The sequence below is a fragment of the Alligator mississippiensis genome, chromosome 5 (assembly GCF_030867095.1).
Source record: "Alligator mississippiensis isolate rAllMis1 chromosome 5, rAllMis1, whole genome shotgun sequence".
NCBI lineage: Eukaryota > Metazoa > Chordata > Crocodylia > Alligatoridae > Alligator > Alligator mississippiensis.
In genome coordinates, this window is record NC_081828.1 from 65,505,339 (window position 1) to 65,577,427 (window position 72,089).

Here is a 72,089-nt window from a genome sequence, read left to right on the forward strand (position 1 = left end):
TTCAGCACCAGTCAGATATAACCTGGAATTCTGGAGTGGTACCATTGGGAAGGAAGGAGTAAGGAAATACAACTCCAATGGAATCCTCCTCCTGAGCAAATGCATGGGGCATAGTCTTGTCTTCACAAACACCCTCTTTAGACAGAGGGACATATACAAGATCACCTGGAGACACCCTCACTCTAAGCACTGACACTTCCTTGACTATGCAATTGTTAGAGCCCATGTTTGAATGAATGTCTGTACTACACAAGCCATACAAGGAACCAATGACTGCCAGATAGGTCACCACCTTGTCAGATCCATTCTGAACATCTGGCTTGCTCCAAAACACTGAAAACAGCAGAAAGCAATGTGAAGGATTCTAAACACCAAATTGTCCATGAGATCTGTAAGGATCTCTAACAGTGTCGCCACAAAAAGCTCTCTGCCCTATCCAAAAATGAAGGCAACATTGAAGAACTCTGGAAGGGGTTCAAAACTTCTGTCCATATGGCCTGTGCTGAATCCATTGGTTATACTACCCATACTCACCTAGATTGGTTTGATGATAGCAATGCTGAGATCTAAACCCTACTTGACCAGGGGACCATCTTCTGCTTGGCAAGATGACACCTCATGTCTGCAGAAGGAGGAGATGCATCAGCTCCTTAAAGCCAAAGCTCAAAGGAGGATTCATGAATTTAAAAATCAGTAGTGGCAACATAAAGCCAAGGAGATCCATCTCTGTGCTGACAAATATGACATGCATAGCTTTTTCTGGGCAACAAAAACCATCTATTTCCCAACCTCCCTGGTCAGACTTTTCTGTGATCATAGTCGATGAATGCCCCCCAGATACAATGCTCCTCTTCAGTGTTCCTCAAAGACAATGAAACTATTCAAGCTAGATGGAAAGAGTACTTTGAGACACTCTCAGTAGCATGAGGCACTATGACTTAACTGTGGCAGATAGCAACCAAGTCCATCCCCCAACAACCTCAAAAGGGATCCCTTGCTAACCTTTCTGTCACTGAACAAGCCTAGTGTGCCTTCAAGGAAAAGAAAAACAACAAGGCTACTTCACTACATAGCATACCTGCTTAGATCTACAAGGCTGGTGGCAAGGAACTAGTACTGAGCCTCCAAAAATGTATTCTTCAAATTTGAAACAACTAAGAGATCCATGGACACTGGAGGAGAGATCCCTGGTGTCACCTGGACAGTGGAGGAGAGGCTGATGTCATTTACTTCTATTTCAAAAAAGCCTTTGATTTGGTCTTCCATAACGTCCTCATGGTAAAATTGGGGAGCTGTGGCTTTGACAACCTTACAGTCCGATGGCTGGGAAACTGGCTCCATGGTCAGACCCAGAGAGTGATAGTCAATGGAACTGAGTCAACATGGCACATGGTGACCAGTGGCATCCCCCAGGGTTCAGTTCTCGAACAAGTACTCTTTAACATATTCATAAATTATCTGGATTCAGGTGTCAGAAGTGGACTGGCTAAGTTCGCAGATGACACCAAATTATGGGAAATCACAGTCACTCTAGAGCATAGGCTGGGGATTCAGGCTGACCTGGACAGGCCTGCAAGGTGAGCAGATCAAAACCGATATGACATTCAACAGACAGAAATGCAATGTGCTCCACCTTGGAAAAAAGAACCCACATCAGACCTATAGGCTCGGCAGTGCTACACTCACTAACACCATGACCAAAAGAGACTTGGGGATCATGATTAACCACAAAATGAATCTGAGCCACAGGAATATTGCTGGAATGTGCATCAGTGTTGCTGTGGACGCTATTCCATAGTTGCAGGAAAGGCTAGTACCTGTACAGATACAAACCGCTATGACAACTCCTCAAGGCCCCCTTCCCGTGCCAGGTTGGCCCAAGGGCACCCTCAAAGTCTCGCCCGCCACATCTTTGGTGTTCAACTATATTAGGGAGGTTGCCTTCATGTCTTCTCAGACACAGTTTAGATGTGCTCTGAGCCCATGGGCTCCTGGACCCCTTTGTGAGCCCTGTTCTATAGTGGGTGTTTCAGGGCACCCTAGCCTTATGGGCTATGTGTGGCTCCAACCACCCTTTTACCATGCCCCAAGCCTCACAGATGGAATTGACGTTGTCGGTCACAGCCTTGTTATAATATGGCCCTCTTTGTCCTCTCTGGGCCCTGTCTCAATCTGTGTCCTCTAACTCTTGGGCTCTCTGCAGCCTTGTCCCTCACTCCGCCTCCCTGGGGCTTCTCACAGCGCTGCCCCCTTCTCTGGGGCTGGGGTCCCCACACTGCTGTGGGTCCCCTATGAGGCCTCCTCCAACCCCTAGTAGCCTCACCCAAACCACCGGTATTAAACAGTAAACAAAATGCAAGCCCCTCAGCTATAACATAAACTAAAGCTGCCTGGCTATAACCATGTTATTCAAACACCCCAAGGATGCTCCATCCTTTACCTGGCTCAGGCTGTACCTGCAGCCAGGCCTCTCGTCACAGTTTTGCTCAGGGAGAGCTCCTTCCTCCCTGGCTGCTGGCAGGGAACCCTCTCTGGCCTCAGCCCCTAGGGTTTATAAGGGAGCCCAGCCCTGCCCCTTTCAGGCAGCTGACCACTGGCAGGTGTGGGTCTCTTGTTATCTCCAGTTGCCCAGGCAACCAACAGCTGGGCTCCTTACTCACTGCTAGGGCTCTTTCCCAGCAGTTTTTTTCCTTCTTAGGAGCAGGGCACCTAGGTGCTCTGCAACAGACCCCCCACAGCATAATTGTTAAATGAGTTTGAACATGAGATTCAATATCCTTTTAAAAATGTTTGTGATTATTAAAACACAACAAAAACAAAAAACATTCCATTTTTTCTTGCTATGCATAGAAAATTCTACTACCTTTTATAATCTTGCCAACTTCTTGCCTTCAAAAGACATCATATATAATTAGACTTATAATTGTAAAATCGCTCTGCATTATATTTTTGTAGCAATTTTTTTAATCCAAGAAGAGTAAGAGGAAGATCTTCACTTATATCTACAAATAGAGATTTTTAGTGATAGTTGCTTTGAAAACAAAAAGTTCTTGCCATAGAAGTTATCTTACCTATACAAACTGGTGGCTTGGTCCAGTTTCCATTGTTACAGAAAGATGTATTTTGTCCTTCCAGTGTATAAAAATGTTGGCATATGTATTCCACGGAGGAGCCAGAAGAATACTCTTTCTGCCTGGCGGGGGGGCAGTCCCTGCCTCCACCCCTTATTCCGCACCCTTTCTCTGCTGGAGCAGACAGAACATCCCATCCCAGGACTAGAAATCATTCTGGAATGCTGGGGCTGTGATTTAACTTGAAACAGGAGCAGAGACAGAAGTTTCATAAACTGGTTTAACCCAAGTCAGTTAAGTCTGTGCACTAAACTTCTGTTCTGTTACAAGTTAAAACCAGTTTCTGATTACTTAAGCCAGTTTAAGTGCAACTTCTGTCCCTAGCCTATCAGACTAAACTCTGACCCCGGTGAAGATGATGATACTACTCCAATGGGTCCAGGATGAAACCCATTCATACTCATGATAAAAACTAGTTCATATTTAGGTGCTGAGTACTCTCAATATTCAGCATATCCAGTGGCATAAAGACTGCTCAGAACCTTGGATGACTGAAATTCATTTTAAGAAGATTCTTGATGTTTTAACTTTCATCTTTGAACAAAAGAGAATAAATTAGGATGTTCCTGTCCCACATTACTTCACATTTCCTCACCAGTCTGCCATTACCTACAGTTCTTTATTTTCTCTCTGCTCTGAGCCCCAGTGTAGCTCACATACAATTTTATTTTGGATGGCATTATCCCATCATTTCATGTCATTTCACTTCAGTAAGAAAAAAATCTTTGTGATTGATCATGCTTATCAGATATACACAATGGAAAATGTATGTGGCCATCAACACATGAACTAACAGATGGAACAGTGAGGTGATAGCCTTTGCTGCAAGAAAACTCCATGATTTTAGCACTTGGAATTATGACTGTACGTCTTTGATTATTGAGTACTAACAGGTTTTTGCCCTCCAGCTGCTGCTTTGTGATAGTACATGGGGCCAAGTGAAAGCAGGAAAAAATATAACATTATTGCTTACCAATCTTTCTGTTCCATTCATGTAAATGCCTATTTCATAAAGCCACGTCTATTTTTTTTTCTTCCACCACAATTTGCAAAAATATCTCTAGCAATGAGCAGATGGTAACAGGTAAACTGTCCTGTGAGTTTGCTGCCAATTAAACAGATGAGAGTGACTGAGCAGACTTAAGTGAAGCTATGCAGATTTGAACTGCAGTCAGTGAGAAAGTAAAGGCTGTAATATTCTTGTCTTCCACCATTAGTATAAGGGTAGGGGGATTGGACAATCCTGAAATTCACATGTGCTGATTCATGCCATTGAGCCATATTCACAGCTCCCACATTTATAAGTATATGTAGACAGATGGCATATTACAAGGGTTTTATTGGCCACTTGTGATAATTTTCATGATATTTATAAGCAAAAAAATGTGTGTGGTAAACATAGCTTAGAGGTGTGACCAAGAAGTTTATTTTTGGGGACTCTGTGTTATATATGTGATAGAAAGGGAAAGATAAAATTCCCTAAGTCAGGTATGTGCTTGTGTGCACACATAACATATGGACACAGGGTTACATGCAAAGCATTACTGAATGGATCATTGTGCTCTCTGAGTAGTCACAAATGGCTCAATGTCAAGTTGGTAGGAGGTATTAAGTGAGGTTTCCCAGAGGTCTGTCCTGGGTCCAGCATTGTTTAATATCTTCATTAATGACATGGATCATAGGATTGAATGCACACTTAGCAAATTTGAAGATAACACCAAGCTGAGTGGAGTTGCAGACACCATGGAAACTAGGGCTAGGATTCAGAATGACCTTCGTAGACTGGAAAAATGATGTGCAAACAAACAGATAAGATTCAACAAAGTCCTGAAGTTGAGATGGATAATTGCATGCAAAAATATAGACTGCAGAATGGCATGCTATGGTGCAATATTGCATAGAAGAACCTGCAGATTACAGTAAACCAGAAGCTGAATACAAGTCAACAGTATGTACTTGTTACAAAAAAAAAAAGCCAATAGCAGACTGGGTGGTATTAATAGGAGTGGCACTTCTGCTTTGTTCTTCTGCTTTATTCAGCACTGGTGAGACCTCATCTGGAGTACCGTGTCCAGTTTTGGGTCCCACATTTCAAGAAGAATGTGAACAGTTTGGAAAGAGTTCAGTACAGAACGACAAAAATGATTGGGGACTGGGAACCTGGTTTACAAGGCAAGACTGAAAGAGCTAGGGTCATTTAGTCTGGAGATGAGCAAACTAAGGGGTGGGGGTTCATAACAGTCTTCAAATATGTGAGGGTGATGATTAGAAATAGAATGGACTTTTCTCTGTGGCCACAGGAAGCAGGACTAGGAACAGTGGCCTTTAGTTTCAGCAAGGGAAATTTAGGTTCAAGACTGGGAGACAACTTTCCAATTATGAGGGTGGTCAAGCACTGAAATAAGCTACCTAGAGAAATTGTGGAATGTTCACCGTGGAAGTTTTCAAGAGAAGATTAAATAGACACTTGGTTGCACTGGTTTAGTCAGGGATGATCCTTCCAAACTTACTTTCCTATAATCCTATGATGTGGTCTGTGCAAACGCTTACAAGATCAAGATTTGTCTTAATTTATTCAATCTGTCATGATACCTTAAATTTATTGAGTTTACTAACATAGGCAGATGAAGAAAATATGATGGGGGATGGTGCTGAGTGGCAGGAGCCCGGCAGCAAGTGCAGAGCTCCCGAGGCACTCCTGTAAGTGTATGCAAGATGCGGGTTCAGCATTCGCAAATATTTGAAACAGCAAATTCTGAACCTGCTAATAGCAAGTGTTTCCTGTATGTGTGTGGCCCTTTCAGCCACTGTGTGACCCTTTCACACCACCCCCCTCCCCACTTCACTGGGAAGGGGTACTGCATCTCCCATGGAGCCAAGCAGCATCTCACAAAGCTAATGGGATACTGGAGGAATCTTCTGCTATGTCTGATAATAAGAGGTTGTTTAAGCTTAGTGTTTCTCCTTCGGTAAGCTTAACTTACATTTCCTAGCATAGGTTTCAACACAGTATCTACAATGTACTTTTAAAGCATTAATTTTTCAGTCTGTAAACATAGAGTTTCTTGTACTACAGTCAGATATCCAAGGACTGAGAACAGGCTTCCTTCTTGGCTGGATGATGTCTCGTGTTTGCTCAGAAAAGACAGAGGCCATGACTAATTCAGAAATAAGGTGAGAGTTCCCTTTAGTGTCAAGAGAATCACCAGGTCAGGTGATGTTTGTTGCAATTTTCAGCCTCCTAATCTGAAGAACTGGATGGCACTTTTAAAACATAGGTTGGCTACTTGTACTAAACCATGCCTTCCTAGGTTGCAAAGAAAAAATTAAATAATGTAAGTGTAACTTTAACACTGCTCAAAAATTCAAACAATGTCTTGTTTTCAAGGCAACCAGAGAGAATCTAAAAATGTAAAGGGTTTCCCTGGAAAACCACATGCACTTTTCTTTCTACCCTCTTTTCCCTTTGACTCTGGGATAGTTTCTCTCTTTCTCTATCTCTCTGACAAGTCTCTTCTGGCTTTTGCTTAACCAGCCAAATGTCAATACTTTCAACATGAAGCTCTTTTGTCCGTATGCCCTCACATCAAATGCAACAGCAGGAAGGAAAAAGGGCTCCCATTATGTAAGTGCAAGAGTTTAACAAACACTGATTGGAAGGTCACTGACCATGTGGACTCTGAGAATTTTGGTAAACCAGGTTGTGTTTTGTTTTGGTTTTTGGGGACTTCCCATCACATACTAGTACTGTCTGTGTTGTTAATATTTACATATTTTATCAGGCTTTGGTTCTTTCCTTATGTCCTTCTCAGTGGCTTCTAAGTACTATGTTAGAATGATTCATTACTTCTGTGAAGACACCCAAGAAGCCACAGGGCATGACCACCTATAAAAACTAAGGTCAGGACAGGGTAGTTTATGGGATAAGGCCTACCACTCACTGAAATAAATATCAGAAGTCTGAAAAGTAGAAATCTGAGAATCTGAGTGCCGGCATCTTTATATTGCTGTGCCAAGCAGCATTGGGCTGGAACACAGGGTGCTGACAGATGCACAATTTCCCACTGTAACACATGGTGTTTCACAGAAAGTGCCTTAAATTACAGCAATCCCACCCCCACTCCCCCTACCCAACAGATTTAATAGATTTCATAGACATTAGGTCTGGAATGGGCGATTTGGATGAGGGAGTGAAAAGTACCTTGTTCAAGTTCACAGGTGACACTAAGATGTGGGGAGAAGTGAGAACACTAGAAGAGAGGGAGGGACAAGCTACATCTAGATCTCGACAGGTTGCAGAGGTGGGCAGATGAGAATAGGATGGGTTTCAATACAGACAAGTGCAAGGTGTTGCACCTGGGGAGGAAGAACCAGCAGCATACCTACAGGCTGGGGAACTCCCTTCTCATCAACAAAGAGCCAGAAAAGGATCTTGGACTCACTATTGATTCCAAGATGAACATGGGCTGCCAATATGAGGACGCAGTCAGTATGGCTAACTGCACCTTGTCATGCATCCACAGATGCATCACGAGCAGATCCAAGGAGGTGATCCTCCCCCTCTACACAACATTGGTCAGGCCGCAGTTGGAGTACTGCATTCAGTTCTGGGTGCCGCACTTCAGGAGGGATGTGGACAGCATCAAGAAGGTCCTGAGAAGGGCCACTCACATGATTAGGGGGCATCAGGGCAGGCCCTACAAGGAGAGGCTATGGGACCTGAACCTGTTCAGCCTCCACAAAAGAAGGCTGAGAGGGGATCTGGTGGCCAACTATAAGCTTGCCAAGGGGGACCAGCAAGCAATGGGGGAGTCCCTGTTCCCCTGAACACTACCAGGGGTAACAAGGAACAACGGCCATGAGTTGACTGAGAGTAGATTCAGGCTAGATATCAGGAGGCACCTTTTTTAATTATATAGGGAGAATGAAGAAGGCACCGGGTAATGTGGGGCCCCTGCAGGATATGCTTGGCAATTTGGTGGTTGCACCAGAGGAGAAAGCAGACCTCTTTAACAAATGCTTCACCTCCATTTTCCTGTGCAGGGACCAGGTATCCCAGACCAGGATTCCAGAGGAACTCAGGAGAAACGCTGCCAGGCCTAAGGTCAGGGAGGACCAGGTTAGAGAGTTTCTGGAGGGACTGGACGTGTTCAAATCAGCAGATCCAGATGCTCTCCACCCCAGGGTGTTGAGGGAATTGGCAGGGGTTATTGTGGGGCCCCTGGCACAGCTTTATGAGCACTCATGGTGCTCTGGCCAGGTGCCAGATAACTGGAAGGAAGCCAATGTGGTCCCCATCTTCAAAAAAGGGAAGAGGGAGGACCCGGGCAACTATAGACCCATTAGTCTTACTTCAATCCTAAGGAAACTCTTTGAGAAAATCATCAAGGAGCACATCTGTGATGGGCCATCAGCAGGGATGATGCTCAAGGGCAACCAGCACGGTTTCATTAGGGGCAGTTCCTGTCAGACCAACCTGATTCCCTTCTACAATCAGGTCAGAAAAGCATTGGATGCAGGTGTCACAGTGGATGTAGTCTTTCTGGACTTCAGCGAGGCCTTTGACACTGTCTCCCAACCCATCCTCATTAAAAAACTAGGTGACTGTGTCATTGATGCCTACACAGTCAGATGGATTGCTAATTGGCTGAAGGGTCATACTCAGAGGGTAGTGGTGGATGGGTCTTTTTTGACCTGGAGGGAAGTGGGCAGTGGAGTCCCCCAGGGCTCGGTCCTTGGACCCGCACTGTTCAATTTCTTTATTAGTGACTTGGACGATGGGGTAAAAAGCAGCCTGTTTAAATTTGCTGATGATACAAAGACTTGGGGTGAGGTGAGCATGCTAGTAGGGAAGGACAGATTACAGCAGGACCTGGACAAGTTACAGGGGTGGGCTAATGAAAATAGGATGGGTTTCAATACTGACAAGTGCAGGGTGCTGCACTTGGGTAATGGGAATCAGCAGCACACTTACAAGCTGGGAAACTCCCTTCTCGAGAGCACAGTGGCAGAAAGATCTTGGAGTCATTATTGACTCCAAGATGAACATGGGCCAACAATGCAAGGTCATGGTCAGTAGGGCTAACTGTACCTTGTCGTGCATCCACAGATGCATCTCAAGCAGGGCCAAGTCACTGATCCTAACCCTCTATGTGACAGTGGTCAGGCTGCAGCTGGAGTACTGTGTTCAGTTCTAGGCGCCGCACTTCAGGAGGGATGTGGACAGCATTGAGAGGGTCCAGAGGAGGGCCACCCGCATGATCTGGGGACAGCAGGGCAGACCCTACGAAGAGAGGCTATGGGACCATAACCTATTCAGCCTTTGCAAGAGAAGGCTGAGGGGGGACATGGTGGCCATCTATAAACTCACCAGGGGAAACCAGCAGGGTTTTGGAGAGACTCTGTTCCCCCTAGCGCCCCCTGAGGTAACAAGGAATAATAACCACAAATTGTTAGAGAGTAGGTTTAGACTAGACATCCAAAGGCACTACTTCACAGTCAGGGCGGCTAGGATATGGAACCAACTTCCAAGGGAAGTAGTGATGGCTCCTACCCTGGGGGTCTTTAAGAGAATGCTTGATGTCTACCTGGCTGGGGTAATTTGAGCCCGGTTTTCTCTCCTGCCCAGGGCAGGGGGTCGGACTTGATTATCTACAAGGTCCCTTCCGACCCTACTTCTATGAATCTATGGCGCTACTTCACTGTCAGAATGGCTAGGAGATGGAACCAACTTCCAAGGGAAGTGGTGCTTGCCCGTACCCTGGGGGTCTTCAAAAGGAAGCTAGACAGCCACCTAGCTGGGGTCATTTGACCCCAGCATCCTTTCCTGCCCATGGCAAGAGGTTGGACTAGATGATCTGCTTAGGTCCTTTCCAACCCTACCAACTATGAAATTATGAAGGGACCTCAGAAGATCATTGAGTCCATCCCCCTACCCCAGGGGCAGGAAGCCAGCTGGGGTCATAGGATCCTAGCAAGAAAAACATCCAAATTTCTTTTGAAGGTGTTCAAAGTAGGTACTTGAATGACCTCCGATGGCAGGTTATTCCAAACCTTGGGGACTCGGATAGTAAAGAACTTCTTCCTCATGCCCAACCTGAAAGGTCTTGCAGGACTTTAAAACCATTCGACCTTGTCATCACTTGGGGTGCTCTGGTGAACAAACATTCCCCCAGATCCTGGTGAACACCCCTTATAAACTTATAGGTGGCCACCAGATCACTCCTGAGCCTGCGCTTTTCCAGGCTGAAGAGTCCCATATCTCTTAGCCTGTCATCATAAGGTCTGTTTTCCTGACCTCTGACCACGCATGTGGCTCTTCTCTGGACTCTCTCAAGTTTCTCCACATCCTTTTTGAATTGTGGAGCCTAAAACTGAACGCAGTCCTCCAGCTGCAGCCTTACCAAGGTCAAGTATAACAAGAGAATGATATCCTGGGATTTGCTTGAGAAGCATCTATGGATGCAAGCCAGCATTTTGCTTGCTTTACTAGCTGCAGCATCACATTGAAGGCTCATGTTCATCTTGTGGTCAATCATGACCCCCAAGTCCCTTTCATCCATAGTGCTAGCCAGCGTAGCACTGCCGAGCCTATAGGGATGTTGTAGGTTTTTCCTCCCAAGGTGGAGAACCTTGTATTTTTCAGTGTTAAACACCATCAGGTTCTCATCTGCACATTTCCTGAGCCTGTCAAGGTCAGCCTGGATCACCCTCCTGTCCTCAGGTGTGCATGCTTTACCCCAGAGTTTGGGATCATCGGTGAACTTGGCCAGTCCACTTCTGACTCCAATATCCACATCATTAACGAAGATGTTGAACAATATGGGTCCAAGGACAAAGCCTTGAGGGACCCCACTGGTCACGAGGCACCAAGCCGATTGACTTCCGTCAACCAGCACCCTCTGCATCCAAGCACAGAGCCAATACCCCAGCCAGCAGATCATGGTGGACCTGAGGCCGCAGTTGGTCAGTTTTGCCAAGAGGTGATCATGGGATACCAGATTGAAGGCTTTTTTTAAGTCAAGATATATGACATCAATCTCCTCTCCCTTGTCCAGGTGATAGGTCACCTGGTCATAAAAGGAAATTAGATTGATCAAGCAAGACCTACCCACAACAAATCTGTGCTGGCTATCCCTCAGGGTGTTGCCGTTGGCCAGTCTGTTAAGAATGGCCTCTTTGATAATCTTTTCTAAGACCTTCCCCGGGATAGAAGTCAGGCTGATGGGCCTGTAGTTTGCCGGATCCACTGTCCTCCCTTTCTTGAAGATAGGCACCACATTGACCTTCTTCCAATCTTCGGGCATTTCACCAGAGCACCAGGAGTTCTCAAAGATCCATGCCAGGGGCTGAGCTATGATGCTAGCCAGCTCCTTGAGTACCCTGGGGTGTAGACTATGAAGGCCAGCTGACTTGAAGATGTCCAGCCTCTCAAGGTGTTCCTTCACAAGGTCAGCATTGATGGCAGGCAAGGAATCTCCCTCATCTGGGCCTCCCTGTCCCGTAATGGGCAAGGGCATCCCATGGGACTGGTGAATGACCGATGCAAAGTACCCATTTAGTAGGCTGGCTTTTTCCTGGGTGACAGTTGTCAGTTGTCCCATCTGGTTTAGCAGGGGTCCAATCTTGCCCTTGCTTTTCCTCCAGCTCCCCACATATCTAAAAAAGGACTTTTTATTGTCCTTGATACTAGTAGCTAGTTGGAGTTCCATTGCAGCCTTGGCTTTTCTGGTTTGCTCCCTGCAGGTCCAGACCAGTGCGGAATATTCCTCCTTAGAGGTGGAACCTGTTTATGTCCCCCGAAGGGTGGATGGGGAGAGAAAGGAGCTCCTGTCCAGGGTTTCCCCAGCCTGCACTGGAGAGGGGGCAGGTGGATTGGAACCCCCTCCGCCCCCCACCCCCCATTTCAGGCATAGAATAGAGTGAGCCTACTTGAAACCTCAAGCCATTTTGATATCATTTCATAAAATAATAAAAAAGTTGAGCTGGAAGTCACCTCCAAAGGTTATCTAATCCAACCCCCTGCATGAGGCAGAATCATCACTATCCAAGGCACCCTATATAAATCCATTTTCTACCTTTTTGCAAAACTATACAGTCAAGCCCAAACACAACCAAAGACAAAACACCCTATCCTGCTACAGGTAAAGCGGGGGGGGGGGGGGGGGGGGGGGGAGGGCAAAGCAGCTAATGCTCTGCTGCAGCAAGTTTGTTAAAATACATTCGAGAGATCCAAGGAAGGCAGCCACAGCCAATGCTACTGAGGAAGGCAAAACCCCCTACATACTCTGAACCAATCTGATCACGGGGTAATATTCCTTCCAGACTGTATACATGCCAATCGGTTTGACCCTGAGTAGAGGGCCAAGAACCAGGAACCTCCAAGTTTAAGTCCCAGCAAGAGTACTGGCACACCCCAATCAAACTCCTCAGCATTGGCCCACACCCAATGCTCTGAGTAAGGCAGAAAATAAACTCTGACATGCAGCAACAGGAGGGAGGGGAGAAAAAAAAAAAATCCTTCCTGGCCCTGTGTGGCAGTCAGTACAGGCCAGATGAATGGGCAAACCCCATAGTACAACACAAGTATCACTGCGCCTAGATCATCCCTTCCTAATGGCTGTCCAGCCTCCTCTTGAACACCTCCAACAATGGAGAGCCCACAGCTTATCTAGGCAATCTATTACATTGCCTCCCTGTTCTAAACAGTGAAGAAGTTTTTTCCTGATACCCAAAGGCACTTTCTCACCCCCAACTCCCTCCCCCACTCCCCCTGCTGCTGGGACAGCACCAAGGAGTAAGAGGAAATCCTGCCCTGGACTGCATAGTGTGTAGTGTGCATAGTACTTGTGCTCAGCCTGGGTCCCTAATAGCAGTGACAGTTCCCCTCCCTGCCTAGTCCCCCATGGGTTTTTCCTGCCAGCCCAGGAGCAAGTGTCAGGAGGGAAATTTGTCCTGTGGGCCACTGCCATTGCTGCTGAAGTTCCCAGTAAGAGCAGCCCTAATGCAGCCCAGCTGGAGCAGGCAGGAGATCCTCTCACTCACACTATATCACCTGGCAGTGGCAGGAGGAGAGGGTGGGGAATGGAAGAGGAAAGAATGGAGAGCGGAGGGAAGGGGACATGCCTCTGAGCATGGATGGAAAGGGAGAAAAGGAATCATTACCTTCTCTGGAACTTAAATCCTCAGCTGCTGCTCCTACTGTGCTTTCTGCCCTCCCCAGTGGTGGGGAGCAGCAGGAAGGAGGCTGGGAGCAGTGGTGCAGCCACTCCTGAAGCACCATTCCCTGCAACCACACCTCCCTTTGTAAAATCCTAAATCTATTTCTGGCAGTTCCTTTACAAAGCTAGTGACTAATCAAATACATTCATGATTTTTATTAAACAACATCATTTGTATCAATGTAAGCATAACTCCATGCACCTCTAAACCATGCTCAAAAGGCAAACAGCTTCTCCCATGTCCAAAAATGATCCAAGAATTTTAGACATCTCCATGCAAAGTTCCAAAATCTCTCCTTTTGCTGTGTGATGCACCTCTGCCCCCTGCTCCTTCCTGACCATCTGCTGTTCATGCTGGCCTCTTTAAAGAGTGTCCAGGAAGCCCAGAAACCAGGCACTACCATGTTTCCTACCTGAGAAGCCCCTGGTGACAGCACAGAAGCTCTGTCCTCATCACCCCCTGCCAACAGTGGGGACAGCACAGCCCAGGGATGGATACAAAGGGAGTGCACCCCCCTGTTTTGGACTGGATCAAACCCTGGTAGCCCTGGGTGGGAGGGGTTTAGAAGTCCCTGTAGAGCATATGAATCTCAAAGGAAGGTCCTCTTCCCTTTTCTCCCACCCCAACCTCCTGCTTCTGCTTTTCCTGTTGTCCAGGGGCCAAGAAAGTTTCAAAGCAGCTCCTGCTTGCTGCAGCCAGGCTGCACAGAGATGGGCTCAGCTGGAAACAGTGACACCAGCAGAGACAATGACAAGGGGGTTCTCTCTTCCTATACCTGCTCTGGGGGGGAGGGGTTGGGGGGCAGGCAGGGTGGAGGAACACACCCACACCCATGTCCATGACTACTGCTGTCCCTGTCTCACCTGCTGGAATGGGCAAGAGGGGCTTTGAACCTTCCCCAGCCTGGGACACTGCAGGCGAAGGAAGGGGATGTTCATTTGAGCACACAGGGGAAGGGATGGAGGGAGGGAATATTTTATCTGTTTTAGGGACTTTAAAAAAGTCCCCAGAGGCTCCAATGTTGCAGTCTGCACATACCGGTGGGGGGAGAGAAGGGGGTTGGCAGCAGGGTGCAGCCACCCCAGCAGCAAGAGTGGCTGCTCCTGCACCCCCATGCCAAATCCTGGATCCACCCCTGATACAACCCATAGGACTCGCTGACAGCTCACTGTGCTTTGGGCTGCTTTCTCTCCCTCCCTCCTGCCCCCTTGTTGGACTCAGAACCATGTGCCCCCACACCTCTCGGATCCTGTTCCCACCCCCTGCTCTTGGAACCGTGTGCCCCTCCCTGCACTCCTCCTGGGTTTGCCCCAGGCACCAACTCTCCCTGTCATGTTACTGGGAGGACTAGACCAGTGGTCAACATTTTTTGTACTAGGACCCATTTTTAAACATCAATGGCCAGTCCCAACTCAGTGCCCCTCTCTCCTGACCTGCTGCCCCCCAGCTTGTGGGGCAGGGGGTGGATGTGTGGTGTAGGAGGAGGGGGGGCATTGGGGGCCCCAAGCAGCCCCTTGCAAGCTGGAACTCTGCCAGCCTGCAAGGGAAAAGCCATAGTTTCCCACATTTTCTCCTTTAAAAGAGAATCAATTTTTAAAGTTTGTTCACAACCCTTTCCTATATTCTTGCTACCCACTTTTTGGTCACAACCCATGGGTTGAGAAACACTGGACTAGAGGATGAGAACAGCACTACAGGATAGTAGAGGAAGATGTCAGCTCTCCTTCTCCCCCAACTGGTAAAAACTCAACAGCTCAAGTTCTTGTGCCACTTTTTTCTATTCAGGGACAGGAACCTTGAAGGTGTGGCAAGACACAACTCATGATGTTTCCGATCTGCAAAAGATTTCCGAAGTTTCCACCGTGTGGAAAAATTAATGTCTGCCTGTACCCATAGAATACATTTGGGCTTGTTTCGTTTTGGTGCAGTTATAAAACATAGATAAAGTGTGCTGAAAATTATGTCTGTGTGATAAAGGTGCTTGCTGAAGGCTCTATGAAGATTAGACCAAGCGTTTTTCTGAATTTGTTTAGATATTAAGCTGTATGTTGTTGCTAAGAGCCTAATTAAAGTTTAAGATATAGTAAGGCCTTGTGTAAAGTAAAGCCTAGTAAATTTAGCAAAGCTTTGAAGTAGTAAGGCCCTGTGTCGTAGTTAAAATTAACCTTATCGAAAGGAATGCAAGGCTTGTACTGCTATTGGTCAGTCTAAGGACAGTTGAAGTAAAAAGAACCTGAGTGGCTGTAAGTTATCAGTACCGTTCAGAAGCTATAAATGGGCTAAAACATCCAGAAATCATTCTGAAGGAAGATACAGCTCTGTGAAAAGGATTAGTTAGCTATTGACCTGGATCAGTGGGCCCATGGATCGCGAGGAGCCCAAGGACTGAATACCAGGGTCCTTCCTCTTGGACAGCACTGATCAGGGACGCCTGACTTTGCTGAGCTTTGTGGAAAGAGAAACTTGTCATACATCAGGCATCAGAGGGAACTGCCGATAACTTGCCAACATGAATTATTTTTGTCTGCCATTGTTTGTCTTGTTACCATGCGTAGTTGTGTTTTTGTTAAGTCAATAAACCTTTCTTACCTTTCTACCCCGACCATACTCTCAATCCTGAACCCTCCGCAGGCAGCTAGGACAACGTAGCATCCAGCAATGTTCCCTTTCTCTTTCTATAATTTTTATTCTAATTTGTGCAGATTCTAATAAATTCTTCTCTGCCCCTGCCTCGGCAAAAGTATTTAGACAAAAACATGAACAGCTGTTAATAAAATGAGACAAACTTCAAAATGCCTCTATGCTCATATTTACATATCCCAAACTTCCTGGTATGGAAAATAGTCTTCAAAAAACAAAAGCTTCTAGTAAGACATCCAGTCATTCCTGTTCTAATCCTGATGGGAAATTGTGTTTCTTCTTGTCCCATATATGGTGAGGAAGCAGAGAAGTGAGCAGTTTTACTTTAAATTAGCTTTTCCAATTTTCATGAAAAACCTTCCTTTGATTCGAGTCTAAATTTATTTACTAGCCCTTGATATATTTTGTGATTTGTTTGACATTAGCTTTAACAATATATGTTTTGGCTACAAATAAACAAGTGATTACATATATCAGTTCAGAAAGATGATCTTGCTAACATAATGTGTATAGTGTGCAAACATTACAAAAAACCTGTCAATGAATTTGAATGTTCAGATTTGAGCTAAAAATGATCTGCTAAATGCTTCTCTTCATTCATCCTGAAGTACCTGTCAGGTACAGAACAAATAACAAAAAGTTATGAATATTAATTTCTAAAATAAATGTGCCACTAAAAATCCCCCATAGATAACTCACAAAAATGGAATTTCAAGACAGCAAAAAAGCTGCATATTAATTAATTTTATATAATTCTGAAAGTGAATAGAAATACTACTATGAATACTATGAAAAATAACTTCATGCTTGCTGTCAAAACCAAACAGTTCTTCCATTTTAATATTAGAAACAAATATAGTATATTAAGTGTAATTCATAATGTGATTCCAAACCTTGGAAAGTGATGTTATAATTAGGTCAGAAGCTGTAACCCTACTTCCTATCATTTGTACCTACCATTTACCCACATAAACCTATGGATTCTTGGCTGCTTGTCTCAAGGTGAGATAATGAAGACACATTATATGTGTGCTGTGGGAGTAACCATGATAATATGGGGAAATCCTAACCATGAGCAAGATCCATAATTATACTGCATATTCAGTGTAAACTGGAGAAAACAAAAATAATGGGAAATCAAGCAGGTCTCTCCAACTCAAGGGATTTTTCATAGTATTGTTAAGATGGTGGGGTGGGATGGATTGCATAAAGGAAAACAAATGAAAACCGAGGCCCCAGATTAGAAAGCATGGAAGACCTGGTGAAAAACTGGCTGATGAAATAATCTGGGGACTAATAAATGCCCTGGCAGGGGATTCATAGGTTCTATTAAGACTGAAAAGCAGTCAGAAATCACTAGGAAAGTCAGAAAGAGCAAGAAAAGCATTTTTTGCTGGGCCCTGAGAAGAAGCCCTGTACAGTATCTTCCTTTTCCTTTGATTTCTGTTTGTTCAAGGAGATAGATCTTGGTATAGATTCTTTGCAAATAAACACTAAACACACCTGTAACCATCATCAATTTCTTCTTCCAATATAAAATGACCCCAGAAGACCTCACATAAGCTAAACATACTTTTCCTATAAGCTAAACATAAAGGGCAAAAGAGGTTAATGTCACCTATGGGACAAGAGCGAAAAACTGTGAGATGCTAATTCTTGTTGAATGAAGATGAAACAAATAAGCAATGGCAGTTCCAGCCTGGCAATTCTTCCTGGTTTGGGTGAGATAACAGGAGGGTGGTTTAGTAGCAGGCTAGGAGTCATCTTGAGAGATTTGCTGACCACAGTGAGGACTTGGTGAATGTTGAAGAAAGTTCAAAGTAAACATGATAAGCACTGCAATGCCAGTTATACAAGAGACAGACAACAAGAAATTACTTGCTTAAAGGCATTAGACAAAGTTTTAATTACTAAAAGATTATTGAGAAACAACCAAAAGTATATATAAAACACACATATGCAAGCTGCAGATTATTTTGTGTTGGTAATAGTTAATTATTTAAATCTGAGTAGTTTATCTATTGCTAGGGTGACAATATGTTCCGGCTTCACCCAGACACTCCTGGATTACATAAGCCAGTCCCTGCTAACCGGTCAAAAGTTCTGGGCCAGAGTCCAGTGGGGAGGCAGAGCAGCATGGTGTGCCAGGTATGTGGCTGGGCAGACATTGCTTCTCCTGTATAGGAACAAAGGAGGTTGACTGCCCAGCCACCTGCCTGGCACACCAGGTCTCTCCGCCTCCCCACCAGACTCTACCCGTGGACATTTGACCAATTGGTTGGACAAGCCTATGGAATGCAGGAGTGTCTAGGCCAAACTGGAATGTATCGCTGTATTGTGACTGTATGCTTACCCTGCATTCTCTTAACCTAACAGTCAGAAAACTGAATGATACATAATAGCTGCATGCAGACATTCAGGGATGCCTAGCCTGACATGCCTCAGGGTAGGCTCACGATCCAGCTGGACCTCAACAAATTAGTTAGATGGGCGGACCAGAACCAGATGTTGTTCAACACTGAGAAGTGTAAAGTGCTCCGTCTGGGGACAAAAAACCTGCAACAAACTTACAGGCTAGCACCACATCCAAAAGCAACCCGGGGGTCATAATGACCATAAAATGAATATGAGCCAGTGTGATGCTACAGTTAGCAGAACAAACAATACACTGGCATGTATCAACCAATACATTTCAAGCAAAACTAAGGAAGTTATTCTCCCACTCTACTCGGCATTGGTGAGGCCGTAGCTGGAGTGTTGCATCCAGTTCTGGGTGCCACACTTCAAAGAGGACAAGCTTGAGACAGTCCAGAGAAGAGCCACTTGTATGATTAGAGGCCTGAAGAGCAAGCCATATGAGGGAAAGCTGACAGATATGGGACCATTCAGCCTAGAAAAGAGAAGACTTCGTGGGGATTTGGTGACAGCTTACAAATATGTCAAGGGTGAGCATCAGGGACTAGACAAAAAACAATTCACCAAAGCACCCTAGGGGAAAACCAGGAGCAAGAGTCATAAACTCCTAGAAGGAGGTTTCAGATTGGATATAAGGAAAAACTTCTGGTTTGTGTAACCAGACTCTGGAATAGACTCCCAGTGGGGGAGGTGCAGGCACCTACCCCAGAGATCTTCAAAAGAAGACTGGATGCACACCTTGCTGGGGTTATTTGACCCCAGCAGTCTTTCCTCCCTAAAGCAGGGGGCTGGATCCAATGATCTCCTGAGGTCCCTTCCAGCCCTAAACTTCTGTGAATCTGTGAAGGGAAGTTAGATTACATTAAAAATTACCATTCAGTCTAACTTAGTTCACCCAGGTACAGACCTTATACTAGTTAGGTTGAACTACATGCAAACTGTACAGAAGTTCAGGACAGTTGGATCAGTCTAAAAGTGGCCAACCTGATCTAAGTTAACTGTATCACCAAGGTGATCTAACTTGGGTCCAGCAAGACCAATCTAACTGAACTTCTGTGCAGTTATCAGTGTAGACCCAGGGCTAGGAAAGTCCAGCCACTAGCCTCAGCCCTAGTGCTGCACTTGTTTTACCCCCTCCCTAGCACTGAGCTATTTTTAGCACCCCGCTTCCCCACCCCCATACAAATACCCCTCCCCCCATAGACCAGCATGCTCCCCCAGCCCACCAAACCCCACATCCTGCAAGGTGCTTCTGGTACCAGTTTTATCACCATTTTCTGATGCTGGTGCTGAAGAAGTAAGTCCCAGTGGGAAGATAAGTGGGTGGGATGAGCTGATTAGTTCTCTGAGGGGATTTTTTTGTCTGGAGGTGTGGGGGAAGCTTGGGGGGCTTAAAACAGCCGCTAGTCCCTGGAGATGGGAGAGAAAGAGGCCTCTCAACCTCCCCTCCCCCCACCCACCTCACCTTGGACCATGCAAACCCCACCAATCCTAAAAAATCCTCCTGGACCTCAGCACTCTCCATGTCCCCTGCAGACCCCACCTGCTCCCCTGATCCTCCTGCAGACACCTCAGTCCTTTCCCAGCGCCTGTTTGCCTCCCTGATCCTCCTAACCCCCTGCTAACCTCCCCATCCCAACTTACCTTAGTTCACATGGCAATTTTTAACGTGATCTAACCTCCCCTTAACCTCCCCAAATGTCTGCACACAGCTAATAACATATGACTATTAAGTGAGGGAAGAAATATTAGATGGTGATATGAAGATGCCAGTGAAAAAGTAATAAAGAATCCTCTCTCAGAGAAGGGTCATAAATATTGACTGATAGACTCAGTGTACATACCTGTGCATTATCAAAGGGAAAACTAGAGAACAGAGGAAGGCTCAGAAAGGACATGCTTCTTAGATACATACCATCTTTCCCCATATCAGGCCTCCCCAGTAAAACTGTAATTAGAAACTTGTGCTTCACTGTCACAGGCAATGAGGTGGACATTGGGATAAGCCTATACCCTGTTCATTGCCATCAACCAAAGCTTGGTTAGCAGACCTGTCTCCTGCCTCTTTTATCAATGTCTTACCCATCAATGCAGATCATTAAACAGCAATATTTCATAGATTTGACAGACGTTAGGTTTGGAAGGGACCTTGTGAGATCATCGGGTCCAGCCCCCTTCCCACAGGGAAGGAACTCAGCTGGGATGAGATGACCCCAGGAAAATAAAACTCCAGGAGTTTCTTAAAGGTATCCAGAATAGGTGCTTGCACCACTTTTGGGGGAAGTCTATTCCAGACTCTGGAGACTTGGACAGTAAAGCTTTTCTTATGTCCAATCTAAAACTTTCTTCCAGCATTTTGTGACCATTACACCTTGTCTTCCTTTGGGGTGCCCTGGTGAACAAACATTCTCCCAGTTCCTGTTGCGCACCCCTTTACAGACTTATAGGCTGCCACCAAGTCACCCCAAGCCTTTGCTTCGCCAGGCTGAAGAGTCCCATGCCTTTCAGCCTCTCTTCATAAGGTCTGCTCTCTTGACCTCTAATCATTAGCATGGCTCTCCTCTGGACTCCCTCAAGCCTCTCCAAATTCTCTCTAAAGTGTGGAGCCCAGAATTGGATGCAGTACTCCAGATGAGGCTTCACCAAGACTGAGTAAAGCGGGAGGATGACTTCTTGGGTCTTGCTTGAGATGCATCGGTAGATGCAAGCCAGAGTTTTATTTGCTTTTCCAGCTGTGGCATTGTATTGGTGGCTCATGTTCATCTTGTGATTAATCATAATCCCCAAAGTTTCTTTCGGTTGTGGTGCTAGTGAGTGTAGCACTGCCAATCCTATAAGTGTGATATGGGTTCTTTCTCTCGAAGTAGATCACCTTGCATTTCTCTCTCTATTGAGTGTCATCAGGTTTTGATCCGCTCACTTGTGAGCCTGTCCAGGTCATCCTTAATCAGACCCCTTTCAGAAAGGGATACGTCAAAAGGATCTTCCTATGGGTTTCATGAAAGGACCAAAAGATGAAACACCAGAACCTATAAAAGTCTTTCTTGGGACAGCACCTTTAAAGTGCCTGGGCAGATCAGCTAAAACAGTTTCAGTTACATCCCCTGTCTTCAATGGATAGGAAGATTGGTGACATGACCTGCAAACTAACTGTCATGGCTCAGAAAGTTTCCCGGGGAAAAATGAAGACTAGGAAAGCTTTGATTAATGCAGAACTGATTAGCAGAGGTGAGCTTGCAGCAAGAACCTATGGAACTCAAAAATCTGCTTCAGAGGCTCACAGATGACAACAGCAGTCAGCCTCAAAGAGGAGGAACATGGCCAGCCACTCAACTTGGTCAAGGCAGGTCATATACAATTCTTTTCCACTAATTTTTCCTACTTGCAAAAGACTGAGGGGAGACATTGGATCATCCCAGTCCAATAATGCTTGCAGACCTTGCTTCTGTTTGTTGCACCCTCTCTTGTGTGTTTAGACTGCAAACTATCTGGGACAGGAATCATGATTTCCTATGAGTAGAAATTAGCACAACAGTCTGATTGCCACTCTGTCAAGTGGTCTTAGAATTATTTAAATCCTAGATTGACTAGTACTACAGTGAGAGGCAAGGGGATGCCTTAGGTGATATCTTTTCTTAGACCAACTGCACAGTTGGGATAAAGTTAAACAAGCTTTAAAATGCAAGACATTCATCATCATCAGGATGAGCTGTAAAAGCCAGCATAATAAAAATCATCAGCCAGCACAACATAATAAAAATCGTGTTGGAAGGGGGGGTGGAGGGGAAGAAAAATTCTGAGGGAGTAGACAAACGATTAGCAAAAGAAAAGAAGTCGCCAAACTATCCCAACTATGCAGTTGGTCTAGTAAAAAATATCACCCTAAGAAATCCTTGCCCCTCTCATAATTCCTGGATTACCACAGTTACATCATCACTAATTCTACCAATACTACAGTTTCACTGAAAATTGCTTACCTCTAAGCCTACATTTAGGATATGTTAATTCCCCCTCCAGGCACCGTACTCTAAAAGGAGGAGATTCTGGATCCTTCACATATCCCCTTTTGCAGGTAAATTCTATAACATCTCCAGATGGGGAATACAATTTATGTCCTGGACTCCATTTCAGCTGAATATTGTTCTTTGCCATATCCTCCTCAGATGCTGTACAGGGCTCTGGAAAGAGGAAAATGTCATGCAGCTGGTTACACATGGATCTGACATCCTAGTATCAAAATCTTTCAGGGGGTTGAGGATTTCATTCCCTACAATTTTATTTTACAAGCCCTGTCCCCAGAAAGTTTAATGAGGTAAAGAATTACTAATAACCTGTACTTTCACTCTCCCTCTGTTCTTTTTGATAAGAGAACATATATTTTCTGGGGAGATTTAAAAAGGAAAAGTTAAGGTTGATAACACACAGAGAACTAGTCTGTAAGAGCTTCTTTGGAGTTACATAGGTCTACATCTGGGAATCAGTGCAGGAAAATATGCCCCAGCCACATCTCCTCCAGGAATAATCAATCATTTATAGACTGGAATGTGTGTGGGGTGGAGCTGATTAAATCTGTTTACACACAACACAGGGCATCCCCTACTGGAAAGAGGATTAGAACCATATAAGCTTTGCACTGAAGGGCAGCAAAAAGTATTCCTGATATATTTGCCCATAAGTTCTTCAACTGAATTTTACAATATCTACTGTGGCTTATACCTTCAAGAAAGAACATATCTGAATAAGTCCATTCCTGTACTGTAAATGTTAGCTTTGTTATAAACTTTGTTAGAACAGGTTTTTATAGAAGACAATATATTTTGGAAAAGGATGTAGATACTTCTATTAGCATAGAAATCTTATAGGAGGTCTGAGGATTTCATAGATTTCATAGACATTTCTTTACATTTTCAAAACATAACATCAGCATGAACTCAGAGTAATTAGTTAGATTATACAGTATTATTTCTCACTGGCAAAAGGACAGAAGGAGGTAGGGTTGTTGCCTCTGATAATCCACACTTCCTATCTAAAATTAAATTAATGAACTTGATCTGAGGGAACTTCAGCAATAGTAACAACTAATTTTGGCCCCAACACCGAAATCACCCTATTTGTGGAACTTATCTCAAATCTTCTAATTTGATAATTTTGGTACCTACCTATGCAAACTGGAGGGTCTGTCCATTGTCCAGACTTGCAGCTAACAAATTGAGATCCCCGCATTACATACAAATGTTTGCATTTATATTCTAGTGTTGAATGTGGATCATAGTCATTCAATGGAAAGAAAGTTATATCTCCATTGTCAATAGCAGGTGGTTTCCCACACCTTCCACCACCCTCTGAAATGAAGAACGGAAATCAAGAAATACATCACTGTTTTTTTCAGAAAACACTATAAAAACAAAAGTATTACAGATCGCCTCTATCGATACACCTTGATAGGCCATTAAAATAAAATGAAAGCAACAGAATAATCACCCTGATTGCTTCGAACAGGGTTACAGATAACTCGTTACAGCCAAAGTAACATGTGGCTCATTGTTTAATAAACAAGAATATTGAAAAAATAGCAAAATAACAAAATGAGTGGCCTCACTTTGTCAACAACTGATCCAGGGCTGTGTTTCACAAATTAAGAATGTTTGTTACTGTGAAAACATCTGGTTTGACAGGTATCCAGGCATACTACTATGCTGACCTCAAAAAACTGACTGTCAGGCAAAGAGAAAAGCCTTTTCCCTTTCCTTTTTATGTCCTTGTGACACAGTATTTGTTAGGGTGACTGTATTTGGATCGTGGGGAGCACTGGATTTGCAGCTGAATACAAGGCTGTAACCTGTGGCCTAGCAGAGCTGATAACCACAAAGCAGAATGATATATTAAAAGTAACATTGCAAGACGCTTAGGCAAGTATTTTCCTAACAATGTCGTAGTGTTATAAGATATATAGCTAATTGTGTAAAGAGAACAGGATGCAGCCCACCAGCTACCATCAGGAGATAAAGCAGAAGTAAGACCTTGGAGATGATGAAGAAGGAGTCAGCAAGAAATAGCAAGTGACCAAAGGAAGCGGAGGTCAGTCTTAGGCATGCACTCATAGGAAAAAGGCATGTAAATGAGTAAAATGCATAGGTAATTCCATGCTAATCAAACAGACAGTAAACAAAGGTGGAGCTTGAGATAGGAGGGAATATGGGTGGAACAAAGAAGGGACAAAGGTGGAGTAAATGTTAATGAGTTTGAACCAAGGTGTATAAATGTGGGGAAAAAAAACTAATGTTCACTGATGCTCCCCGGCTTTTTGGGAGCTCACCCAAAGCTGTCTCCATTTTGAATAAGTCTGTTGCTAGCAATGTGTGCTGGTGTTTGCTCTCTGAGCAATTGGATCATCATCTCCCTAGTAGTTGGGTGCCGCATAGAGCCAGGGTCTAACAGTATTTAACAGAATTTGCAGATTTGTTGGAATCTGATAGGGATGCACTGTGAGCACTTCTGCTGTGACTTTGAGCTTACAACCTCTGGACTGGCAGCCACATGCCTCGCCACCCAAACCCCCCAGAGAAAAAGGAAAGACCTTTAGATAGAATTTTTCCCATACCAAGGCATTTCCTTCCCTATCTTTCCACTTCTTGTTATTGAAGTAACTGTAGCTCTCTGAAGTATGCATCTTCTGTGGGCATTTATACATGTACTCCAGGAGTGGAGGGGAGGGGAGCAATTTAATTAAAGTGGCTGTAAGAGCTTCTCTAATTAAAGAGCCCAAAGCACCTTGAACAAGCTTTAGTCAAAGGGCTCCTGCCAACAATTTTCAGTGCAGGGACACTGATACAAAAGACGCTTGAGTCTGCTGGACTGCGGTAATTACCATGCTCTGGTAGACTTGATGCTCTGTAATTAAAGAATGTTGAAGCAGCCTTACTGCTTGTGTATAGGCACCCTATATGAGCATTAAATGATGAAGCATGTTAGAGAAAGGTTTTAGAGAAAGGGTGCCCAGACCATGGTAACTATGAGCTTCCCATTGTCTTTGAATATTAAGAGAGTAGAAAGGTGAACTAGACAGAAATGTGCAAGAAAAATAAAAGTGAGGTACAAGGATTTCTTAGGGCGATATCGTTTTTTGGACCAACTGTGTAGTTGAGAGAGAGGTAGATAAGTTTTCAAATGCAAGACATTCTTTGTCAGGTTTGACCAGAGCAAACCAAACACAGCATAGTAAAGAACAGCTGTTAGGTGGGGAAATGAGAGAAATTGTCATTGGCAACAGATGAACAATTAACAGAAGAGAAGAAACTGATTACTGGGAGATAAAGGCATGTCAAATGGAAGGAGGGTAATTCTCAAGTTTCATGTTTGGAAAGAATTCAGGAGTCAGGTAAAACATAACATGCCATAAAACCAATATCAATCTTTAGTCCCTGGTTCTTGACGTCCAGCCAGTTTATGAATATTTCTTCCCAAATTTACCTTTTAGATGTGTCAGGTAGATTTTCCTTGAGCGTGAGGATGGTGATGTCAGACATGGAGTGGTTATTCTGAGAGAAATATGCTCCTAACGGTGTGTGTACACAACTCTTTCCTTTATATTTTTTCTTTGACATGCCGTTCTGGTGCATAGTTGCTGTTTAGTTTCATCCATGTAGTTGCCATAAAGCTACTTGGTGCATTGGGCCAGGTATACTGCATTTTGGGAAAGGCATCTGTAGGAACCATTCATAGATTCATAGATTGTAAGGCTGGAAGGGACCAATTGCACCACATCTGGAAGGAGCTTATTCCACAGTCTGAACACCCTAACTAAGAAGTTTTTCCTAATGTTGAGCCTGAAGTGGTCTTCCAGGAGTTTGTGGTATTACTCCTGGTTGTCTCCAAGTATGGATTCTGATGGTTTTTTTATTGGAGGTTGTGGCAGGTCTAGGACCTGCCCCCTGGTGGCCATGTAGCTCCTGCCCAGCTCAACCTCTAGTGTAGCCATCCCTTGATTGCTCACCTGCCTCTTCTGATTATTGAGGAGTATGCAAGGGAGGCTGCCTGCGGGTCTTGGAGCCTTAGTCCATGCAAATCACCACCAGGTCTCTCCTGGATCTCACTAGTCTCAATTTTCAAGAAGTGGAGGAAGGAGGATCCAAGTAATTATAGGTCAGTCAGGCTCACCTCCATCCTTGGAAGGGTCTTTCCAAAGATTATGAAGGATCATATTTGTGGGAGTCTACCAGGAAAAATAATGCAACAGCATGGATTCATAGCAGGTAGATCATGCCTGACCAATCTGGTTTTGTTCTATTCGATCGCAAAATGCTTAGATGCAGGAGTAGAGGTGGATGTCATTTTGTTGGATTTTAGTAAGGCCTTCAATACAGTATCTCATCCCATTCTCATAAATAAATTAAGAGGCTGTGACATAGATGCTTACACAGTTCAGTGGGTGGCAAATTGGCTTAGTGGTCATGCCCAAAGAGTGGTAGGAGATGGGTCAGTACAGGTACTCCTCACTTAACGACCAAGTTCCGTTCCATTCCGTTCCTGCGACTCGGTCGTTAAGCAAATTGGTCGATAAGTGAGGAGCCGCTCTGAGCAGCAAAGTGCTCCCCGCAGGACCGTGTGCTGGCAGCCGCGTCCCTGGGGCGGGGGGCCGAGCTGCTCCCTCCCCCCCTCTTGCCAGCACCAGGGCAGCATTTGGCCCTGAAGCCAGGGCTGGTGGGAAGAGGATGCTGAGAGAGGGAAGGAGCTGGCACCAAGGAGCAGGAGGTGTTCCCTGGTACACCTCCTGATCCACCTCCTGACCCACCCTCCAGACCCGCGCGCTGGGCTGCTCTGTGCCCTGCCGGCTGTTGTCGCGTGGGGCCAGGGGCATCGCACCTGCAGGCAGGTGGGAGCTGGTGGAGCTGCCCTGGCCCTGGCTAGGAAAGCCCGCTCCGTGCGCCCCACCCCGCCCGGGCCGCGAGCGCGGGAGCTGTCTGCCCCGCCATGCTGAGCCTGCAGCGCGCTGTTTCCACAATACAGGTACTGTACTCCTCACTTAATGACCTATCTGCTCGGAGTAACGACTGCTCGGAGAGCTGGTCGTAAGTCTGCGCGGTCATTAAACAGGTAGGTCGTTAAGTGAGGAGTACCTGTATTGACCTGGAAGGATGTGGGTAGTGGGGTCCCACAGGGTTCGGTCCTCAGACCTGTACTCTTCAGTCTCTTCATCAGTGACTTGGATGTGGGTGTGAAGTGTACTCTGTCCAAGTTTGCAGATGATACTGAATTGTGGGGTGAAATGCACACTCCAGAGGGTAGAGAACAACTGCAGGCAGGCCTGGACAGTTTAGAAAAGTGGGAAGTACACACTAAGATGCAGTACAACAAGGACAAGTGCAGAGTGGTGCACCTAAGGTGCAAAAATATGCAGCAGACCTACTGGCTGGGAAGTGACCCTCTCAGCAGCACAGAAGCAGAAAGACATCTTGGAGTCATAGTGGACTCCAAGAGGAACATGAGTTGTCAGTGTGACAAAATCATCAACAAAGCTAACCACACTTTATCAAGCATCAGCAGATGCATGACAAATAGAAGCAAGGAGGTGATACTTCCCCTCTATGCAGCATTGGTCATACTGCAGTTAGAGTACTGCATCCAGTTTTGGGTGCCGTACTTCAAGAAGGATGTTGATAAACTCGAGAGGGTCCAGAGGAGGGCCACTCATAGGGTTAGGGGCTTTCCTATGAGGAAAGACTGAAGGAACTAGATCTCTTCCACCTCCACAAGAGAAGGCTGAGACGTGATCTTATGGCCACCTACAAATTCATTAGGGGGATGCACCAAGAGATTGGAGATGCTCTGTTCACCAGGGCACTTCTTGGGGTAACAAAGAACAATGGTCACAAACTGACGAAGAACAGATTTAGGCTAGATGTCAGGAAAAACTTCTTCATGGTGAGGGTGGCCAAAATTTGGAATGGGCTTCCAAGGGAGGTGGTGCTCTCCCCTACCTTGGGGGTCTTTAAAAGAAGGCTAAATAGGCATCTGGCTGGGGTCATCTGATCCCAGCACTCTTTCATGCCTAGGCAGGGGGTCAGACTTGATGATCTGTTGAGGTCCCTCCCGACCCTAGTACCTATGAATCTATGAATCAGTTCACCCCTCAAGCTCAGTAGGCCCTCTACACATGTCCATGCCTCTGCAGAGCACCTGTATTTAAGGTCTCATTGAGTGACTTTGTCCACCTCTACCCCATGCCTCATGACTCATGAGTGTTATTATACTATCATTCATCTTGTAGGGAATTTGGCTTTATTGGCCTCCTCCAACTCTGCTCTCACTGGGCCTTCTAGCCCAGGCCCACAACATCAGACCTGGTTTCTAGGCTCCAGCCCAACCCTCTCAGACTCTGGCAGTGGACCCTTCTGGACTTTTGGCACCTGATGGGTGCTGGGCCCCACTCCTGGGCCAGTCAAGCTCTCTAGGCTCCCCAGCTCTGGCAGTCTTAGTTGTATTACATAGGAAACTTAGGCATGTCTACCTATACAGGATTATCCATGCAAACTCAAGCCATCAATTTTTTTTTTTTTTAAAGCTAAGACTACGAGACAATTCTTTGAAGTAATACAACTCAACCCCAACCAGATTACCCAAGTGAATTCATGACAACTTTCTCCCACTTTCTAGTTTCTTTGGTCAGTATTTTTGGTGTGCTTGCAGCTTTTCTGTGACTAGGCAAATTAGTCATCCTCCCCACAGTAATTTGTACTCTCTGATATGTAGCCATTCTGTTTACTTTCTGACGTTTACTGTTCTGGAGTCATAGTAAGCAAATGTCACCTCCCACTGCAGAGTCTAGTCCTCAACCAGATTCTGCCCTTTCCTACTTAGATTGTGCAGAACCAAAAATGTGGGACTATGAGAGATTCGGCAATTCTGCTTTCCTTTCTATAATGACCTTGGTAATAGTAAGGATGCCTGTTAGCCATTCGAGCTACCAAACACATGCACAGCTCCTGGACCTTCTTAACATCTGGAAATGGCTTGTGGCTTGTATCCAAATGTCAAGAATGAAATTGTTTTATCCAGTAGGTAAGGTCCTCAGTGTTACATGGATATTTCAAGAGCACACAGGCCAGAACAGGTCTTCCCATAGTTTGTGCTTTCCCATACTAGTGTGCTTATATCACTAGAGTAGCCAGCATTTCCTCCTGATTTTTCATCCTTTTGAATTCTTTCTGAACACCTTCAGGATGACCAGTCTATTCCTGCACCCACATATTGGTGTTTAGCAACACCCACATTCATTTTCAATCTCTCATTGATCATGCTGAGGCATGAATACCATATTTCCATTCTTATAGCTGCTGGTGTGGGAGGCAGTCTAGTGGGTTTTTTAATGTAAAACCTTTTTCTAAATTTCACTCAGTCAGCATCTGCAATTTGTCCATATAGCATGTCTTTAATATGTTATGTACATTCAGTGTTGCTTACAGCTTCTCTCTTGTCTGGTGGGACAGTCCCAGCAGGCTCATACAGACTGCTCACACTATTTGTCTAAGGCGTCTTGTAATGCATTGGCAAATTTCATTCAAGACTGTGTGGAGCTCTTTGCACGTGCTTATCTTTCTCACACGCAGCATGTATATTTGGATGGTAGAATGAAAGTGAAGTTGTCCACAGTGCTGTTGGGCTGGTTCCCATTTAGAATATTTGAGCTTTTCCAGTAAATTGTTCTGTGTGCTAACTTTACACTTTATCTTTTCCACATGTGCCCTGAATTAAAATATGCAGTCTAGCATCACTCCCTGGGAGGCTGGATTCCAGCAATGGGTAAACTATACCCTGTTTCAGGTCATACTGATTTGTTTATTGACATCATGATTCTAAAGGTGAAAGAGGCAACTTACATTTTAGGCGAGCTGTCATCTCACTGGTTCATGATATAGTAATCTGAGATCTTGGAGTATACTTATATTAATGGAGCTTTAACATGGGCAGAGCTTGGGGAATGATGCATAAATCTTCCCATGCTGGGACTGACTGGCTGTTGACTAGTAAGCACATGAATATGTTCCCTTGTGATAGGTGTTTGGTGTAGACCAGTTTGCCCTTTCTGGCTGTTTGATTGCAACAGTCTTTCTTTGACAGTAGCTGGACACCTAGCACAATAATACAACAAGTTTCTCCATTCTACCTGCATGTGTCAAAAGAACAGAATTTCAACTGAGATTTAACAGTTTTTTTCATATACGTTCTACTAAAAGTATTCCAAAATGACAACTTTGGCTTCTCCTGTTTCTCTATAATCTCACAGTATCTCCTGTATTTAATTCAACCAATAGCTTTCAGCTCTAACAGTTACTATCATCTGGAGGACTCCGAAGTCCATTCCTTACTAAGAGCTTTATGGAGCAGACCACCAGATCACCTGGAGGGGGTAGGTGGTCCCATCTTCCCTGGTAGGTGGCCAGTAGAAGAATCTTCCCATGGTGCTGGTTTTGATTGCTCCCTCAGCACAGAGCAGCTCATTTGTAGCCCCAAGAAATCCTGGGACCTATGGACAAACTCCTCCTTACCAGACCAAGAAAGAGATGTTAGCTGAAAGGGACCAGACCCACTACAAAGCTGTCTTCCTTTCCCCTATCCATGCATGAGCTGAGTTTCCCTGGGAAGTGTCCAATGGCTCCCAAGATGCCTTCAGGGGCCAGTGGCTGCTGGATGGAGATTTTGAATTAGGGTCCTCCATTGGCACCCAGGTTATTAATTAGTAGCATTCACTCCCACTCCTATTCTGTCATTTGTTGTCCCAAGAAATCTTTTGTGTACTTAGTAGTCTCTCCCCAGCCATTGAGAGAACCCATGTAGTTCCTGATGGGCTTAGTCCCACTCTCACTGAACAACAAATACATTTGTAGCCCATGTGGTGTACTGGAAGGAAGGGAAAGGAGGTTGGAAGAGCTCAGGAGAGAGGAGCAGGGTAGGGATGCCTGCTCCTAAATAGAGTGTGTGAGTGTGTGAGTGAGTGTGTGTGTGTCCTGACAGGGAGCCCTCATTCCTGCCCTTGTAACAAATTACACTAGGATGCAATAGAAAGGGGTAGGCCAGCACCTAACAAAGGGCATTCTTGGCTTTATAGAATATTTGAAAACTTTTGACTGCAGTCAAAAAATGTGTGGTCAATTGACTGGTTTCCCAACCCTAGATGATTGGTGATTTCAGGTGGTAGCCCTCACACAATTAGTTCTGCAGCTTCTTGAAATGCATCTCTGTGAGGAAGTGTGTACTGTGTTAACAAACTGATTATAATTTTTTTGGTAATGGTTTGATCTTTAGTATCATTGCATCAAGAATTTGGTAAAGTCTTCCCAGTTTGCTTTTTTTTATAAACTGAAGTGGCAAAGAAGAGCAATGAGTCTTCTGTTATAATTGTTTTTCTCTGTACGGTGATTTGCCTTTGCTGCAAGTAAGGGATGGAGTCCATAACTTTGGTACATGTTCTGGTAATTTTGCTGTTGACAAACACCGGTTTGGGATTCCAGCTTCTACTGGCACGTATTGAAAAATCAGAGAGTTCTGAGTTGTTGATTGGCCTCAGGAAATATCTGCACACAGTTCAACTAGTTTCTGTCTTTGTTTTTTATGTCATAATCCTAATTAATACCATAAATGTTGAAATCTCTGATGATCACCCACCTTTTCTCATGATGGATATTGCATGGATTTATCAAACTGAACATTTCACACAATGGACATAATGGGAATGCTGATAATTTCTATTGTTGAGATTTTGATTCATAAAACTTGTATTGACAATGAGATTTAGTTTGACAGAAACCATGCTCTCATCTTGCTTTGTAGACTTTCAATAGCAAGGTTCATCCCTTGGGTCCAAAGTGCTGTTTTGTTTTGTTTTATTATCTTTCTGTATGTCTTTTGTAGACCTTGATCCCTAGATGAAATCAACAGTGAACCTTGCCCTTGGCACCTGCAATCAGCACATACAGTTTTTGAACTGAATTTGGTTGTGGTTGTAAGTGTTTGGTAAGATTTGCAAATTCATAGAATCTCATAGCGATTAAATTAACTAATATTCCTGCTTTGGGTCCTTCAACTGTCGCAACATCTGCTGTGACAAGTATTTTACAATGCATGAGGTTGTGAGGAGGTCTCATTCTGTTAGCATGTTCTTGCGCACAGCAACTGAATAAAGCCTGCTCACTTATGTGTAGTCATCACTGTAGCCCCTGACATGCATTCATTTAAAGGTGCAATGAGATCTGACTGCCAAACCCAACAGTCATACCTCCTGCCATGCCACACATAATCCCAGACTCTGTCTGTACCAGCTAATTGAAAGATGGGAGTCTGTAGGCCTGGGTCCAGGACCAATTGTTGGCTCTGGCCCCACGCAGCACTGGGATCTCAAACCAGCCCATGTGTGTGATTTGGGAACAGCAATCAGCTGATTGTTGGCCCCCAACTGGGGATCAAGACCAAGGGCTGTTTGGGCAGGGCTGACAATCAGCCTATTTGACAATCGAAGATCAGAGGCTACCAACAGGGAGAGATAAAGGACTTCCCTGATGAGCACTTTAAACTTATCAGACTCCAGACTTAAAAGCACCCAGAGGGGAAGCCCTTCAGCTTCCCACCTTCCCAGCCCCAGACTGAGGCTAAAAATCAGATGATTATTAATCCTGAAGCAAGTTCCAGATCCCTGTGCTGTTCCCAGACCACGAATCAGCTGATTGTCAGCCCTGGCCACTACTCACTCCTGATGGCCAGGAGACAAAAACCGTGGTTTTAAACATGCCACAGATTTTGCTTCCCACCGCTGACTGGCAGAGGGGCCACGGGGGCCCTGCTGCTTGCTGCTGATCAGATGGGTGGCAAAAACTACAACATATTTAAAACTGTTGTTTTAACCTCCCAGCCAGCAGGAGCAAGAAGTGGGGCCGACAGGACCCCTCTGCCAGTCAGCAACAGGGGAGAGCATGGGAGGAACTCCAAGATTAAAGAAGCTACCATGCCGTGAACTGGGCCCACAATTTAAACCAGGCGCTAGCCATAGCCCAACGTGATGCTAAAGACTACCCAGAATATGGTGCCCTAATAAACTTTAACCCTGAAGTAAGGGTCTATCACAGCGATGGACATGGCTTAATATTTTTCATATGGTTTGTCTTCCACTATGTGGACTGCTGTGGAAAATGGGTGGGAAACTTTGATCCACATCCTCCCCATCTCTCCTGTGCTCAACCCTCCTTGTGAGGGCTAAATGCGCATTATGCGCTAAATGTGCATTATCTCCATGTAGAGCACACAAAAATAAAACTGCCAGCTCAAAGGGCCTGGGAGTAGCATGCAAAGGCTACAGCCCAGCTGTAAGCAGTAATAAGTGATTTCAGGGTCAACTGAGAGGAATAATTAGTTGGGAGGAAGATAAAAGGCTTCCAGGAAGGGGAGGGAGAGACTTCCAGAAGGAACCGGGGGCTGCTGGGGACAGACAGATAGATTCACTTCCCAGGAGGGGAAGGAACCAGAGTGCAAGACTTAGACTCCCGGGGAGAGGAACCCAAGACAGGCAGGCAGACAATGAAGAGCCTGAAAGTCAGAGGGCTAAGAGCCAGTGAAATGAGCCCCTGCTCAGAGACATGGAAAGCCGAGAGTCTGGGAGCCAAGCAACTGAGAACTAGAGAGCGGAGAGGGAGAGAGCTGGTGGGTCAGCACAGTAGTGCCTGAGAACCTGGTCTGGAGTACCACTTTCCCAGAGAACTGTGAGTGTATCAGAAACTGTGCATATGGTTAGAGAAAACTGGGTGATTTGGGGAAGAGACCATGTGTTGTGTATTTGCACAGTGATCAGCTTGCCTCATAGAATCATAGGGCTGGAAGGGACCCCGAAGAATCATCAGGTCCAGCCCCCTGCATGAGCAGGAAAGACACCTGGGGTTAGACAACCCCAGCCAAGTGACTGCCCAGTCTTCTCTTGAAGACCTCTAGGGTAGATGATTGCACCACCTCTGCAGGGAGCTTGTTCCATGGTCTGGACACCCTAGTTGTAAAGAAGTTTTTCCTAATTTTCAGCCCGAAACTGTCTTCCAGGAGTTTGTGGCTGTTGTTTCTAGTTTTCCCCCAAGGCACCCTGATGAACAGCTGTTCACCAGGCCCCCAATATACGCCTCTGATATAGTGGTAAGCCACAATCAGGTCCCCTCTCAGCCTTCTTTTCTTTAGGCTGAAGAGTCCGAGATCCCTCAGCCTCTCCTCATAGGGCTTGCCGTGCAAGCCCCTGATCATGCAGGTGGCCCTTTTCTGGACCCTCTCGAGCTTTAGCACATCCTTGTTGAAGTGTGGCACCCAAAACTGGATGGATAGATAGTAAATAGAAGCTGTGAACCTATAAAAGGACATTGAAGGACTAGATGTGGAGCTAATTACTAGGGCTGTGTGAAATTTTGCCGGCAGTTTCATTTCGAAGCTGTTTCGACTCACTTCAAGCTTAGAACAGTGAAATTGAAACAAAACAGAAAGCTTCGAAACAACCTCAAAAATGAAATGAGGCAATTGAAGCATTTTGAAATTTTCTAAATGTTTCAAGTTTTGAAACTCAAGCTGGGCTTGCCTGCAGAAAAACAGAAACTAAAGTAAGGAGAGGGAGGGGCAAGGGGGGGAAGGACTGCTCTTATTATTGACTGCATAGCTGGCCAGTGACTGTCATCCTTCCCTGAAGTCCCTTCCAAACCCAGTGCTCACAGGGATGGACAAACTGCATAAAAGGCAGCATTGTTTGAACTGCCCTGATTTCTGCCTTGGTGTCAGTTATGCTGAGCTCTGCTTCAGCAGCTCAGCATCAGACAACTACAACTAGTCTAGCAGTACTAATCTTCTAAAGGATTCCCTACTCGCTAGCAAAAGGGATTTCAGATTCAGAATACCTTTTTCTTCAAGGCTCTTTTATTTTATTATTATATTCATTAATTAATTGTTTTGAATTCTATAATTATATTGGATAGGATTACAATAGAATTTAATTTATATAGGAAGGGAAATACAGTTATATTTTATTTCTATACATTTAAAGCTTTGCAGCATACATCGTAAATTATAGAGTTTATATATGGACAAAGCCATATTTCTGTTTGCTTTTAGACGTTTCTTGTTTGCACCACACACCTACCTACATTCTTGCACCTACACTTTTGAATTTATACAGGGACAAAGCCATATAATTGCTGCTATACATTGCTTATTTGCACCACACGCCTACATTTTTTAATTTATATAGGAATGTGAATACATTTATATATTTGTAGAAAAGAAAGACATGAAACACACCATGAAGTGTGGTGGGAAGGCAGGTGGCCACATTGGCCAGTCTTCAGGGAGGAGCAGAAGAGGGGGTAAAAGGAGAGCTGTAAGTTTCCCCCCACCAAACTGAGACAGCCTCTTTCCTCCAGCTAAAAGGGATGAGGCTGCTACCAGCAGCAAGGAGAGAGGAGCAGTGCCAGTGCCACTGCCTGTGCCCAAGACTGCATCCCCTCCACAAGCACCAGCCATAACCCCCACCACCACCATGATGGCAACAACAAGCAGCAGCACCAGCACAGCAGCCTACTCCACCCCTATTTCACTTCCCATGCTGAGCCTTCCAGTGCTAGAGGAAGAGCTGGTGCTGGATCTGGATGTGAGTGCCCTAGCAAGGGAAATTCTGAGGAAGGAGGGGGAATCATCTGAGTTTGTGAAATGTGTTTTGTAAATTGTTCCCTCTCAGGATCAGGCCTGAGAGACTGGAGACAGAGTGTATTTTTGGTGAGGAGTGTGACCCCACAGGTAGTTGGGTTTTGTTGTCTTTGATAGATTCTGGTGTGCAGTTTGTGGGGTACTGGAGATAGTTGGCAGGTTTTGTGTTTTGAGCTGTAGGAAGTTGGCTTGAGTTCTGATGATGAGGTTAGGTGCTTGTTTGAATGTACAAACCACTTTTCAGAGCTGGGCCTATGAACTGCACTTCATCAGCCTCCTAGGAAGTAGGTACAGAAAATCATGGACTCAATATACACAGTGGAATTCTGACACACTGCAACCTGCCGGACATCTGACTCCCCGGGTACATCTGCACTTTTACCTATGCTGCTACATCCCCCTCCCCCCCACCCCAGCCTGTCCCTCACCCCCTGATGCCTCCTTTCTATTTTCACTGACTGGCTTTCTTGCCTGCATTGCGTGCCAGGCCAGCCTCTGGCTTCTTTACTATTCCTTTTATTTAGGACCAGCAGACACACCAACTACAGGTGCTTCCTCAGCTTGACAAAGGGTTTTTCAACCCAAAAGCTTCCTAAGATATATTTCTCTAACTATTCCAGTTTTTTTCATAATAAACGTATAAAGACAAAAACAGAAGCCACCACACACGACAAGTAACATATATACAATACAACGTCTTCACTGCTTGGTTTAAATTCCTTTATAAAAAGAAAGACTCTGTGACAGTTTGGCTGCCTAAGATGCTGCTAATGTTACTGTGCTGCTGATCACTAATGTATTGTTTTACCTGTTCCTATGTAAAGTAGTGGACCGGACTGATGCTGTAGGGGAGGAGGAGACCTCATTGGGGCATACTACCATGTTGTGTAGAGGGCCCAGCTCCAGTGAGGGTGCACCTTAACACAAATACACATGCATACACATACACACAGGGAGGGCACACTTTAACAAACACACTGGAGAAGAAGCAGCTCCTACTTGAGAGGAAAGAAGGGCTCTTTGATAGTTTGGCTAGGCTACCAGAGATGCTGCTGGTGCGTCTGTGCAAGTGCTGTTCACTCACTAAGTTATTTTATACCTGTTGTCATGTAAAGTGGTGGACCAGACTAAGGCTGTAGGGGGGAGGCGGCCTCATTGGGGCACACTACCATGTTGTGTAGATGCCCCAGCACCAGTAAGGGTGCATCTTAATATACACACAGTGTCACCCACCTATGTCACAAGATTTGCCTGTCAGCAGCCGGAGGTGCAGAGCCCCAGAAGCCCCTGCACCTATCTCCTTGACAGCTGGCAGGCTTTGTGGCCATGGTAGAGCCTAGCAGGCCTGCAGTTTTCATTCCCTCTCCCCCCGCCCATGCTCCAAGACAGACACAGCCCCACAAGCACCCATGTCACGAGTTTTGCCTGTTAGCAGCCTAAAGTGCAGGTCCCCAGAACCTGGAAGCCCCTGCACCTATCTCCTTGAAAGTTGGCAGACTTTGTGGCCTCAGCAGGGGCCACCATCCCTACAGTATTCACCCCCCTGTGCCTTACACACACACACACACACACACACACACACACACACACAGTGTCACCCATGTCATAAGTTTTGCTTGTCTGCAGCCTGAGGTGCAGTTTCCCCGAAACCCCTGCACCTGTCTCCTTGTAACTTGGCAGGCTTTGTGGCCTCAGCAGGGGCTAGCATGCCTGCAGTTTTCACCCTGCTGTGGCTTAACACACACATGTGACATGAGTGTTACTTCTCATCAGTTTGTGGTGCAGTTTCTCCAAACCCCTGCACCTATCTCCTTGAAACTCGTCAGGCTTCATGCCCTTAAAAGGGTTTACTATTTCTGCAAGTTTCATCCAAATCAGGCCAGAAATTACAAAGTTATAAGCTGTTTTGAGCTTCCCCATTATAGCCTATGTGTGAAACATCAAAACAGTGAAACCCTTTCAACAAAACAAAATGGAACAGTGGTTTTGAACAAAAGCAAAATTCAAAATGAAATGCGCTGTTCCATCAAAATGCCGCAATGCAAGTTGGAACGGAATGGTGCTGTTTCACACAGCCCTACTAATTAACCCAAACCCATTGCACTCCTCATTGATCTCAGTATCTATAATAATAAAGGATTAATTAAGTTATTGAAATAAACTCTACATCATACCTACACATGTAGGTGGTGTGCTCCACTTCCCTGCTTGACATGTAATGACTGGTGTTGCACTAATATCAAAACCTTCTTGGCATTGATAACGCACTGTGGCACCAGGCTCATAATAATCCCTCGTTCTGCCTTCTGGGATGCCATTAAGAATACTTGGAACAGTTCCACATAGCGTTTCTGAAAAGTTATGCACACCAGGTTAATATAAACATAGCCCTGTAACAGTTGCAGGTAACTTAATTATACCTTATAAAGCATGATGCATAGTCACACCTATACCATCTAACTGAAATGGAAAATTAAATTACAGTAACCATGACAAATCTGTTTACAAATATTTTTTCATGTCTTCTGCACAGAAAGGAGTGACGTGGCCAGCTTCAGACCCACATTCCCAGCCTGAATGATTGGTTACAGCTTGATAGCTGGGCCAAGCCAGGAGAGAGTATTTGGTACAAGTCCAAATCAAGGCTTCAACTCACAACTCTGCTACCATAGTGAGATATTTTAACCACTTTGTCAAGATACCACTGAAATAAATGGGGCCCTAAAATAAGTAGGAAATGATCAAAAGAAAAGGAAAGCAAGAGAGAGGTTAAGGCCAAAACGGTGGCAGAAGAATGAAGCCTAAGGAGGGGACTAGAAAAGCCAGATCAACAGAGTGAAACATCAGATGTCTAAGGTGGAATTCTATTTCCTTTTGGTTATCTAAAGACAGGCTTTCCATTTTTTTCTAGATGGTATTTTTGGCACTTATGCATAGATATTCTGTATCTTGGATGTGTACAGGTTGACAGCTATGTACATGTAGACTTGTGCATAAGTCTGGGAATCAAAATGGAATGTCTCTCCCTTACTTCCTAGCACAGTGCTAGGAAGTAGAGAGCCACTTTACCACAGGTCAGCCAATATTCATGTCCTCTTCCACTCCTTGTGAAACTGAGCTACTGCCCTTTGCATTGAATAATCGAATAATCAAGTGGGGGGAGTACAGAAGGCAGTTCAGGGGGGAAATTGGTCTCACTGGGAGGAAGAGCCCAGGCTAGAATCCAGACTCCCCTGTCTCTACAGTAGCAGGTATCTCATTGAGCCGCACACCTTTTTTGGCCTGCTCTCTTCCTCCTTGCTCCATATTTTTCATTTCTTGTCTGCAAACAGAGCCAGCTTCAAACAAAATGCTAAGGAAGGGCCTGTGGCCTGGTGGTTGTAGTATTATGTTGTAAAATCAAAGCAGCACATATTCAGACCCCCTCAGGGCTGATGAGGCCTAGAAATAGGGTCTCTGGCTTCCAAGGTGAGTACCATAATAATTCAGTTACAGGGGCTAAAACATGGGAAGATCCCCCACTTAGCCCCTGTCCATAATGGGTCCTAGACCAGCCTCTCTCAATCCATGGGTTTCGACCCCAAAATGGGTTGCAAGAATATTTGAAAAAGTCATGAACAAACTTTAAAAATGGATCAACAAACTTTTAAAATGGATTCTTCTTTAAAGGAGAAAAACATGGGAAAGTGTAGCTTTTTCCTTGCCGGCTGTCAGAGTTCCAGCCTACAAGGGGCTTCTTGGGACTGCTTGGGGCCCCCCACACTCAACCCCTTTACTCTACACAACCACCCCCTGCCTCATACACTGGTTGGCTGGGAGCAGTGGGTTGGAAGTGAGGGGCACTGGGTTGGAACTGGTCATTGGTGTTTACAAATGGGTCCTGGAACAAAAAAGATTGAGAACCACTGTTCTAGACCAACTACATTTTTCAGGCCATGGACGTTGGTATGCATCCACAAGGGGTGGAAGTACTCAGCTATATATACCCCCAACTAGTGCATAGCTTACTGCATTTACTAAGTCTAATTGTTTAATGTGTATGCACACTTAGATATTCATGCTGCAAGAAAATAGAATTCCTACTTGAGGGTAAATACCAAAACTGCAACCAAGATGTAATTAAATAGATGCAACTTAAGATAACCAAAGGAAAGTAGAATTTTGCCTAAATGTAAGAAATAAAGGGAAAGGGGACTAGAGGAGTAAATGTATGTCATACCACTAGAAAGAAGTAACTTGCAAACATTAGAGTAGGAAAAAAAAGAAGAAATGAAATGAAAAAAGAGGCCAAGACCAAAAAACTCCTTCTTCCATAACCATTGGTTAAATCCTTGATGCACTGAAATGTTGTCCTTTTGAAGTCCCTCCAACTAATGTATTTAAACAATATTCCTATAGGAGCAAAAATCAACATATGAAATTTACTGTCAGATGCCAGGTGCCATTCTCTAGGACTGCTCTTTTTTCAAGGAAAGAAAGATGACCTGAAGAAAAACCTTGATCATATTGATTCTAAAAGTAAAACTTTGTGAGTAGACATAGTAATCTATTCTCTGTTTCCAGAGCCGCAATTTAGACTTGAAGAAGAAAGTGGTTATAACTCTGCTGGATTCACTGCTCACGTGTACACTATCTTTCCTCATAACAGACCTCCCCAAAAGCATTGTAATTGAAAACTTAGACATTGGGTTAAATGTTTGAGTGTTGTTATTTTAAAGAAATGAACCAAGTCAGTCACCTTTTGGTCACCAGCCTTCCTACTGATACAGACCATAGCATTCCAAGATGTTCACAGAAAAAAAGCACTGCAAGACATAAATCAGGACCTGGAGATACTGTATAAGGAAATGAAGCATCATTTTGAGGTTTCTCAAAGAGGACTAAGAGATGGCCTACTATGTTAAATCAAAATCTTTGTTGGGTCAGAAGCTACAACATGTATGGGCAAATTAATAAGTCCAGATGCAGTACTCTTAGTCACCTTCAGTTCCTTATCTGGAAAAGATAGATGGATTGATGCTATGACCACTATAACATAAATGCCATGGGTCAGAAGGTTTCCTAAGAAAGTTTTGGCCAAGGCTGAACTTGCTAACAGCATAAATGGAGCTCAGAAAATCAGAGGGAAATTGTAGATTTGCAAATGACAATAGAAGTCAGGCACATTAAGATGCAAAGGGGCTGGTCAGAACACTTGAGCAAGACAGGAGGATGTTTACAATACTTGTCTATGCATTTCAATACTAGCAGAAGCCCAGAGGAGAGAGGTTGGATTATTGAAGCTAAAGTAATACTCCTATCATCTTACTTTCATTTGGTTGCCCCTTTCACCTGTCATTTGTCTAAACACACAAGAAAGACTGTACCCTGCCTGAGACAGGAAAAAGGATTTCCTCTGGGTTTATACACAACAAGCCCAATGGTGCTGCAATACCACTCTGTCATATGTCCATGAATAATTTTAACCCCAAATGTCCACATAAAAATCTGATAAATGCTTAATGAATTACCAGAACTGTGTGATCACTGGAAATCACTTACCTCTGAGCTTACATTTAGGATAAATCAATACCCCCCTCAGGCACCAAGCTCTAAAAGAAGGAGATGTTGGATCATTCACATATCCCCGTTTACATTCAAATTCAACAACATCTCCAGATGAAACAACCAATTTGTCTCCATGCATCCATTTCAGCCTAATATTGTTTTTCTCCATCTCGTTTGTAGATGCTGCACATGGCTCTGGTAAGAGGAAAATGGAGATTAATGTGGATCTGATATTGGAATTTCATCACTTCAACCTTATTTTATAAATCCTGTCCCCAGAGGTTTTGCTTAGTTAAACAGTTATTGATATTTATGTCTTCCCTCTTCCATTTCAGGCTAGGAAATATTTCCATAATGGTTCTGAAAAAAGATTGGAGAAAGGATGTAGCTGAAGGAACAGGAAAGACATATGGGGGTATTTTTAAGAGTCCCTTTATGACCGCTGCAAACATTAAGAAAAAAGGATGTGGGGTAGAGTTATCAGAATAGTCTTCAAACCAATTTAGATTATGTTGAGTAGGAGGACAGTGTCATATCCACTCTTCACTGACGAACAAAAAACAATATTTGCATATTCTACCATACATTCTTCAACTTCATTTTACCACATCTGCTGTGATTTACATATATCTGAATAAATTAGTTCCCCTATTGTAAATGTTAGTTTCATTATAACAACTCTTTTAGATTAGAATATATTGGAGAATGAATGTAATTGCTTCTATTAAAATGGAAAACTTTTGGGGAGGGAGGAGGTGGTGAATACCTGATTTTATCTTTTAAAAACTAAAATAATTAATTCAGAGTAATTAGTTATAAATGCCACTTACTCATTATTATTTCACTTTGCCACAGGGCAAGGGATGGTAGGACCGATGCCCCTGAGACTCTACCTTGAGGATCAGAGTTTGCCTCTCACACATTCTGTCTAACTCAAGTTGATAAACTTAATCAGAATCTGTGACACCCAAACTGGGTGTTAACATGGAAAATCTCCACACTAGAACACTTCACTGTTGTTTTCCATTTAATAAAAGTTTTTCCTACCTCTGCAAGTTGGTGGATTTGTCCATTGCCCAAAGTCACATCTAACAAATCGAGATCCCACCAGTGCATATGTAGTTTTGCATTTGTATTCCACAACTGAACCTAATTCATAGAATGGCAATGCAAAATAAATTGTATCTCCATTTTCAATGGTAGGTGGGGGCCCACACTTTCCAGTAGCATCTGGAATAAATAAAGAACAGAGTGATGCTACTTTTTTTGGTTTTTTGTTTGTTTGGGTTTTTTTTACTTTCAGAGAGCTCAGGAATGAAGTTATTTGCCTATAGATATCAACAGAAATATCTTCCCTGACTCCAGTGGAGCCAGGATTCCACCAGGTTTTTTCCTATATTATCTAATGTATTAGTAAATCTCATGGGGCCAGGTTCTGGGCCTAGAGACCACATCTAGAGAGAGAAAGCTTCAACATTTCTTCACATTGTGCTGTAAACCAAGCCATAACATTAAGCAGTTTGTGAAGTCAGTGGTACTACTCTGTAGGAATGCCACAATTTGTCCCACAGCCCTTCTTCAGATATTGTCATCTCACAAACCATCACAAATGGAATAATAAGGATCTCAAAAATTGAGTTTCCTCTATAGGATGCTGGTATAAAATTTCTCTTGCTATTGCTACAAAATATCACAGAATAGAATAATCTCGTTTTTCTTGCTTTCAAGTGATGATACATTTGTGCACAATAAAGAGCAGTGGCATAATTGAGGCAGGGTGACCAAGTTAGCCCTTCATGCCAATTTGGGAGGAGAGGGGGCACAAAAAATAACAGCTGCCAAGCTGCCACACAACTATACTGGCAACAGCAACTGGAAGTCATGGCTGAACCTATGTGTGGTAGCTGTCCCAAGTGCCCAGCTGCTTTGTTATTCCTCTGATAAGGAAACAGAGATATGGAGAAATAAATGCTAGAGAGAGAAAGAGAAGCTTTTTATTCCAATCAGGAATTATTTCTTCCTACAGGTCTATTAAGTAAACATACCTCTGCATTCTGGTGGTTCTGCTAGTGACCATTCTCCTTCCATACATGTTAGTGTTTGTGATCCAGTAAGGTTCAGACCATGCTGACATTGATAATCCACCCTCTCACCAGGAAAATACCTCAGTCTTTTCGTCTCCAGAATCCCACCCATAGCAATGTCAGGTGGAGGTGCACATGTACCATCTGAAAAGAGATGCAAGGACTTTTACAGACATTGTAAGCACAGGGAGAAGAACCTCAAGTTAAATTAATAACTTAGGATATTCCCTTAAGTGTGGGTACGTTTTGTTTAGACCATCTAATGCTCAGCCAATCCTATTTTTAGTCATGATACAGAGAAGATTATTTCATGATCTAAAAACTACAAACTCCAACAAAGAGAAACTATCGTGTTTTAATAAGAGATAATCTCAGACTCTTGGTCATGTCCTATTAAAGATCAAAACTTAACACCATGTGCTACTGCAGTTGAACATAGTTCTGAATGGGATCTGAATGGAATACAGGAGGCAAGAAATTCAATTCAAAAGAGATTATTTTGAGTAATTAAAAAGTCCAGGTCTCCCCATTTCTGCCTACACTTCTGTTCCTTGAAGGGACAGGTGCTGGATAGGGTTGAAAGAGAAAGGAAGGAAAAGGAAAATGTCTCCAACACAGCATAGTCTGTTACTCCTTAGCTGCATCTACATGAGATGCTGACTGTGCAGTATCTCATGTATAAACTTGTATACACTACTTGTATAAACAAGTACTAAATGACTGTGCAGTATCCAGAGTTACTGCCCAGCAGCATCACCAAATGGCTTTTAGGTGATGCTGACTGCACAGTAGCTCATTACTACTACATAGTAGCATTGAATCACACTTTGTTCCATGCATTGTTACTGCGCAGTAATAACAAGACTGTGCAGGCAGTGTTTCATGTAAACATGCCCCTTGTGACCAAAAAACGTGTCTGCAGTGCTCCCCTTGTAATTCCTGGTTGGGAACAAAGTATCTGTGTCACCCAGACTCTGACATACTCTCTCCCATTGCTCCCAAACCCAAAAGCAAGGACATGTTATTTACAGCTATCATGACAGTTACAGCTAAATCCCAAACCCAAAAGCAAGGCCATGTTAGTTACAGATAAATCATTTGTACGTTTTATCCTCTTTCCAAAACTTGAGCTTAAATGACACTCTGCAGGTCTCTGGGACCTGAAGGAAAAAAACTTCAGTGAAGGAACCTCATGTCTCTGTGTTTCATTTTTGCCAGTAATGGCTCCCATACCAACATGGGCACTTTGCATGTTCATTATTTAAAATATCGGGAAGGTGATATCTATCCATCTAGATAATATATATCTCTAGATAGATAGATAGATAGATACACACACACACACACACACACACACACACACAACATTTTATGACATTTATGTCAGCAGGACTGGATGTACTTCATTTGAGATTGCTGAAAGACCTGGCCAGTCATCACGGGATCTCTGGCAAAATTCTTCCATAATTCATGGCAAAACTCTTCCATAACTCGTGGCACTCAGAGGAGGTCCCTGAAGAGTGGAAGAGGGCCAAGGTTGTGCCCATCTTCAAGAAGGGGAGGAGAGAGGACCTGGGCAACCATAGGCCAATTAGCCTAACTTCTATGTCAGGGAAAATCCTGGAAAAAATCATTAAGGAGTCTATGTCTGATACGCTTGCAGAAGGTAGGATTCTGAATGACATTCAGCATGGCTTCATCATGGGCAGGTCTTGTCTTACCAATCTCATCTCCTCCTATGGCCAAGTAACTTGCCACCTGGATAAGAAAGAGGGGGTTGACACTGTATACCTAGACTTCCAAAAGGCCTTTGATCTGGTATCCCATGATGTTCTCAGGAGAAAATTGGAGGATTGTAGGCTTAACTGCTCGACAGTTAGGTGGATAGGAAGCTGGCTGTGGGGTAGGACCCAGAGAGTTCTAATGAACGAATCTGTGTCATCCTGTGAGAAGTGGCCAGTAGTGTCCCTCACAGGTCAGTGCTTGGTCCTGTGTTTTTCAACAACTTTATCAATGATTTGGATGTGGAGGTGAAGAGTTTACTGGCCAAGTACATGGACAACACCAAGTTATGGGGGAGCATGGTCCCCTCTGCATGTTACACAAGCAGTGTATGAGTTGGCTACTTTCTGAGCTTGTACAAGGTGTAGAGTACAGCTCATAACTTAATCATTCTCCCCCTTGTTGTCCTTCAGCAGCAGGCACGTACCGTAAGCATTCTAATGGATCATCCCCTATACATTCTGTCTGATCCATTACTGAGTGTTGGAGTACTCCTAAGAGAAATATTATCATGAAAGTTTAACAAGGCTCTTTAGAATTCATCAAACCACATGATGTACCTGCACATGTAGGTGGTTTGGTCCAATTCCCTCCTCTACAGGTAATATCTGGTGCTCCAATCATACTAAAACCTTGATGGCACTGATAACGTACTGTTTCACCAGACTTGTAGCTATCTCTTGCTTCGCCTTTGATGACAGCATTCTCAACACTTGGAACAACTCCACATTGCACTTCTAAAAAGATCCATACACCAGATTAAAATGAGTTTAACCCTCCCACAAGTTCCATGTTTAATTATTCCTTTGATATACGGTGCACAGCACTAAAGACAGCTAATTTTAAAACAACATTGTTACAAAACCTGCAAAAATTCTCTAGAGTATAAGTGGTCAGTAAATCTCACAGTGAGTGCTTGGTAAAAAAATCCAACAAGTTACTAGTAGTACTTGGAAAATTAAATGAACCCCAGCTTTAAATATACTAAGGGTAGGCTTGCTGCTGAAATCTAGCTTTTACTTCTCTCTGAAACCAACATTTGCAATTGCTTCCCATCTTCTGATTTCTCACACTGCGTGTTGATTATGATTAGCACAATTGTGGTGAAGATGCTTAGCTCCCAACCTCAAACCACCAAAAAAATTCAAACCTCTCACTTCTTTTTAGCTACCTCAAAATCAAAAGAGAAACATGCTTTCAGTGGAGAAAAGGGGAGATCACTAAGAAAGTGTACCAAGGGCTAGCAGTTTGTTACTGTCGCTTGTTCTGAAATACCAACTCTCAGAATGAGGAACTTGTGCCTCTTCTGAAAGCTCCAGGAAGATTTCCAATGTATAGGGTTTTAACAGGGAGTCAGGTGATGTAAGTACTTCTCCAAATCATTAGTTATCATTTGTTAGGTGAAAAATCCAAGTATATAGAGACCTACAGGAATTCCAGCATGGCTAAATATTTGTTTATATCTCTATGTCACTATGGAACCAAGTTTCATCTTTGAGCCTTGGCAGGTTGAGAAACATGCCCTGAGGACACTGCTTCTGCCCTCTAAGAGGCTCCCACTTACAGCCCATTTTAAGCTCCTGGAACTATCTTTTGATACTTGTACAGTGATGTAAAAGGGTCTTACTTTAGACCTACACACTGGTGAGGCCTTTCCCCGTGCAGCAGTTGGTTTTAGCACAGACAGTCCTGGAGCCATTGCTGCCTGCTGCACCTCCCTGCATCTAGTCCTTCGCTGGCAGAGTGCTCCCTGTAGGACTCTGTATGCACAATTTGGAGTTGAGTTTTAACAGCTTTAAGTTATGTCTGGATTTTCCCTTCCTCTTTCCCCACTCACACTTTGAATAGCCAAAACTCTGGACAGTAATATGCTGTCTCCTCAGCTGCCTATAAACACTATCAGGTTTTTGTTGCTCTGCAAATTTTCAATCCATGGAGGAATTTTATATAAAAACATAATTCCACAATTGGGTGTCTGCTTTCTGAAAAGTAAGTTTGTGTGTCTAAATGTGTCTAAATTAAACATTTCATTTAAACACTAGTTCTATTCAATGACAGCTGTGATAAATACAATAATGGAGCATTCGTGAATAAACCTATATTGAACTTTTAAAAAATCCGTTCTCTGAACAAAAAGCCCTCTTCAGAAAATAAGAGGAGATTTAATTAAACAATATTAACATAGGTTATATTCTGATCATTTCACACGTCCTTTTCCTATATTTGCAATAATTTTCAGACCTATTGGAAGTTTATTCAATTCTATCAGTTAAGAATGTCTCAGAAAACAATACTTTAAGAAAGGAATATTTACCTTTATTGCACTGGGGATAAGAAATTTGGCCTGAATGACACTGCACAGTAAAATTAGAAGCATACAACAGTGCAGGAAGTACATTAAGGGTGCGCAAAATGGGCCGTATTCGATTCGGATTGAGCCTAAATAGGGGACAGTGGTTCAATTAATTGATTTGGATCACTGTCCTGATTCTATTCAAACGAATCTGAATCTGAAAATTCAATGCTGATTCGGAGAATCAGCAAGTCAGCCATAGACACAGCTTTAAATGTTTTTTCCATATACCTTGACATACCAGGCATGGCTTGTGAAAACTGCGATGCTAGGGTGGATGGAGCATCCCACAGGAACACTGGGGGGGGGGAAGTCTCCTACATGCTCAGCTGCGAACCCAGAAGTGGACCAGAAGTACTTCCAGTCCACTTCTGTGCCCACCACTGAGTATGCTGGGGGGCCCTCTATGCTCTCCTGGCTTGGCGATCACCATGGGGGACCCTGGGTGCACCCCCAGACCTAGGAGGCACCAGTAGCTGAACCAGGGGGAGTGCAGGGAGGCCCCCAAGCATGCTCCCTGGTGGACCTGAAGTGCTCCTCGTCCACTTCCGAGTCTGCTGCTGAGTATGCTGAGGAGGCCCCCATGCTCCTGTGGGACTCTCCATGTGCCCCAGCATTGCAATATGCATCAGCCACCTGCTACCTTGAGGTACGTAGAAAAAACATTTAAAGCTGTGTCTATGTCTGAATCATCAAATCTTTCCAAATTGATTCAGAGGATTCAAATTCAATTCAGAGAGATTAAAGGGTCTCCTCATTTGATTCAAATTCAGAGATTTGGCCACTGAATCAGGCCAAATCTCCACCAAATCAAATCAGGGACTGAAGCTTTGCACAGCCTAAAGTGCATACCCCAAATGACACAAACTCAACAAGTGCATCATGGTGAATGTATTGTTTTCCTTTAGAACTCCCACTCAGCTCCATACCACAGCTTTGCATTTCTGCCATGCTGACAACACACAGCTCTAGTATGAGGGAAAACAACAATCTTTGATTTCCATATTGTTATTAGGCTAAGAGAGCACAGAGTACACAGAAAAGATGTCATATTACAAAATATTACCTTACACCTTATATAGGTTTCCGGTGTTGCAGTCATAGCATAGCTAAAATTGAAAGTCTATTAGGAAATGCCAAAATAAAAAATGAGGGATGAAAAAAACAGTTAAAACAATTTTTAACTAAAATATTTAGGACGTGTCCCAAGGAATTATATAAAGTTTTTTGTGTCTGTGCTTCTGTAACAACAAAGCAGTTGCAGCAGTGTAAATGGGAAATCGTGTGGTGTGTACAAACCCTTAGATACCTGGGTACCACGGTGAATTGTGCAGTGAAGACCTTAATAGGCCCCAAGCCCAATACCTATTCTTTTAGTTTTGAGGGGGGGAAATTCACCTTTTTGCAGAGATCTATATACCTTGTAGGTCTCTATTGTGAGAGCCTAAGTGAAATTGGGATGGTGCAGAGACTCATGGACAGGTCCTGAATATCAGCAACAAGCACCAAACAAAATATCACCAGGTTTTCCAAATAGTTAAACATTTCCTTTGAAGCTGTCATAAAAAAATACATCTGAATAGGAACTGGGCATTGCCATTTTAGATAAGAGTCAAAGTCCTTCCAGTCTATTGTTGTGCTGCTGATAGTGGGCTGGTAACAGATAGTTCCAAGCAAGAGATAAAACCCTCACAGCACAATTTGTTAAATGGGCTAAACATGAAATTTGTTATTCTTTCAAAAGTGTTTGGGCCTTATTGAATATAATTCTAGATATTCTTGCTAGATACAGAAAAGTCAACTCCCTTTTTGAATCTTGCTACCTTTTTGCCCTCAAAAGAATTAGGAACCAGCTAACCTTCCTTCTAAGAGTCAAATCACTCTGTGTTGTAACAGGTGTAGGTTACTATAGCAGGCTGGCTGGCAAATGCTTGCAGCAGCTTACACTCTGCTGGCTGTAGGAGCCTGCCATTTGGCAGTGACCAAAGCTAAAGACAGTAAAGCTTGATTGCAGGCTGCCTAGGAGGACTGAGCAGCTGACACAGATTAGTAGCTGACCATAGGAAGCTAAAGGCTCCTAGGGAAGAGAGCCTGGAAAAGAGAGCTGAGCAGGAGATTTCATAGACATTTGCAGTTTGTAACCATTAGACCTGGTCTTCCCTTGGGGTGCCCTGTTGAACAGACATTTTCCCAGTTCCTGATGCACACCCCTTATATACTTAAAAGCTGCCACCAAGTCACCCCTGAGCCTTCGTTTCTCTAGGCTGAAGAGTCCTATGCCTCTCAGCCTCTCCTCATAAGGCCTGTTCTCTTGACCTCTAATCATGCACGTTTGAGGTGCATCTTCATCTAAGCAGGTCTGTATTCTCTCTCCAATCGTTTTTCATCTCTTGCTTGGGATGCATGCTCTAGACAATATTTGCACCTGAAGTAATCCCATGCCTCTGCCATTTCAGTCCTGAAGATCCCAAATCCAGTGCCCTCCCTAACCAAATTCCCCTCATTTCTCAAACTTCTGAAGCCCAAAGCCCCTGTTTAATTCTAGATTTCTCTACTTGGCATTTTAAAATGAACTAAAAATCAGCTCACAACAACTATATCCAGGATTATTTTCAACAACAAGCTCTTCTGTAAGATCCTTCCTACATGCTAAAAATTAAATTTTCCACAGTATTGCCCTAATCCAAAAGTGTCTGTGCCCTATCATTAAGAATAATATCAGTAATTAAGTCTATTGAGGGAAGCTAAAATTCCCCATAATTAATTAAAATGTTTCCCATGAGTTTAAAGAGACTGCTATCCACTGCCCAGTCTGTTCTTGGTGGTCTATGACAACCCCTTAATACAACTTCTATGGGGCCATTTTTTATGGTCCCTCTATTGTGATTCTCCTTTAGATTCTGTATTGGACATCATATTTTGTGTCATTCCAACCTCTCACTGCTACCTAATAATGTGTGAATTTAATCTAACTGCTAAATGGCTTATACCTTTAATAAATGTATTCAATGTATTCCAGTCTTCAAACTAGTCAAAATCTTGGTGGAAGGTGTCATATTTCAAAATTTGCAGCAAATCTTTTAATGTTTTTCCAAATTTAATATTTATACCATGGTGAGACAGAGGGGGAGACTGAGGGAAGCAAGCAGAAGTGAGCCATGACATTCTCCTGGTATCAGAGTTGCACATGTGGAGGAATGAAGGAACAGTGAAAGAGTGGGGAGGGAGAGAGACAGCAACGTCAGCTGCAGGACAAGCCTTGAGTACCATGCCACAGGGTTCCCTCTGTCCTGGAGCTTACAAGGACTGTAAAAGGATACTGCAGGGGTATTTGTTTGAGCTAATTAACCCTGAACCTACTATAATTTGACTTCTGTAGTAATATTTTGAACCCCTGAAAAATAAAAAAGGTTTTTACTTATATGTAGAAGTAGAGACCTTTAGTGATTGTTGTGCCTTGAAAAAAAAGATTATTGTTGGAGGTATCTTACCCAAACAAACTGGTGGTTTGGTCCAGTTTCCATTGTTACAGAAAGATGTATTTTGCCCTGTCAGTGTGTAAAAACGTTGGCATTTGTATTCCACAGAGAAGCCAGAAGCATACTCTTTTAGGGCAAAAGTGGTTATATCACCATTAGCAATAGTAGGTGGGTGTCCACATTTCTTTCCCATTTCTAAGCAGAATCAAAACAAACAAAAGACAAACTCAAATTTCATGTGAGCTACATCCAACAGTGGAGAATGCCACTGCAAGCACTGCATTCAAAAGCATGGATTATTCATGAGAGGAAGGGTTGATGGATTACAGTCATCATTTGTACAGCAGTTTTAGGATAAAGGAGTCTACAATTGTAAGACATTATTGTAGGAAGCATGACAGTCAATACGTTTATCAGATTAAACCCTTGCCCCAGTGAAGACGATGATTCTACTCTAATGGGGCCATGACGACACCCATTCATCTTCATGAACAAAACCTGTTCGTACATAAGGACTGAGGACTGTCAATATTCATTATATCCAGTGGCAACGAAGCTACTCAGAACCTGTGAGGTCTGAAGGTTTCTGAAGGAGATCCTTGCTAGTTTGACTTTAACCTTGTAACACAAAGAAAAAAATTATTACATTCCTATCCAATATTTTCTTGGATTTTCTGACTCAAATTTTCCCATTAGTCTGCTATTACCCATAGCTAGTTATCTTCTCTATATTCTGAGCTTCACTCTATCTTACATTACCTTTATTTTAAATTACACCAAGTTAAATAATTCACTCAAGTAAGCTCATTCTTACCTGATATACACAATGGAAAGTGTATGTGCCCATCAACACATGCCCTGACAGAAGGAGTGGTAAGTTTATAGCCTTTGCTGCAGGAAAACTCTATAATCTGAGCACTCTGAATTACAACCGTACGTCTTCGACCACTGCGTAAAAACATATTTTTGTCTTCCAGCTGCTGCTTTGTGATAGTACAAGGGGCTAAATGAAATGAGGAAAAAATAAAATATATTATTCCTTACTAATCTTTCTGTTCCATACATGCAAAAGTCTGATTCACCCAGCTCTCTTTTTAAATCTTTTGCCACAATTTAGAGTACTAATCTTAAACAACAAGCACAGGATGACAGGTAATCCAGTGAAGTGACTTTGTAGGCAATGAGACAGATGGGAATGACCAAAGAGACTTAGAGAAACCATGCAAGATTTGAACTACGGGAAGTGAGAAAGTAACTACTAGAGTATTTTATCATCTCCCACCATTACTGGAAGGGTAGAGATTGACATTGCTGAACTCCTGATGGACTGTATGATGTAGCCATATGCAGAGTTCCCAAAGTTGTAAGTGTATGTATGTGTGTGGACAGAATGCAAATTACATGTTTGACTTGTGAATATAATGAAAGTATCAAAAGTTCCAAGTAAAAACATAGATATGTCTTAGGGCTGTGACTGAAAATGTTACTCCATGGTGCTTTATGAGATATATGCAATAGAAAGGTAAAGGGTTAAATTACTTATGTTAGATATTTATCGGGGTGGGGGGAGGTGCATGTATGGGCACAGGTGCATGTTAACGTATGTACAAATGATTGCATGCCCAAGATTAGTGGCTGTAGATTCCTTGTCCTCCAATTAATTACTGAGGATTACATGTATTTCTATTAAATAACCCAAAGACAAAGCCTTTCTCAAACAATATACTTGCAAAGTACCTAGACATTTTGGAGGTGGGGTCCAGCTTCCATTACATGTTATCCATTCGGATTGAATCAGAGTGTACCCAGGGTAGCAGCGGTACTGCACTCTGTCGCTTTCCACGTATTCTGATTTTTCACCACTTACGATGTAGCCAAAATCAATATCAGGGGGCTCTTCACATGCTCGCACTACACAAACAAGACACACAAATTGAGCCACCCTCATTGTCAACTAGAAATAAACAACTGATTACATTTTCCTGGTTGTTTTTTTAGACTTAAAAACAGAAAGGGTATCAAATTCTGCAGGTAGGTGTGAAAATCTCATCCCACGTAGATGTATCTTTAAAAAACTTAATTCATGTAGTTTTAAAATGTTGACTCACCTCAACAATTCCAAAATGACAGTGCTTTCACTTTTCTCTTCCTATTTAGAGCTCAACTGCTATTTTATCTTAAAACCTATCCTGCATACTTTTATACACATAAATAATTCATACTCACAAAATGTACTCGTTTTAACAGATCTACATAGATAATCAACAGTTTATCCTGTGTATAATAGATTGACCCTTAATATATAAAGAAAATTAATCCACCATAGCCATAATTTAATGTACAATTGCATAGTAAATGGTTCAGCAGAGATAGGAAATATTATTCTGGACTTTGGACCTCACTAGCCATACTTATTATCCCCCTATAGCAAGAGCTAAGCTATAGCATTGTTGAATGCTGATTCATTTGGCATCTTACCTTCCTTCTGGGAAGAATAAGTTAAGAGGATCTGAATGAGGATGCATCTCAGCAAAGTCATAATGAAGCTCCAGAAATTGAATCCAGCACCTGCAATGGTTGACATGGAGTTCTGCTCCTCTCTTGATTCTTTCCTCAGCTGTTTTGTCAGATTAATATTTTTCCCCACCTCTTGCCACACCTCTGACAACTAACAGTATTTCCAAATCAAGGCACAAAGATAAGTTATGTAAACTCCGCCATAAATGGTGTTCAAGGTTGGTTTGTTTTTTAAGTTAAGTCTATCATGAAGTTCCTTCCCTCACCATAATCTGGGAGATGTTGATGAAAAAAATAAAAGCAATACATAGCTAACAAAGGTGAATCTTCAGCCTCTTTTTATCTAACAGTGGGCACCATTTACACACGCATTAATGCACCATAATTACGGTGCCTTAAGTTTAACACCTGTTATAACAGGTACTAAACTTAATGCATGGTAATCAGTGCTACTGCACAGTAGTGCCAGCACGTATTTTAGACGTGCTGCCTCACTCTCCAGCACAACTCCCTGCCATGTCCAGGAGGGAGAGAGGGGAAGGGAGAGAGAGCAGCATGCAGTCTCACAGGCTGCTCCCAGCTACCCTGGCTAGGGTATTGGGAGGAGCCAGGCCATGCTTATAAGGTGAAAGGGCTCTGTTCCACCACAACCCTCCCCCTGAAGCTTCAGCTATGGCAAAATCAAGACAGCAGCTGCTGCCAATTAAGAGGCTCAGGCAGGAAGGTGAGGGAATGGAGTCCCCTTGCTGTCTGGGCCCACTATCAAGGGCCCAGACTGGATCCCCCAATACTATAGCCAGAATAGCTGAGGGGGACCATGAGGTGAGGGGGCTCCATTCTACCCCACACCACCCCATCCAGATCCAGCCGATAAAGCCTCGCCAGCAACTGCATGCAAAGCCTAGCAAGCAACTCCCCCTTTCCCTCCCTCCTCTCCTGGCAGCCCCACAAAGGCACAAAAATTAACCTTTGAAGGACCACAAGTTCCTAAAGTGCTCTGTTTTATAGTGCCTTCAGCTAATACCTGATTTTTCAAGCATAATTTTTTTGCATGATCAGCCATTTTTAAAACACTCTGCAGCTGTGCAAGTCTGTAATGTCATGACTGTAGGGCACTTTCAAGGCCCCAGTTATGCGAAAAATGTAACTTGTATAAGTGCCTTTAGATTCCTAGTTAGGCTATTCTAAGTGTGAACTGTACAGAAGTTCCAGGAAAATCAGATTGGGTCAGCCATTTTTTGACCAATCTAACTGAACTATGCTTCAGAGGTGCACAAAGTTAGATTATGTACAGCTAAATCAATCTGACTGAACTTCTGTACATGCAGCCCCAGGGCTAAGAAAGCCAGCCAATGGCCCCAGCCCCAGCCCCAGCCCCAGGGCTGCACTTTTCCTACTCTCCCAACACCAGGCTATGTTTAGCCTTCTAGCCTCTCTTCCCACCCCCAGACAGATAACCCCTCCACCCCCACAATGGACCAGCCACACACCCCCCAGCCTGCCAAGCCCATCAATCCTGCAAGGTCTTCCCAGTGCCAAGAGCTGCTTGACATAATGCAGGGTGGGGAGAGGGGCAGGCAGGCAGAATTAGGGGAATTGATTTGCTGAGGTGGGGAGAGGTCAGGGAGCTAAAAATAGCCCCTGGTACGGGGGGAGAAGATCCCCCCAAAATCCCACCAAACAGCCCTGTGGAGCCACCAGCCCAGCCAATCATGCCAACACCCTCTCTGATCCTCCTCCTCCATTCCCAACTTACTTCAGTCAGGGTCCTTGGACCATTGAATGCCACTAAAACCAACCCCAGTATCAGTTTGCAGGATTGGGAGTGATTTGGAGGCATCAGGGGTTAGGGGTACCTGGAGGTGATTGGCAGGATTGCAGAGCCTCCCCAGTCTTCCCAACCCTCCCCACAGACCCTGCTAACCTCCAGATCCCCGCCTTCCCCCAAGCTTCCCCATAGACTCTGCTAGCCCTCCCATCCTATCAAACCCACCTAAACCTCACCAAACAACCAAATAGACTTCATTAGCCCCCACCCCAATCCTCTGAAGTCCCCAGACTAGCCCCCTCATCTCACCCACCTCTCTCTCTCTACTCCAATTTATCTTATATTGGGAGCCATTTTTAGCCCAGTCTAACCCACCCCTCCCCACCCAAAGTGCCCACTGTAATGTCTGTCTGAAGCCAAAGATTCTTGTGCCACAGACTTCACACCCAAGGACTGAGAGTAAGCTTCCTTATTAACTGCATGTTGCCTGAAGTTTGCTGCAAAAGGGAAAGAGGCCATGACCTACTCAAAGATCAGCTGAAGGGTACCCTCAGCTTCAAGAAGTTTTAGAATCACTGGGTCAGATTGTTAGGCCCCAGCTGAAGTCTGGGTTCGTGCCCGGTATGCAAAGGCCAATAAAGATACCAGGGGTGAAAGTATAAAGAAGATTTATTGCTAGCAATAAAAGGTGCAAGCGGAATAATTTCACAGAACAAGCACACCAGATATTCAATACTAAGCCCCTTATATACAGGGGTCTGAACCTTCATAAGCATCCTTGTTTGCTAATTGGCTATAAAGGAGTGATGCAAGGAGTTCTTTACTGAGCATGTCTCTATACCTGTGTTTTAGCTATGTATCTCATTAACATACATATATGTTTCATTAGCATATTTCTTCCCCACCTAGGGGTGTGATTTTTAGTATTTTAATGAGCTCTTTGTCCCAGTACTTCTGATTCTGTTTTTGTTTTCAAGCCTCCTCTAGCTAAGACTGTCTGCTCCTTATCATTGCAGATGGGCATTCGTCACATAACATTCACTTTTGCTTAGGCTTTGCATAGTAGTTTCTAGGTCAAACCTCACATTCCCTCCTCTGGAGCATTTTTAATTATTATTAATTATGATTGCTCCATTCAACTTGACTTAACACAAATCTAGTATTCTCAGCTTTCTTTGTTTGCAAAATCATTTGATTTACCTTAGGCCTGAAGATAGATGCGATACAAACAGGTATACATTGGATACAGAAACAAACCATAATCCCTATAAAACAAAACAGAATAACCATACTAAATAACTGTTTCAACCATCCAAAATTGGGAAGCCAGGAAGTTAACCAGGAAAAGTCTAAGCCAGATGATTCTTTCAACGTCTGTGTCAATCATTGTAAGGCACCAATTTTGTCTTCAATTAGCACAGAATTATCAGTGAGGTTGAAGCAGCACATTCCTTTTAAGGTTTCACACCCCAGATTGTGTCATAACAGGAGATAATCAATAGCGGCTCTATTCTCTAAGACAGCGTCCCTTAATTGTTTTTGTTCAGCATTCAGGGCTGAGAGCGCTCGAGATGTAGCATTTAATCCTTTTGCTAAAACACAGGCCACTGCATTAAGATTTCTGCTATTACTTACAGCAAGACCTGGAACCCCCACCATAGATGCAGCTAATGCTATGTATTCTGCCTTAGATAATAGTCCAGGGGAATCATTCTCATCACATTTAGCAGTGAGAGTAGTGTATGCTCGTTTAAACCTCCCACCAAGAGAGGTTTGTTCAGTGTGCATTAGGTCAGATTTCCTTGGAAGAGCTGCAGTTACCCGGGCAATGGTGCATGGTCCCCCAGTAGCATTCGCTGGAATGTATGAATATATCATTCTCCCGCAGGCCAGAAACCATCCTCGAGGAAGGATGGTATGTGTGTATACATAGGATATTTGACTGGTCTTATTACAGAAGATTTTTCTACCTTGGTTCAATTTAAAGCAATTATTGGTACAATTAACTATTAAGAAACATTCAGAAGCATTAGCTGTTGCCTGAACCCGTACAGAAAACATGTCTCTGCTTTTCTCTTTTACAATAGTCCCCCACTTATATATATCCTGATATGTATTTTTCTTCTCTACATCTTTCAGCATAGTATAATTTTGTAAAATTTTCAAAGGGGTAGGTACTGCAATTAAGCATGAGGTAAAAACCAGATGAGCATTGATCCCTCCCGCTAAGCAGAAGTCCGTTCTATTTAATATTTCCCGGGCCAGATAAATCCAGACATTTTTCTGAGGGTCAAATTTTTGTTGTAAAAGATTTTCCCCTCCTATGAGTAGGAGTGGACAGATCAGGGCGCCCCACACTAAAACCTTGAACAATTTCATAATAAGGCTTGTAAAACTTAATCAAAGATTGACAAATTATTTAAAGTTCCTTTCTTTTGAATAGGAATTTTAAGTCTCTATTGGCTCCACCTTCCACTGTTCTCTGCCTCCGGTCCTGGAGTCTGCAGGGGTTTCTTCTTGTTCCGGTCCAGCCACCGGCTTTAGGCGACTGGAATGTATCCAAGTCTTGATTCCTTCGAGCTTTGCTGCCGTCGGGGTCATTAAAAGTACTCTATATGGGCCCTTCCATCTGGCTCGAAGTGGTTCCTCGTTCCAATCTTTCACAAGAGCATAACTCCCAGGTAATAATCAATTTTCCGGGGCAGGAGACTGGTCCTGTGTCTGCAGCACATCCCGTACCTGCTGATGGATGGAAGACAAAACAGAAACCAAAGACCATACATATTCTCTAAACATTCCCTCCCCTAAAACATGTAACTGTTGTTCAGTACCCATGGGCAGACTCAGAGGGTAAGGCTTACCATACATTATCTCAAATGGGCTTAATCCCAATTTAGAATGTGGTGCGACCCTTACTCGCAACAGGGCCAAGGGTAGGGCCTCTGGCCATTTGAGTCGAGCTTCTTGGCAAATCTTTGCAAGGTGTCTTTTTAAGGTCTGATTCATACGTTCCACCTTTCCACTGGACTGGGGTCTCCAAGGGGTGTGTAAATGCCAGCTGATTCCCAGGAATTCAGAAACCTTTTGAATAATTTGTGCAATGAAATGTGGGCCATTGTCTGACCCTATTCCTTTTGGAAGTCCGAAGCGAGGTATGATTTCTCGTAGGAGTGCCTTGACCACCTCTCGGGCTTGGGCAGTCCGACATGGGAAGCACTCAACCCAATTAGAGAAAGTGTCCACAAAGACAAGGAGATATCTCATCCCCTGTTGCCGGGGTAATTCAGTAAAATCCACCTGCCATTCTTCTCCTGGCCCATTGCCTATTCTCTGATGTCCTGAAGTTTCTTTTCTCCCTCCTTTTGGGTTATTTCTCTGGCAGACCTCACATGTCTCTGATACCTTCTTGGCAGACTCTCTTAATCCCACTCCAGTTACATAGTGACTGATCCACCTTACCAGGGCCTTGGGTCCATAGTGGGTGCCATGATGAGCTCTTTTTACTACCGCATGAACCCAGGGCAGCTGGGATGATAATGGGGCCATCCTTTGCTACTAGCCACCCGTGCTCCCCCTCCTTTGCTTGAAACTCTCTTATCAATTGTTTGTCTCTTTCCCCGTACTGTGGTGTCACAGGCTGGTATAAGTCTGGGAGGAGAGGTAACAGATTACTTACTTCGGGCAGCAAGTCTGTCTGAGGTCTTTTAGCTGCTTTCTTTGCTGTAGCGTCAGCAAATCGATTACCTTTTGTGGAGGGTTTATTTTCTTTTTGATGTGCTTTGCAATGCATTACCGCTACCTCTTTTGGTTCCCAGACTGCCTTGAGGAGGGCTTTTATCTGCTTGCTATGCTTAATGCCTGTTCCTTTTAAATCAAGTAGACCCCGCTCTTTCCATAGCGCTCCGTGAGCATGTAAAACAAGGAAAACATATTTAGAGTCAGTATAAATATTGACAGTTTTGTTGGCCGCCAATTGCAAAGCCCGAGTCATAGCAATGAGTTCAGCCTTTTGAGCTGAAACAGATGGGTTTAAAGGTCCTGCTTCTATCACATTCTGTGTAGTCATGATAGCGTATCCGGATTTTTGAATTCCATTCTCCATACTCGAGCTGCCATCACTGTAAAACTCCAGGTCAGCTTTTTCAAGAGGTCGGTCTCTCAAATTTGGTCTTGAAGAATAAACAGCTTCCAATGTTTGCAAACAATCATGCACAAGATCTGGTGTGTCACCCATAGATGGCAACAGTGTTGCTGGATTTACAGTGCGAGAAATGGCCAATTTTATTTCAGGCTTATCTAGGAGGATGGCTTGATATCGAGCCATTCATCCCGGAGTTAACCAGTTCCCTCCTTTCTGTTCCAGGACTGTAAGTACTGCGTGAGGCACATATACAATCATTTCATAACCTAGGGTTAACTTTTCAGCTTCTTATATTAGCAGATAGGTGGCAGCAACAGCCTGGAGACAAGCAGGCCATCCACATGACACAGTCTAATTTTTTTGAAAAATATGCCACTGGTCGTTACCAGCTACCCAATTTTTGTGTTAAGACTCCCACGGCTACCCCACCTCGGTCATGCACAAAAAGGGAAAAAGGCTTACTCATGTCCGGTAGTCCTAAGGCGGGTGCTTCAATGACAGCCTGCTTTAACTGGCAGAATGCTTGCTCACACTCTTCAGTCCATTCGAGCACCTTTTCATCATCATGTGTAGCTTCATACAGAGGTTTTGCAATAACCCCAAAATTTGGAATCCAAATCCTGCAAAAACCTACTGTACCTAAGAATCCTCGTAGTTGTTTCTTTGTTATTGGGGGTGCCAGCCGGCACATAGCTTCTTTTCTTTCAGGCAACAGGGCTCTCTGACCAGGCTGTAATTCAAATCCCAAGTATGTTACTTTCTGGGACATGGGCTGCATTTTTCTTCTGGATACTCGGTATCCTTCTTGACCCAGAAAATTAAGGAGGCAAATTGTTCCTTCCAGGCAGCTTGCTTCAGTGGTGGCTGTTAAAAGCAAGTCATCCACATATTGCAAAAGAGCACAGGACAGTGGCAGTTTTAGCCTACATAAATCCTTGCTTCATGCAGTGCCGAATAGGGTTGGGCTGTTTTTAAATCCTTGGGGTAAAACAGTCCAGCACAACTGAGTCTTAATGCTAGTATCTGGGTCTTCCCATTCAAATGCAAATATTTCCTGAGATCCCCTCTCTACCGGTATACAGAAGAAAGCATCTTTTAAATCAATAACCATAAACCAGTTATGATCTGGGTTCAAAGCAGATAGCAAGGTGTATGGATTAGGCACTACCGGGTATATACTCACAACCACTTTATTTACAGCTCTCAAGTCTTGGACGAAACGATATTCATTACTCTTAGGCTTCTTCACAGGCAAGATGGGTGTGTTAAAAGCTGATGTACATTCACGGAGAAGGCCATACTCCAGGAACCGTTCAACTAACGGCTTCAGTCCTTTCCTGGCTTCCATCTGCATTGGATATTGTTTCACACATGGAGGCTGGGCCCCTGGCAAAAGTTGAATCTTCACAGGGTCAGCATTTTTAGCCTTCCCAGGTCAGTGACCTGCCCATACCCATGGAACAACAGCATCGAGCAGGGGTTGAGGAATATCCGGTGTACTTTCCTCTCGAAGAAGGCCGAGAAGGCAAGCCTGCAAATGCCACCCCTTTTCAGGAAGCACTGTTAAAAACATTTGCCCATCCTGGAACAACAACGTAGCTTGCAGTTTATAGAGGAGGTCTCTCCCTAAAAGGGGAACGGGGCAGTCTGGCATGTACAAGAATTGATGGGTAACTTCGGCCTGCCCAAGATTACAGGTCATTGGCTGTAGGAAGGGTCATGTTACTGCCTTCCCTGTAACCCCTACCACCGGCACAGTCTTTTTACTTAAAGGTTTCAGTTTTTGAGTTAAGATAGAATGGGCAACACCACGCGAGCGTTAGATGCATCCTCCGAATCCTCACGAGTGTATTGCCTGAAAGTAGTGTAAATTCTTTCCAAAAAAGCACTCGGGGTCTCATTAGTCTCCTGTCGAACCTCATACACCTTACTGAGATTTTGAGGTTTTTTCACAGCATCTCTCAATCCTCGGAGGATATATTCTCGATAGGCACGGATGGAGGTCATATCTTGGTCTGGTTTCCAATCTGGCTCCTGGATGGGGACATGATCGTCTCTATTTCCTTGCAGGTTCCCTGCAGTAATTTCCTTTTCCACATACTCACGAGCTTTGTTCACTACCATTCTCCTTTCCTCTGGTGTCTACAGGATATCTAAAAGAGACTGAACATCTCCCCAGTTTGGGTTATGGGTTTTGAAAATTGTTTTAAACTCGTTTTGTACCTTTTCAGGATTCTCTCTCAAGCTGGGGTTATTGTTCTTCCAATTATACAAATCTGATGTATTGAAAGGAACGTGCACAAAGGTTCGACGGTAGGTTGGCTCACCGTCATCTTTGAGAGGCCCGGGTACCACTTGTTCTCTTAGGGGAAATACCCCATTTCCCTTCCCACGGCCAGGATCAGATTCCCTGTGATGTTTTCCCTTAACCCCAGAGTCTGCTTCTAACTGTACTCTCCATCCTCCTCCCAGGCTTATATCAGGAGAAGTCGGGGAGTCTGGAGATTACCAACCACCTGATGGCCATGTTTGGCGGTGTTCCAGATCCTTGGGTCGGGGAGCATTTTCAATCTCCGCCTTGGGGGGGGTGGGGAAGCAGGAAGAGCAGATACCAACGAGGAATCAGATGAATCAAGAGGAGGAGGAGGAGGGGGAAGAGGAAGAGAATAAGGTAAAGGCAGCGGGGGGGGGAGCCTCCGGCTCCAGACAGTCCAGGACAGGATTTGCAGTTGGTCGAGCCACAGCCATCTCACAGATCCCAACTCCCTCCCCCAATCCACATTCCTCCAAAACTCTCTTGTCTCTACAAAGAGACATAAACGCTTGCGCATACATCAATTCCTCCCATTTACCATTCTGCCGGCAGAACAAAATCAATTGTAAGATGGTATTATAATTAACACTTCCCTCCCGAGGCCAATATTCTTGTTCATCTAGCTGATAGTGTGGCCATGCAGTTTCACAGAAGAATTTAGTTTTCTTCCTAGTCATAGCATCCTCACCAAACTCTGCCCAATGTCCCAATACACAAGAGAGGGGGGTACATTTCCTAACCTTACTGTTAATAGTACCCATCTCAGGGCTGCCTTCCCGGTTCTGACCGTCCGACTTACCTGGGATCCAGGGATCTGTTCTTAGTCCTCGTCCTCACAGGGGAAAAATCACTGGTCTTGGACTCGGGCCAGACAGAATACTTACAGAAATAATCCCAGGCAGACGTACTGACGGTAGGCCTTATGCCCTTTCTACCCTCTCACCCAGGTGCCTGTTACTGATACTTTCACTCTGTGGCGTTGCACCGTTAGGCTACTGCCACCTCAGCAATCCAGCTCCTCCTGAAGCAAAAGTCTCACCGGGAAAAGAAATCCCGGGGCGCGCCTGACATTTGATAAGGAAGAGCAAATCAGCTGGTCGTCAGCTAGTCCGGGCAAAGCTTATCTACGGCAGTCCCATCTGGGGTGCCAAAAACTGTTAGGCCCCAGCTGAAGTCTGGGTTCGTGCCCGGTATGCAAAGGCCAATAAAGATACCAGGGATGAAAGTATAAAGAAGATTTATTGCTAGCAATAAAAGGTGCAAGCGGAATAATTTCACAGAACAAGCACACCAGATATTCAATACTAAGCCCCTTATATACAGGGGTCTGAACCTTCATAAGCATCCTTGTTTGCTAATTGACTATAAAGGAGTGACGCAAGGAGTTCTTTACTGAGCATGTCTCTATACCTGTGTTTTAGCTATGTATCTCATTAACATACATATATGTTTCATTAGCATATTTCTTCCCCACCTAGGGGTGTGATTTTTAGTATTTTAATGAGCTCTTTGTCCCAGTACTTCTGATTCTGTTTTTGTTTTCAAGCCTCCTCTAGCTAAGACTGTCTGCTCCTTATCATTGCAGATGGGCATTCGTCACATAACATTCACTTTTGCTTAGGCTTTGCATAGTAGTTTCTGGGTCAAACCTCACAAGATGATATCTGTTGCTACCTCCCAATTTAAAAAATGGAAAGGCACATGAAAAAGAAATTAAACCCATCAGCCCAACTCTGAAAATAAGACAAAATCATTATTGTTGCTACAGATTTGTTCAATGTCTTCTCAAGAACATTCAATTCATAATTCTTTCTACATAAATTAACCAGAAAGTGAAGTTATGTAATTAAATTCCTTAGGAACCATTCAGGCACAGCTTGGCTACTTCTAGTCACTATGGCTTCCTAGGATAAAAACAAGAATTTAACTATTATAAGTGTATCTGAATACATCTTTTAACAATGTTCAAAAGCCAAGCAGGTTTTCTTGGTCTAAGCATCCTAAAATAATCTAAAAATCTTAAGGGTCTACATGCAAAGCCACAAATATCTTCCTTTTACCCTATTTTCCCCTTGATCCTGGGACAACTAGTTTCCCTTTTTTCCTCTCATTTTATTTGACCAATGCCATCCATCTCTCCTTAACTGATCTGCAGATTACTCCTCCAGAACACACTGTCAAAAGACAGTATTTTCAGCAGGAAGGTTTTGTCCACATGCTAGTAGTACTAGGGAGAAAGGACCATCCAATGAAAGTTCTCATTGGTGCAACAACAAGCATTTATCAAACACTGATTAGAAGATCACACATAGCCGCTTAGAATTTAGTAAAGGACATTTTGTGGCAGTTTGTTTTTTAGGCACTATCCATAATATGCAAAGACTACCAGTATTGTTACTATTTCTTTGTTTTAACAGGCCTAGTTTCTTTCTTCTGTCCTCCTCTGGATTCTCTGAGTAATATGTTAATGATTAATAACTTCTTGTGAAAACATCTGAAAAGCCACAGAGCATAGCCACCTAGATAAACAAAGGTTACCACCAGTTCAAGATAGGCCTCAACACCACACAAATGAACAAACAGCAGAAGTTTGAATGGAAACCTGAGCATAGGGATGTCTATATTGCTCAACTATTGTGCCAAGTAGCGCCATACTGGAACACAATTCTCAAATTTACTAACAGCCTTCAGACAAGGTTCTTTGGGTGAATCTCCAGGAAACTGGAAGTGCCATGGTGGGCACTTTCAGTTTCACTTTTCCCTTACAAGCCGGCATGCCGGTTAACAGAGCGTGCTGGCTTGTAAGGTGCCAGTTAACACAGCTTTTGCTGTAGTTGGAAAACAATTTTTAAGCAAGCTTTCGGGTTCAAAAACCCTTTGTCAGGCTAAGGACGTTTCAGCAGTTGGTGTGGTGTGCTGGATGGAATGAAAAGTAAAGAAGCCAGAGGATGGGCTGGTATGCATACAAGATAGGCAATCAGTGAAGACATAGATTGAGGAGTCAATGGGTGAGAGACAGGATGGGTGGGGCGGGGGGAGAGAATGGAGATGAACAGTGGAGAAGTAGCTGGGGAGTCAGATGTCAGGCAGGTTATAATGTGTCATAAATCCAATATCTATATTTAGTCCATGATTTTTAGTATCCAGGAGGTTGATGAAGTGGAGTTCATAGGCTCATCTCTGGGAAGTGTTTTGTAAGTTTCCTTTGAGGATCAGGACAGAGATTGGAGAGAGTGGTTTTCTTGTGAGAAATGTGCCCCCACAAGTAATTGGATATTCCTGTCTTTGATAGATTTCCGGTGTGCATTCATTCTGGTGCGCAGTTGTTTTTTCGTCTCTCCTACATATTTTCCATCAGGGCATTTGGTGCATTGGATGAGATGTATTACATTTCTGGAGGTGCAGCTGTAAGATCTGGGAATGCTGATGGCTCTGTTGTGGCGTATAGTAATTGTCGGGGTGGTGGAGATGTGTTGGCAGGTTTTTCATTTCTTGAAATGGCATGGTCTGGATCCATTTGGTGAGTTCTGGGCTTGAGGAAGTTTTCTTCTGATGAAGAGGTTAGAGAGGTTCGGTGCTTGTTTGAAAGCTAGGATGGGTGGCTCTGGGAAGATCTCTTTAAGAATAGGGTCTGTTTCTAGTATGGGTTGCAATTGTTTGAGGATTTTCCATACGGGTTCGAGGGAGGGGCGATATGTCATAACCAGTGGTGTGCAATTTGTGGGGGGGTTTCTTTTGTACTGCAACAGTTCTTCACATGGTATCCAGGTGGCTCTATCAAACATGCGATCTCTCTCTCTGGAGGAGTGTCCTTGTTGGGTGAAAGCCTTTTTAAGATTGGTGAGGTGGCAATCCTGGGTGTTCTCTCTTCAGTGCAAATTTGGTGCTATCTGAGGGCTTGGCTGTATATCACAACTTTTTTGGTGTGTTTAGAGTGATTGCTGGTTCTGTGCAGATATGTATGTTGGTCTGTGGGTTTCTTGTATAATGTGGTCTGTATTTTATCATTCTGGATACTGATCATCGTGTCTAAAAAGGAGATGTTGGTGCTGGAGTATTCTAGAGAAAGTCGGATGGAGGGATGGTGCTTGTTGAATTTCTGATGGAACTCAATCAGAGATTGCAGGTTTTCAGTCCAAATGATGAAGATGTCATCGATATATCTTAAGTATAAAAAGGGTTTGATGGTGCAGTTCTTGAGAAAGTTTTTTTCCAGGTGGCTTATAAAAAGGTTGGCATACTGTGGGGCCATTTTGGACTCCATAGCTGTTCCCATCATCTGAAGGAAGTGTTGGTTATTAAAAGTGAAATTGTTGTGTGTGAGGATGAAGTATATAAGGTCAGTTATATCTTTGGGTCTGTATTCTGAGTTTTAATCTCGTTCCTGTAGATATCTAAGGCAGACTTGAACGCCATCCTGCTGTGGGATGTTGGTAATGTCCATGGTGGCTAGGAGGGTGTTGCTAACACCGTTAGGGTCCCGTGGTTGGATATGATAGGTCTGCCAGGGTTCCTTTGTTTGTGGATTTTAGGGAGCATGTAAAAAGTCCCCAGGTTAGGTAGTGGGGGGGATCAAAGTCTGTAGTTTTTCTTGTAATCCTGATGGAAATGATTTGATGGTATTGTTGAGTTTCTTGGTGAAAAGGGGAATAGGATCTTCTTGTAGTTCTTTGTAGTAGGTGGTGTCAGAGAGCTGTCTGTTGGCTTCCTTTATGTAGTCTTCATGGTTTAGGATGAATATGGCTCCTCCTTCATCTGCTGGTTTTATTACTATTTGGTGGTTAGATCTTAGAGATTCTATGGCCTTTTTCTCTGGTAGAGAGAGGTTGTTATAGTAGCATGTGTTGTTGATTATTTCATTGTTCATTCTTTCCCTGAAGCAGTCAATGTAGCAGTCAAGGTTAGGGTTTCTTCCACGGTGAGGTGTCCAATCTGATTTTTTGCGGGGTTTTGGGGGTTGATCTTTTCCTGAATGTTGTCAGAGGATGATTTGTTGTTGGGAGTGAATTCAGTATGGTCATGGAAATATTCCTTGAGGCGGAGGCGTCAGAAGAATTCTTCTATTCTCCACATTGAAGTATTTTATTAGGGTATTTTTCTGGACAGAAATTGAGGCCTTTAGAAAGGACAGATTTTTCAGTTTTGGTAAGCATGTGTGGGGAGAGATTAAAGATATTTGAGGGTTGGTTGCTTCTTTTAGTTTCATCAGGTCTGAGGTTGGAATTTTGTAAGGTGTTGGTGTTGTTCCTCTGATGGTTGTTTTGTGGCTGGGGAACTTGTTCTTGGAGTAATTTGTTCCATTTCTTCTTTTTATGTAGGATGAATGTTATAGAAAGTTTTCCAGTTTTTACAACCAATAACATATTTACCAAGCAGTAATTCTATGTAGCCCATATTTCTTCAGTTTAGTTATGAGAATGTCATGTGGGACTGGACCAATCTTCTTATTAAAGTCCAACTATATCGGAGGCAGGCAAAATATGGCCTGCAGGCTGAAACCAGCCCACCAGGCCATTCTATCTGGTCCACAGAGCCCCTCTAAAATTTAGACAGTTATTACCTGCTGGTGGCTGTCTGTCTGAAACCTGGAGAGGCACCAGCAGCAGGTAGCCCAGGCTCTGGTTGCAGTGCAACCTACCCAATCCTAACCTGACCCTCCCCACCCTGCCCCACTCCAGCCTCATCTGGAGACCAGATGCTTCTGGCTAGCAGAGGCTTCTGCCCTGGTGACCCTGCAGCTGTTCCCGAGCCCTCCCTCATCTGAGAGTGGAAATTCATGTAAAGTATGGATGGGGCGAGGGGACTGCCAGTGATAGCCCCACTCCATGGGACATGGGGGACTCTGGCTCTGTCCCACCATGTGCTACTCCCAACTAAAGTGTCAGAAGTGCCACATGGAGGCACCGAGCTGATGCAGCCTGATGGCCCAGGACTTCCCACAGCTCCTGGCACTGTAGCACACCACCAGGCCAGGCTTGGCCTCCTCCATGTCATGCCATGTGGGTCCTGGTCTTGCAGCTGGGAACTGTGTCCTGCCAGGAGGACATGGGATGGGCCAGGCTGGCTCTGTGCCATGCAGTGCAGGTCCCAGGCTTGCAGACAGGAACTGCACACTGCAGCTGGGATGGGACAGACAAGACTGGCTCTATTCTGTGCCGTGCAGGTCCTAGTCTAGCAGCCAGGAACCACACGGTGCAACACGGAGCCAGCCCAGCCCAACCTTTCCCCTCCCAGAAGCACGTAGTTCCTTGATACAAAGCTGGGACCCATGCAGTACAGCACAGAGGGGCCAGGCTGGCTCTGTGCCACACCACGTGGGTCACAGCCTTGAAGCCAGGAACTACGTGCAGCCAGGATGGGATGGGACAGGACAGGCTGTCTCCATGCCACACCATCCCCAGCCTTTTAGCTGAAGCCACGTTGTGCCATGCCAGACCAGGCTAGTTTCATGCCATTCTATATGTGTCCCAGGCTTGCAGCTAGGAACTATATACTGAAGCCAAGATGGAATAAATGGGGCTGGCTCCCCACATCCCACCATACCCCCAGCACACACTCACAGTCCTCACACACTCCCACCCCACCACCATAACCCCCCGCACAGTACCACAACCAACCACCATAACCCCACACACACCAACACAATCTCACACCCTCCCACCTGCCACCATACTGCCAAACACACCCACACCTTCCCACAGCCCCTACATACACTCCCACAGCCCCACCCATACCATACCCACACCTACATTCTCCCACACACCCTGACCCCAACTACATACCCTACACCCCTCTACACTCTCCCCCACGAACCCTACTCACCATACCCACACCCCACACACGCATTCCCCCCACACTCACTCCCCAACCATACAGGCCCCACATATATACCTTTACACCCCCAAAAACAATATACAAGAGTAAGACTGTATTTTGACTTATTATGCCATTGCCTCTAGATACACTACACAAACACACATAAATCAGGAAAAATATTTTTTAAATAAAATTGAAATAAGCTATAGTAGGTGTTTGATTTTTTCAGTAAAATTCAAGCTCACTGATTTTTAATTCCCTTGGTTCTCCATTCTCTTTTTTAAATATGAGCTCTACAGCAGCCCTTCCCTGGTCCTCTGGGATCTCATCTTTGTGTTCCTTGACTTTGTAAATATTATTGCCCATAGCTTGAAGATTTCTTCAGCCACCTCATTCAACACCCTGGCATGAATCTGCATCTTCCCATAATAGCTTACCCTGCTTACTGAACAATGAACCCACAGTTCCTTTGATCTTTTTTTTTTCTTTTTCAGACTTATTTCAGAAAATCTTCTTGTTGTCTTTAATATCTCTTGCCTGTTACAGGTTTTCCACTTGTTCCTTAGTGACTTGCCACTTGTCTACTACACTGCAGGATGAAGTGAACTATATTGCATATTCTTCAAATGCAGAAACAATTCTTCAAACAAAACAGCATTAACTTTGAAAGGTAAACCAATTCTGGAATATCATGGGAAAGACTAAAATGAGAATGTATGTGTTATTGAATTAGAAAATCTCAGCCTACTCAAATAAAGCTTAAAAGATACACACGCTTAAGACATGTGGATGACACATGGAGCAGTTTCTGCTGTCAACCTTTCTTCCCCTACTTCCATTTTTTTGCTACTTGAAAACTTGTCCTGCAATATCCTTGATCATGTCAATAGCTTCTGCTGATTGAAATAAACCCTTCGATATGGTACTTGTCCTAGCTAGTAATTCTTACATAGTGTTTTGACTCTTACAAAATTAAAAAAAAACCTGTTAAAATTAAGAAGTTAAAGGCCATATTATAGACAATGCCATTGTTGCTCATTAAAACGTCTAAAATACAAGCAGCCTGATTTAGGGCTTTGTTACACAATAATTTTGGACAGTTCCAGGCGTTCTTAACCCCAGGATTGTCCACACATTAACACCCAAAACTGGTTATGCCCCTGAAAACGGTTACACCTCAAACTGGTTACATCACTCCAAGGCAGGATTATCTCTGATCTGTGTTACCCAGCTCATGTTATGCTAATGTAACACTCTAGGTGAAGACATTCTAGGCTGTACCTTAGTGTAAGCATACCCCCTCACCATCCCCCACTGACCTAGATTGGGCCCACTGCCCCCACCCACCCATCCCGAGCACCTCAGATCCCAGGGCTTACTGCCCTGTCTTGCCCTCCTACTCCACTTGTGGCTGCCTGCAGTTTCTATCTCAGGGGACCAGGCAAGGAAAGTTTAACCTGCTGTCCCAGCTGCTGCTGCTGGTGGCCCAGAGAGCAGCAGCAGTGGTGGCTGGGCAGGCAGGTTAACCTGCCTGCTCTTCTGGTACAGACAGCACAGGTAGTCAAAAGAAAGTAATGCTCCAGCACAGGGGAGGCAAGAGGCAGGGGGAGAATCCCCAAGGGGCAGGTTGGGAGCACCAGGGAAAGGTGTGGGGTGGGGGGAGAAATCAGGGAAGCCCAGGAGGACAAGGGACAGGGTGGAAGCCAGGAATGGGACTGAGGCAGACTCTTACCTTTTAGTCATCCAGGCCCGTCCTGGTCTGAAGTGTGACTGCTCCAAACTCAAGCTAGCACTAACATGGATCAACATTTGTGCAGCACAGAGTAATGTTTAACAAGGCCCAAACTTTATATTGAAGAGACCTATTGTCGACTGTAGGTACTATAGGTCTTATGGACCTTATGGGATGATGTCGTCTTCTTCAGTTTTGTAGGGGTAAAGGGGTCATATATGACCCCTTTTTAACCCCTCCCAGTTGAAAAAATCCCGCCTGCCACAACTTTTTTGTTCAATAATGATTTTTTTTATTATTTTCTTTTGTTTTATGGGAGAATGCTCCACAGAAAAAAACCCACAAAACAGAAGAACTAGGCTCTGGGAGGCACAGCACTGCTACACATGGCTATTGAGAAATATGGGGCTCCACCATCCCCTGCATCCTCCCTCATGCCACCTTAACCCTGAGAATCCCTTCAGGATAAAACTGAGAGTTGAAGAAACAAATAAAAACAAACAGTTCCTTGCTGTTTATTTAGCTTCAAACTTCTTGTTCCCCTGTCATTTATTTTAAAGTGTTTTCACCTCATTGCACTTCTGTTCCTCCCACAAGGCTGGTAGCTTCCCAGCCTTCAGGTCCCCACCTTCTGTTTCCCTCACTAGGTCCAAGCTAAGGGTATCTAGTTTTACTGTACTCCTCCGCATCTGGCTCCCTCCCTCCCACTCACAACAGGGTCTTTCTGGGCATGCTGCACCCCTGCTCGGCTGTCCCTCCCTCTCTTTTCCCCAGTTGGAGATCGTAGGGTGTACTCCACCCCTCTGCCATCGGCTCTCCCTCTCCAGTTCCCAGCTCCCACTTTTTGGCCATGTCCCATCCCTTCACACTGGCCTTGAGATGTTCTCCCAGTGTGTCCAGCCCCTCCATGCTGGATTCCTTCTCCCCAGCTCCCAGCCAGGGTTTTCCAGGTGTACCCCACCCCTCTACACTTGGCTCTTTCTGGGACCAGAAGTCTCACTCTCCCAGCTGTGTGGTCCTGTCTGGAGCTGGCACTCACTCCCGATGTGAGACTGTCAGCTGTTCCTTTCCTGTTTTGAGGTAAGTACAAAGAGAGAGGGGTAGGTTCCCCAGGAATTCCCCTAATTTGGTCCTTCTCCCTCTCACACCTATCCATTAATATTACAGTTTAGGGTACCTTGTGTCAGTATTTTAGCCATACCAAAATGCTAATATTCATCTTAATAAAATCCTTATCCATGTATTGTTTCTTTCACAAAATGCCACAGTTTCAACTGAGGCAGCAGTTTCAGGATTAGCCCTTCCTGAGGATCAAGTGTCTTATGCTCTTTCCTTTTGCAAATGTTGAAGAAAATGAGATCAGATCTTTCTTCATTAATCAGCTGCAAACACATACTTGTATCTGTTACCAAGTGTAAAAATTTGAAAAAGCAAAAA

The 72,089-nt window shown here is 44.0% G+C and overlaps 1 protein-coding gene across 1 annotated transcript; it reads right to left on the reverse strand.

Moving 5' to 3' along the window:
* Window positions 1–13,418: 13,418 nt before the first annotated feature.
* On the reverse strand, window positions 13,419–54,130 carry LOC102569729 (complement factor H-related protein 5-like). The gene is made up of 12 exons (XM_014604775.2): window positions 53,843–54,130; window positions 53,102–53,275; window positions 52,179–52,367; window positions 51,377–51,559; window positions 46,093–46,269; window positions 43,712–43,894; window positions 42,714–42,896; window positions 41,661–41,861; window positions 38,294–38,470; window positions 23,567–23,749; window positions 22,385–22,585; window positions 13,419–16,603 (listed from the first exon to the last, which is right to left on the reverse strand). Exons 1-12 carry the CDS (start codon window positions 53,946–53,948, stop codon window positions 16,590–16,592), a joined length of 1,971 nt encoding a protein of 656 aa, XP_014460261.2. The 5' UTR covers window positions 53,949–54,130; the 3' UTR covers window positions 13,419–16,589.
* Window positions 54,131–72,089: the final 17,959 nt, after the last annotated feature.

Bases quoted from the DNA above. Each gene is read 5' to 3' on its own strand.
- LOC102569729 (XM_014604775.2), bottom strand. From the start codon at position 53,948: ATGTCAACCATTGCAGGTGCTGGATTCAATTTCTGGAGCTTCATTATG. The intron at 41,862-42,713 runs GTAGGAAAAACT...TCCTCTTACCAG, and splicing joins AAATCCACCAACTTGCAGAG to AGCCATGTGCAGCATCTACA. The intron at 22,586-23,566 runs GTAGGTACCAAA...TCCTCTTTCCAG, and splicing joins AGACCCTCCAGTTTGCATAG to AGCCCTGTACAGCATCTGAG.